Source organism: Magnolia sinica, chromosome 15 (assembly GCF_029962835.1).
Source record: "Magnolia sinica isolate HGM2019 chromosome 15, MsV1, whole genome shotgun sequence".
NCBI lineage: Eukaryota > Viridiplantae > Streptophyta > Magnoliopsida > Magnoliales > Magnoliaceae > Magnolia > Magnolia sinica.
In genome coordinates, this window is record NC_080587.1 from 44035018 (window position 1) to 44107106 (window position 72089).

The 72089-nt window shown below is 39.5% G+C and overlaps 1 protein-coding gene, 1 long non-coding RNA gene and 2 other non-coding genes across 4 annotated transcripts in view; 1 reads left to right on the forward strand and 3 right to left on the reverse strand.

The window, feature by feature from the left end:
- Positions 1-3840, reverse strand: part of LOC131227150 (heavy metal-associated isoprenylated plant protein 26) — a 4186-nt gene extending 346 nt beyond the window's left edge. The window contains exons 1-3 of the mRNA XM_058222874.1: positions 3653-3840; positions 3464-3545; positions 1-269 (exon numbers count right to left, since the gene is read on the reverse strand). The exon at positions 1-269 is cut by the window's left edge and continues 346 nt beyond it. Coding sequence (XP_058078857.1) covers positions 88-269; positions 3464-3545; positions 3653-3664 — 276 coding nt within the window. The 5' untranslated portion in view covers positions 3665-3840 and the 3' untranslated portion in view covers positions 1-87. The remainder of the gene's footprint in view (positions 270-3463; positions 3546-3652) is intronic.
- A 3546-nt stretch (positions 3841-7386) lies between these two features.
- Positions 7387-7653, forward strand: LOC131226622 (uncharacterized). Its single transcript, XR_009161950.1, has 3 exons — positions 7387-7421; positions 7467-7550; positions 7623-7653. It is a non-coding gene; the product is annotated as an uncharacterized LOC131226622 (long non-coding RNA).
- A 25457-nt stretch (positions 7654-33110) lies between these two features.
- On the reverse strand, positions 33111-33217 carry LOC131228261 (small nucleolar RNA R71). The gene has a single exon (XR_009162772.1). It is a non-coding gene; the product is annotated as a small nucleolar RNA R71 (small nucleolar RNA).
- A 17593-nt stretch (positions 33218-50810) lies between these two features.
- Positions 50811-50917, reverse strand: LOC131228262 (small nucleolar RNA R71). Its single transcript, XR_009162773.1, has one exon. It is a non-coding gene; the product is annotated as a small nucleolar RNA R71 (small nucleolar RNA).
- Between the last annotated feature and the right edge of the window lie 21172 nt (positions 50918-72089).

Below are 72089 nucleotides of genomic sequence, written 5' to 3' on the forward strand. Positions count from 1 at the left end.
GTGGGACAGAAAAGGCAAGTCTTATTAGCACTTGTCTTCTCATGGTATATATGATGTTGTATACAACACAAGCCCCCTTAGGAAGCGTTAAGAAGCATGCATCTGTTTGTGACCACCATTGCTAAAGTCTTTATTGAGCTCATGGATTTCCAATATCTCGACTCGACGGTTGATCTTCTTCCTTATCTTTATGGCTAAGGCGGCCGGATCGAAAGCTCCACAGACAGTGACCCTACACAGCTTCTTCTCTATCAAATGGCTCTCTATCTCTTCACCGACCATGCAAAACCAAAGAAAATGAAACCTTATGAGAAATCGTGTGTACTTTTGTTGTAAAGCGGGTCGCAGACACTTTAATAGCAAAGATAGACTAGAGAAGGCCTGATCAGAGGCAGAAACAATTCAGATTGTCAGAACCTTAAAACAGTTGTATCTCACAAACTAGGATGAGTTTTTTGACATATTATATATGATTTTGGGGCAGGAGAAACTACTTAAGCCAACCGACCCCCTTATGCCAGGTTCTCCATACTATATTTGAGAGATTTCATCAGATCGACAATCAAAAGTCCCTTTTATTTTCATGTTTACTATAAAAAGTTTTAGTTTGAGTTAGAGTAAACCAAGCAGATAAGTTCATATATATTAAAGGTCAAATCATTATTTGCCTATATGTACATAATATGTTAATATTTGGAGTAGATGAGGATTGTATGAAAGAAACTAAAAAGTTTCTAAGTACCAACTTTGACATGAAGGATATGGGTAAAGCTGATGTAATATTAAGTATTAAGATTTATAATCTTAATGATGGAATATCCTTAACACAATCTCATTGCCTAGAGAAAGTGTTAAATAAGTTTAATCACTATGATGGTAAACCGGTTTCAACCCCATTTGATCTAAGTATTAAATTGGTTAAAAATACTGGTAGATGTAAAGCGCAACAAGAATATGTGAGTGTTATTAGGAGTTTAATGTATGTAATGAATTGCACTAGACCCAATATAGCATTCATAGTAGGAATGTTAAGTAGGTATACCAATAATCCATGACAAGTACACTGGAATGCGATTTCGAAAGTTTTGAAGTATTTAAGAGGAACCATAGACTATGGACTGCATCATAAATCAAATCCCACTATACTTGAAGGGTAAAACGATGCAAGCTAAAATGTAAAAAGCATAAAATCTAAATCTACAAGTGGCTGGATATTCACTCTTAGAGGATGAATAATATTATAAAAAATAAACATGGAAAGTGAGTTTATTGCACTTGGTGCTGCTTGTAAAGAAGGTAAATGGCTAACATACTTACTGATGAAAATTTCATAGGCCAAAACCTACTCCTGCTATATCTATCTTTTGTGATAGTTAGGCTACTCTTTGTTGTGTTATGAGTAAGACTTATAATGATAAGTCTAAAAATGTAGGTCTAAGGTATAACTTTCTTAAAGGATTGCTCAGAGATGGAGTAATCACAATGGAATATATTAAATCCATCCTGAACTTAGTAGATCCCTTGACAAAAGGTTTATCAAGAGATTAAATAAGGAGAACCACTAAAGGAATGGGACTATGATCCATAAATATATAACTTTCACTCTTAATTGCAACCCTACCTATGTTTTGAAATATAAGCTAGGTTCAAATGGACAAACAAGTCAAGTACGTGATTGAAACATGCACTAGAAAAAAAAATGATTCTCATTCCTAAAAGTCTAGTATTTGGTTTCTGCATTTCATAGGAGGCTAAGTACTAAATCTTAATAGGTTTATAAGCAGACTTTGTTGGGATGAAGCATAACCATCTTTGATAGATCTACCTATATGAGTAGAGAAGTGAGGCCACTTTTGAAAAGATTGAGATCGTCTCTAGAATACTCATGAAATCAGGATACGCACAAGGCTAGAAATGTACAAACTTTTAAATCTCCAGTTATATATGAATATATGTGTGTTATGTGTTCGGTGAGTCATATAAGGTCTTTAGTTAAAAACTAATGGGTTATTAAGTAACTGGCATAACTTTAATGCGAATTCAAAAGATACATTTATTTATACACCTATTTATATATATATGTCATTCATTTTATAATCTAATTTTATTTTTAAAATTATGGGGGATTGTTGTGTTTTAAAAAAAAAAAATTTCAAAAATAAAAGTTTATTTTAATAAGTAAATAAATATATTAATAATTAAAACTTTCCATAAATAGAGTGTGTAGTTAGATGGTAAGAGAAGGGGTTTTTGCTTCTGCAACCAGGGTTCAAATCTCTCGCGCAAGCGGTGTGGGCTGTAGGGCTACTTGGGCACTTTATTAGGCGCACTTAGCACTTCGCACGTGCACATCGTCGCATGAAGCTAAAAGAGCCTTATTCTTTTTTGCACTGGTTTAAATCATTTTGAGCCATGGTGCAACTTGAATTGAACTAGTAGAGTCTACCATGAAGTATTTTAACCTAGTGTTGATTGAGAGTAACTGTGACATGTTTGTACATATGCCGTCTATGCCACGTGTCGCTTATGTGGCAACAATTAAGATGATTAGAACATGTGGTTACAATTTTATACTAATGGATAACGGTTTCTGTCTGAAAGGGTACATAAATAATTGCTATAGGACAAAGAGTCATGTTCTTTCATGAAAGACAATTGTTTGTTGTGAATGGGTATGGAGTTCTTGAAGAGGCACATTAGCATCTCTTCAGGAACCTTGACCCTTCAATTTGTATAAATCCTGGATACTATAATCCAGAAGATATACTCTTCATTCTTAAGATAATATCATCTTTTGTGCAAGTATTGTTGATCTAACCTCTTACTAAGTTTTTTCTGAACATCTTAAAGGCATATCGTGTCAAATCTAGAGATCTGTTCAACACTTATGTGTGCAAATTTTTATGTTTAAATTCGGATTGAGAGTTTATTGTATCCTAAAGACAATTTACAGATTTTCTACGTTTACACTTGTTGGAACTACCATGAAAAGGGCAACAAACCTATCTTGAGATATATTGACTATTCAAGTCAAGCTTTGAACTCGATAAATATGATCATCTCATTATATTTTTCCTCTATCCTCCGTTGTGTACAAGATTCTTTCATTTCTAACACAATCTTCACAGTGTAACGTGCCAAATGAATGGACCATATTTCTAACTGCACCGTGTAGCCCCACATTGATTTCAAAGGTTTGGCCGACCTAGTAATACAAGTGGCCCAATTTTTGTGCCATATGATTTTTGTGGATGGGCAGGACGATGATGTGTTGTAGGGGTTAATGTTGTACTTTGCCTCTCCATCATGAGATCTCCTTCAATGAGACATCTCATCATGGATTAAAGCTCATGATAGTTGGTTATTAAGATTGTTTTTAATACTAGCTGGAAGGAAATATAATCTCTAATACATAATGAAATAACAGAGATTGTAATCAGTTGTCTAAAACTAATATACTAACCTTGTATTTTGAGTAGGACTCTTCTTATTTTCCTGAAGCAACCGTTGCAGTCGATGTTGATCCTCATAAGCATGCAGCAAAACTGCGAAGAAAGAGAGACCAAACATCCCTTAACATCCTTAATAATGATACAAACACTTTTGGTAGAAATATTTGCATGAGGAAAAAAAAAGAAAAGGAAATGCTTGCCTTTTCCGTCATCAAGGGGAGATTTCTGAGCCGATGATTGTCAGCTGCCTCCAAAAGCGATGGAAGGAGATTTATAGATGGTATTAGGAATCTTGGGTTGTTTGGAGTGTATTCTAATCTGGGTTTGCATTTGGCATTTGTTTTTGCTGTGGCATCTGATTCTATTGAAGCCCAAGCTGAGGGAGAAAGAAAGCGTCTTGTTTTTGAATAAGGTGAGGGAGAAAGAAAGCGTGTTGGATTATAATGTGGGCCAGGTTGTTTGCACGCTTGTGTGATATCTTAACCATTCAATGGGTGGGATTGATCCGATGTGATCGTGGACTGACCCAAAAAAACAGGTTGGTCTACTCATAAGGTCGGCCACACGCATATCTGAAATGTAGAATCTCCGTCTTCTCTTTTTTATAACCGTTCGTTTTACTCACACGTTTGGCATGCCTGATTACTGCACTTAGGGCATGATCATAGAGGTTCTCGCCTGATGAATGGCCTGGAGCTTGCACACTAGGACCGGGAATATGTCCAAAGGCTACGAGTGAAGAGTAGGCCATAGGCTCATTGGTCCTAGTCATGGACCCCACCCCCTGTAATCTGTTGACCAATAAAATGCCTCTCCCTTGGTCGTTGTGTCCGGATCAAGTAGATGCCGTTGGGTAGCTAACCAACTCTCATGCTTTACACCAATGCATGGGAGAAGGCTGCTCTGATCTCCATGTGTGGACCCATGTGCCATCCTGGGACATGTCTAGGCATCCAGTCCATGTATCAGGTGGGACCCACCATGTTGATAATCTGGTCAGAAAATCAGTCTGATTGACTGTCAGGTAGGCCACACAAGCAGGAAAACAAAGGAAGACTTCAAAATACTGCAAGTTTTCGTGGACCATCCAATTTTTTTTATTTATTTTTGGTACGTGTGGGTTACCTGACCGGTGCACCGCCTCTCCTTAATCACCGGTTGATAAAACCCGATGTAGGGCCCGACTGCGCTAAATTTTTGGTGACATGATCTGAGCTGTGGACCGCACCTGATATACATCACTCAGAACTCTTACACGTGACAGCTTGGCTTCTGCTTCCACGTGCAAGCAAACTTCTCGACAAATTTTTTCCTGAAGACTCACTACCGTCAGCATCATTGAGAATGAATCAAATGGAATGACGTTTGGAAAATCCTAACCAAAGCTTTGTACGTTGATGTGAAATTATACCCGCTTTTAACTGTTTGTTCCTTAAAGTGGACAGTTCGATGGCAACGATTGTTTCAGCGGTGCGACTTCCTTAAGGCGCACCTTTATCGGAGGAAGGAGAAACGGGGAAGACAGCCTCTAGCACAGACACACGGAGAGAGGGAAGGAAATCGAGTGGGGCTGAGAGAGAGAGAGAGAGAGAGAGAGAGAGAGAGAGAGAGAGAGAGAGAGAGATGATCGAGGGTGGATTTTTTATTTTTTTTACTCACGGGAATTGAGGACGGAGGGGGCGAGGGATGCATTTTTTAGGGCATTCGTTTACTTCCATTGCCAGATCCATTGTTATGTACGAGATGCTTCTTTTTTCGTCCGAAATGGTTCAAAACCGCTTCAAATTTGGAACTACCAATAACAGTACCTGAACCAAAAATGTAGCCATTTCAAATTTATGATTTTGGTGTAGTGTCAATGACTATGGGCATGCCCCCAAGGATCTTTCCAACTGGAAGGAGAAGTCCTGAGTAAACTCTGCGGAACCCACCACCGTGATGTATCTTATCCACACCGTCCATCTATTTTTCCAGCTCATTTTAGGCATGAATTCATAATTGAAACATATACAAAGCTCAAGTGTACCACCATAAGAAATATAAGAGAAGACGTAACCTATGATAGATCTTTCTTTATCATGATATCCTACATATCAACATCCATGACTGCTCTAACAAGTAATAGCACATCAATTAACCTTCTAGTAATGAGGGATTCATTTCAAGTAACCTTAAATTAATAAAAGAATCACTTCACCACACAGTCTAAATATATCCCTTTTCCATATTCTCCATGTGTTTATTGGCTACTTCTACGACTTGTGCATACAATAGCAAACATAAAGCGGGCTATTATTGCCGATGAATATGGTACTTGAGATATATTTGCCTTTTTCTTATTTGTACTATAACATTAATTTAAAAATAACTTGTAATTAATAAGGAATGAAGTAATGACCGGATTACAATTTTTCATATTAAAAAAATACAGAACTCTTTCAAAATAATTCTTTTAAGTTATCCATACATTTTTATCCTTCTTTTCATTAAGTACGATCATCCAATCTAAATAACAATACTCAAATACTTTATATCAAATTTCCTAGTATTCACAACCCCAAGTGCAAAGCTGCGCTATAGTAATAACTCGGTAAGATCGAGTGTGAGACCCGACCAGAGTTTGCATGTGTACTTGTGTGTGTGAGTATGTATTTCGTTTATTTTGGTCTCGTGGTCATACCGGTCAAATTCCGGCGACCCATGACCTTTGGATTGTGTTTGCGTTCATCCTTAAGTCCAGTCACGTAGACCCGACTCGGATCGAGCCAAAACCTATGCCATCTCGTCACTACCAAAAAAAGGGGCAAAGGCTACAGACCACGTTAGTTTTTTGCTACGGATCTAAACCGTAGCTAAATTTACTACGGATTTAATCCGTAGCTAAAAAGGTACCACACCATTACTAATTAACAACGGTGTAAGGGGCTTTATAGGGACTAAAAAAATATATGTGTTCTATTTAAGCCATCCATATATTTTGAAATATTATTTTAGGGCATGAAATCAAAAATCAACTAGATCGAAGGCTAAAGTGGACCACATAGTAAGAAATATGGAGATTAAATCACATATACTTTATATGGTGTGGTCCACTTGCACCTTCAATATACTTTATTTTTTGGAATATGAACTAAATATTTTTAGTAAAATTAATAGACGGAATGGATTAAGCAAATACATCATGGTGGGCCCCACAGAGCCCCTGACAGGACTATCTATGAGTCCCTACGCCCAAAAATGGGCGCGCGCTCGAAATAGAGCCGCGCCCAAATTTCGCCCTATATCTCTCTCCCTCCCTCTCTCACTCGTTCTCTATTCCATCATCTCACCACTCATCTCTCTCTCTCTCTCTCTCTCTCTCTCTCCAGCCCTGATCCTCTCTCTGCCACTCTCCCTCTCCACCCCCAATCCTCTCTCACTACTCCCCATCCTCTCTCTTGGAATATAGGAAAAATCTGAGCAAAAACAATGCAGGGCTTCGGATCGAGAGTTTTTGAAATCGAAACCTTAGGGTTTGAAAACAAAACCCTAAGGGCCCGTTCGGCCGGGTGGATTGGGAGGGATTGAATGGCATTAGGGTGGATGGCATGGATTTCTAGGTAATGATGGTGTTGTCAGTGGATTGCCTAGAGATCCATGGGATTGCTATATCCAGTCTGTTTGGCGCGCCTGGCCAATCCCGGGATTAAACCTTCTCATCCCTTCCAATCCCTCAAGCCAAACACGTCCCAAGCGAATTTGAAAGGATTAGGGTGGATTGGATGGGATTTAAAGGTAATGATGGTGTTGTCAGTGGATTGTCTTAAGATCCATGGGATTGGGATCAGATCACGACTCTGTTTGGCATGCCAGGCCAATCCCGGGATTTGACTTTCAATCCCTTCCAATACCATCCAATCCCTTCCAATCTGACCGGCCAAATGGGCCCTAAGGTTTCTCCTGGGAACTGCAGCTGGAGCAGCGATACGGGTATTCATCAAATGCATTTCTTTATTTCTTCTTCCTGGGAACCAGTTCTTTGATCATGCTATTGGTGCGAATGTTCCTCAATCTCGGTTTCTTCCAGTGAGGGCAACATCTGATTTGCTTCTCGTCCAGGTTAATGCTTTTCTTGAAGTTAATCTTGGTTACTTGGATGGATCTTGAGCATTCTTAACACTTTTTTTTTAGTCGGATCTTTATACCTTGGCTGATTGGTTTGAACATTGGACAGTTGACATGCTTTGGTATTTGGAAAAAAAAATGCAGATGAGTTGTTTGTTAAAATGCCAAAGAGATGTGATTTGTGGAAAATGGTATGCTTTCAGTTTGGTCTTTCTTTTTCCCATTGTTTATATGGATACTCATATGTATGCATGATCAACAGTGTATGCATGCCTATAAAATGATGGACAAATGTGTTAATGGCGTTTCTTTAAGCACATGCAAGTGAAAAAAAAAAAAAAAACAGCATTAGAAGACTGTCTCTGAAAATCCTATTGTTCCTCTCCCTCCAAATCCTCCATAGGATCCCAAAGAAAACCAATCCCCAAATGAGGCATTGAAGATCTAGCTAATTTCAAACCTTCCTTAGAAGCAATTCCAATCAGACTTGGCCATAGCACAGTGAATAAAAATATGATAGACTGATTCCAGTTCTGAATTGCACATGATGCATCTACCCATAGTACAAGGAATGTTTTGTGTGGATTGCATTTGAGTCCCTTTTTTTTTCTCTACCCATGAGTCGACCCACATGGTTGTATGGTTGGATGACCTACATTGAAACTTGATGTTGCAGGACATGCCTCAACAATTGAAAGTGAGGCTTCTAGAAGAGGTGGGAGAGCACGATAGAGAACAGATTGTCTGTAAGCACGATATTTTCATGCCTTAGATTGTGTCATGAGTTTCTTGGGTTTGAAACTATTGATATATGATTTTTTATTTGATTTCTTTGTTGATATATGTGTGAATGTGATATTTTATATTTTATTTTTAAGTTTACGACTTCTTGGCTATTTATATGATGTTTTTGTTTATATGAATGAATATTCCTTTGACACTGTTTATTGATTTTATAATGTGTTAGAAACTAGGAAGTATTCCTTGTGGTTATTTCATTTGATTATGCTAACTTAAATTTGATATGAATGCCAATGAGTTAATTTCAGTTCATTAATAAGTGCTCCAAATGTACTTTTAGAGTTTCCTACATACCTTCACATCTTTGCAATTCAATTTAATAAGTTCTCCACTATCCCTTCATGTTTTCTTTGGATTGCAAAAGAAAATTATTAGAAATGCTAGTGTTTTTATTTTTGAATTCTATTTTTCATTTGATTTATTTGGATGAAATTTCAAGGCTTTATAGTAATCAACTGCAATTTTATTTTCTCTTATTTGAGGCCTGTTTGGATGCACCCTGAAATGAGAATGATGTTGGAACTTGGGTGTTTGTTTTGGATGTTGGGTTTGATTTAGTTCAGAGGGGAGTAGTGCATTACTAGTTAGAAAATTATGCTCCATAACCATGGATGTCAAGGAACTCTTATTGAAGCTCAATTCTGTCAAAGAGTCGCTGAATCAGGCTAATTCTAATACAAGTTCGTCCATTGAAATGGCCACATTGAGCTTGTAAAAATGAAAGACATTGAGGTGAGTTTGTCTGAAAGAGAACCGTTTGTAGAGAAACATTTTTCAAGGAAGTCTTTTCATAAAAATTTCCCAAACCTCCCCTTGTCTATTTTTTTCCTCTCTAAATACTTTATTGGAAAATAGAAAATGTCACTCTCTCCTTTATTTTCCGTGATCCCAAACTGGCCTTTAGTTTCTTTCTTCTATCCGTAGCCTTTACCCATTTTTCTGGTAGTGTTCTCTAGTGAGTAGAGCTCATGATTTGATTGGCTCAAGGTGTTTCTATTTGATCATCATTCTCCTTTTTTTAGGTAAATTATTTTGATGGATGTATTTTATATAGGTGCTGATGTTGGTGGATTTTTTGGCAACCCTGAGCCTAAATTGCTAGTTCAATGGTATCAGCTAGGTGCTTACTATCCTTTCTTTAGAGGTCATGCCCATCATGACACTAGAAGGAGAGAACCTTGGCTGTTTGGGTAATATATTTATTTAGTTTAAAAGAATGTTCAAAATGGAAATTTATACTTTGCACTTATATTGCATTGTGCATATTAAATTGATAGCCTCTGTACTGGTTCCTCATGGCCTCTTTCTTGATTTTATTTTTTTGATGTCTCTCTTAATAAAAGTTGCTGTCATATATTAAAATAAATAAACATAAATAAATCCATGGCAATATTTTCTATCTAAGACACTAATTCTATCTCTATGGTTCCTTTTCTATTTATATGCATCTTGTGTTATGCTAGCTTTAATGTGTAGATGTGCATTCGAATTTTAATACTTGATTCCTATTCAGACAAAGTAGAGATCTAATTCCTTCAAAATTGTATATGCACCATATAGGCTAGATGGGATGTACAAATAGACCAAGGTTTGGTTGGTTCACCAAATGTAGCTAATCATTATGCAGAAGTACAACTATACCAGGAGCGAACCTAGTAAGCAATTCATTCTAGATTAATAAACCCTCTATCTATGGTGTAAACTGTTTACATCCTCCAATGAAGAAATGTCAGGGTTATTTGTATTTTCATACATATGTACATAGGCATGCACATCTATTCCCAAGTCTGCATGCTTGTAGTGTGTAGTGAGTGGCATAGGCTACATAGTGTATAGGGTAACTTTTAGATTTTTAATTACAATAATAGGAAAAATAGGGTAAATACTAAAAATAAAGATACTTCAGATTGTTTCTTGTGCAAGTCCTATTCATCAATACTTCAGATTGTAATTAGTCTTCACTCTGCTTTCTGCTTTTTTCCTTTCATTTTCTTGCTTTTTCTTTTTTCTTTTTCTTTTCTTTTCTAGCTTACTATACTGATACAACCAAATATGGTTATTCATCTGGGATTTCTTTCTGATGGATCTACTTACACTTGTTTACATCAAGAAAATCTTAGCTCCATAAAACATCTATTAACATCCTTTTGGAACTCAAGACTACAAAAGATATTCATAAGACACTGATGTACGATGCTCTTCACACTGTGATTGATTGACCTCATTGGTGGAGCCTGTACTTCCCTTCTTATAATTCTTCTAAAAATTTCAATAGTGGCCAGATTTGGTGTTATTTATTAATACCTTTAAAGTATATGGATCTCTAATAACTTCAACTTCTAAGAAGCATTTAATTTGGCAAGGTCCATTTACTTTAAAGTACAGGTGGATGTTGTACATTCCTGTATTGATTACTCAAGCATGACGGTTATGCGCATTCTTTCAGGTGGATGTTGCATGTGGGAGGGTTTGAGCTGCATATTTCAGATTCAAGCATCTGGTACGTCTCTTGTCAAGAATGCACATGTGTAGTGCATCAAACAATACATTATGTGATATCGTGTGCATAATATCTATGTTGTAATTTCCCTCATGTATTTTTCTTAAAATCCATGTTTATGCATGATTCTCATGCATTGACATGGATTTGGGCCAAAAAAGATCGAAATGGAAAATTTGAGAAAACAGGAAAAATTTTCTTTTATAAAGTAAGTATTTGGGGCCAAGTAGTTATGTATTTGCTCCATTAAATTTGCTCAATATTAATGGAGCAAACCCGGATGTGCGTCAGAGCTATCCGGATAAGCGGGGGTCCCTGGAAGGTGGGAACCGCTATTATGACCATGATGAAGTTGTCCATTTCCTATGGTCAAGATTGGAGGGGCCTGGCCATTTAGACAGGCTGTGTTTATGTATTTGCTCAAAATTAATGGAGCAGACCCGGATGTGCGTCGGAGCTATTCAGATGAGCGGGGGTCCTTGAAAGGAGGGAACCGCTATTATGACCATGATGAAGCTGTCCATTTTTTATGGACAGCTTGGAAGGGCCTAGCCATTTGTGCCGGATGGCCGTGTTTATATCTGTATTTGCAGGGACCATACCCTTAACCTAAACCAAAACCTATATCCTAAATCCTAAACCCGAACACATTCTCAAATCCTATAACCTATAACCTAAACCTATAACCTATAACCTAAACTAAAAACCTATAACCTAAACCAAAACCAAAACCTATAGCCTAAACCCGAACCCATTCTCAAATCTAAAAAACCTATAACCTTCACTTAAACCTTAACCCAAAACCAAAACCTATAACTTATAACCTAAACCCGAACCCATTATCAAATCCCAAAACCTATAACCTAAACCGAAACCAAAACCTATAACCTAAACCCGAACCCATTCTCAAATCCCAAAACCCAAACCTAAACCTAAACCTAAAACCTAAACCTAAACCTATAACCTAAACTCAAATCCCTAAACCTAGACCTAAACCTAAACCTATAGCCTAAACTCAAATCCCTAAACCTTAACCTATAACCTAACCTAAACCTATACTTATAACCTAAAACTATTCCTAAATCCCAAAACCTATAACCTAAACCTAACCTTTCCTTAAACCTATAACCTAAACTCAATTCCCTAAACCTAAACCTACACCTAATCCTAATCTCAACTCCCTAACCTAAACCTAAACCTAAACTTGAAAACCCAAACTTAAACCCAATCCCGAACTTGAACCAGATTTCCTAAACCTAAACCATAACCCATTCTTAAATCCAAAAACCTATAACCTAAACCTAAACTAAAACTAAAACTTATAACCTAAACCCGAACCCATTCTCAAATCTCAAAACCTATAACCTAAACCTAAACCTTAACCTAAACCTATAACCTATCACCTAAACCAAAACCTATAACCTAAACCAAAACCAAAACCTATAACCTAAGCCCGAACCTATTCTCAAATCCCAAAACCTATAACCTAAACCTAAACCTATAACCTAAACCAAAACCAAAACCTATAACCTAAACTTGAACTCATTCTCAAATCCCAAAACCTATAACCTAAACCTAAACCTTAACATAAACCTATAACCTATAACCTAAATCAAAACCTATAACCTAAACCAAAACCAAAACCTATAACCTAAACCCGAACCCATTCTCAAATTCAAAAACCTATAACCTAAACCCGAACCCATTCTCAAATCCCAAAACCTATAACCTAAACCTAAATCGTAACCTAATCCTATAACCTAAACTCAAATCACTAAACCTTAACCTATAACCTAACCCAAACTTATACTTATAACCTAAAACTATTCCCAAATCCCAAAACCTATAACCTAAACCTAACCTTTCCCTAAACCTATAACCTAAACTTAATTCCCTAAAGCTAAACCTACACCTAATCCTAATCTCAACTCCCTAACCTAAACCTAAACCTAAACTTGAAAACCCAAACTTAAACCTAATCTCGAACCTGAACCCGATTTCCTAAACCTAAACCATAACCCATTCTCAAATCCAAAAACCTATAACCTAAACCAAAACCAAAACCAAAACTTATAACTTAAACCCGAACCCATTCTCAAATCCCAAAACCTATAACCTAAACTTAAACCTTAACCTAAACCTATAACCTATCACTAAAACCTATAACCTATAACTTATAACCAAAACCTATAACCTAAACCCGAACCCATTCTCAAATCCCAAAACCTATAACCTAAACCTAAACTTAAACTTAAACCTTAACCTAAACCTATAACCAAGCCTGTCATGGAGTGTGTATACTGGCATGGGTGTGTACTTAAAAAAAAAAAGAGAGAAAGAAGTGGTGGGCCTCACATGCAAGCCCCACATTGATGTATAAGTCAAATCCAAGCCGTCCATCCTCTTCCTCAGATCATTTTAGGCGTTGAGCCGGAAGTTGAGATCAATCTGATAATCATATGGGCCATACCATGGGAAACAGTAATGTTTACCGTTAAAACCTGCTTTGATGTTTTTATTCACCAAAAATATGCTACATATCGGGCTTGTTTGGATGGTCTTGGGATATGGAAGCCAATGAGCGGGGTGGATTTTTCTGATGAGGGCCCCACCTGTGAAAAACCATGAGAAAACAGTATTTAAAAAAAAATTTTTAACAATGCAGCAGCGGCACTGCCGCTGTCAGAAGACGCAGGCAGTGCGCCTGCGGTTGCTTGGGCGGGCGGATGGCCTGGCAGGGCCCTCGCGGCCCAACTGTGGGCCCCACCTTGACGTGTTTCGGCCATCAACACCATGAATTTGATGGGTCCCCTCAGACCACGTGTCCACCCCAAAAAATCAGCCTTATACGAAACTCAGGTGGGCCACACCATTTAAAATCATGTGAAGACATGCCAAAACATATAAAATCACTTGGTGGGGCCTACCTGAGTTTTGAATGTTGCTGAAACTTGGTCTGAACCGTCAGTCAGGTGGGACTCACATAATGGGTGGGCTGGATTTGTGAACCACGTTTTGGTGGGCCCCACGGCCACCCCCAGGTCCAAATGACCTTATAAACAGGTTGGGTGGCAAATAACTATCACGGTGGGCTCCCTGCCCACGTGACCTTATCAACAGTTAGATGGCATTAAACATTCTAGTGGGCCTCATGGCCACGTGACCCTATCAACGGGATGGTTGGAAAATAAACATTCTAGTGGGCCCCAGTCCAGTGGGCCCTACCTTGGTCCACATGGCCTTATGAACAGTTGGGTGGAAAATAAACATTATGTTGGGCCCTAAGTTGGGTGGAAAATAAACATTATGTTGGGCCCTAAGTTGGGTGAAAAATACACATTTTGTTGGGCCCTAGGCTGGGTGGAGAATGAACATTATAGTGAGTTCTACTTAGAACTCACCTATGTATGTATTGTAATTCACACCCTCCATTAGTGTGGGCTCCATCATAATGCATGTGTTTCATCCAACCGTCCAACCATTTTGGAGATTATTTAAGGCCCATTGTTGAGGCCTACCTTGCTGTATTGGTGGTCCTTGTTGAGGCCAACTTTGATTTGTATAGGGCCCATATTATGAGGCCCATTGTGATGTATGCAAGGCCCATGTTGAGGCATTTGTGGCCCATCATTGAGGCCCACCTTGATATGTATATGCGAGACCCATGTATGAGGCCCATTTGATGTACTGGAGGCCCATGGGTCAAGGCCCAATAGGACATACATAAGGCCCATTGTAGTGTAATTCCACCATGGTATATGTGTTGGTCTTGTAGTGGGCTATACCTTGGGAGCAATGATGGTTTGACGTCCACATTGAATGGATAATGTTGGTTAAATGTCCGCATTATAACTCTCCCTAAGGCCCATGGATAGGCCCATATTTGTGGTAAGTAGGCCGTCTAAGCCCATCTCCGTTATACACAGAGCCCATCTCTTTATACATGTTTAGTATAGATCTATGATTCATAATCATTCGCATCATATGTATGCCTGATGTAAGGAGTGACCAATCTAGCATATGCCTTCGGGCGGACTGTTTATGGGCTCCCTGATAGGCAGAGTTGCCCCATATAAGTGCATGGTACATGCAGGACTATTGCATGACTGATAGTGTGACTCATGCACTTGCATTTGTGTGATTGTAGTTACTATATGCCCTAGCGACATCAGGGCCATAGCCTCCACAGACACATCATGGATGACAAGATTGGATACCGAAAATATTTGGTTCTAGCATACGGGTGCCATAGATGTCCCTAGGTGAAAATTCCTAAACCCGATGATACCAGAGGATGACTCCAACGTCGAGACCGAGTGGAAATACGAGCGCGCGAGGGCCGTATACCAGTAGGCCGCGTCTCCCACTATGTCGTGGTCGGTTGGAAAGGGGTGTGACCTTACTCGCCTGAGTGAGGGGGCAATTTCTAGGTTGAGTTTAACAGCTTAAGGAATCGGTCCGCTATCGACGAGCTGGGCCCGATATTGGCAGGCAGATAGTGAGGTCTCTTTCACCCTCCCAGTTGTGCGTTCGGATAAGGGCGGCAAGCTGGCGTAGAGTGTACTTGACCCCGGTGATTATCTATATTGAAAACCGCATTGATTTGATGCTCTAGTGAGGAGCTGCATTGATATGTGGATGAGGATTGATATACTTGACTTGCATTCTGCATCGCATGGCCTTGGTATGGCTGATTGCATATATGTGTTCATCAGCATGATTCTACATTACTCTAACCTTGCATTCTGACCACGTTTATATTACGCACACACTTACACCACCCTCAAAGCTTTCTATAAGCTTATGCACGATTGATGCGTGCAGGTGACGTCTGGACGCAGCCGTATCCTCGTCAGAGTTGGAGCGTGCAGTCGAGCTTTTGGAGTTCCTGTTATTATCATCACATTGTATTTTCCCTTTCAGACGCATTGTACTCAAAAGTTTTTGATCATAGTGGATTTTGTGGTGGTGTTCTTGTGGTTATTATTCGTGGGTTATGCTTTTGGTTATGCTCATTATGAATCAGACTGATGATTATAAATCCTCCTTGTAGTATCCCAGGATCGGAACCTGGTGAATGGGTGCCGGGAGCCGAGAATGAGGTTCTACGGAGGCTGTCGGTGCCGGATTCGGCGATCGGGAATTTTGTGAGCCCGGTTTCCGAGTTCGGGGCGTGACACTTATCATGTTCCAATTAGGCTCCTAAGGCTAAGGGATGATCAATAAAAGTTTACTTATTTAGGTTAGGATCATCTAGACGTTAAGGTTACTTTGAGTCTGAGGGTTAGGGTCATTAAGGCATCTCATTTACCTATTCTTCACTCCTTGATGCTTCAAGTCTGCAGGTGTCTTCGGTCTTCACTTTTAAGGGCTCAACTGACTCCCTGAGACACAAACACACATGATTGACAAACAAGGTTCACAATAAGTGCACTAATAAAATCTACTTTGACTCACCTACTTGTCGAAGAGGTAAAATAACCGGTTAACCTGAGCTTTTGATGGGTAGGATCCGATAGCTTGGCAAGCTATAGAGGATACATGTAACACCCCGTACTTCCTATACTCGGGTGTTACCTGGGATACCTAATTAATGTATGCATATGCATGGGAACACATAAAAACTATTCACCATCGCCTGACTACCCATTAACCCACCCATCCCAATTGTCTGATCATGGTTAATAGCCACCTACCATACATCTTCACTCAGTTAGCTGTAAAGATCTACGGGCTACTTAAATGAAACTTTAGTGTTATGGAATCATTAACCCTGAATCAAACAAATCTAGTCTGCCTAATTCATATTAGACAAATGAAGATGTTCGTGACAATCTAAATCATACACATAGTTGGTCAATAGACCTAGATCTTGGTGCAACTCGTGATCATCCATTCAACCAAGTTAATAAATAGGACTATGAACCCTCATGACCATTGAAGATTTAGAGCAAAGGTAATATAACCATCTAATATAACCTCCTTCTATAAATCGAGTCATCCAACCGTTAGTCCTCAAAGACAAGCAAACATCTCTTCACAAAATCAACATTTGGCCTTTAGAAACTCATTGCATGGCTGGGATTCCAATGGTGATAAAAGCCTAAACCCTGCCTTATTAGACAGATTGAACCATACTTTATCAATCTTGGTTCTTAAATCATCAAATCCACCCTTCATCGGAACCACAACGTCCAACGTAAAGGTTCGTCACTTAAGCATCACACCTAGGCCATTAGACCACTAATTTAATTATTGGATCTCATCTAGGCAAACCCTAGGACCATTCCAACCGTGAATGATCAGAATAAACACAACCTAGCCATCGGATCGACGATAACCTACAATTAATGGTCTTAAACCCTTAAAAGATAAACACCTAACCACTTGAACCTACCAACTTTTAATCTATAGCCATTAGGGGACCTTCCAAGACCAATGGATGGTGTTGATCAGACTAGAGCATGACGTGGACCCCACATCTGATCTGTGCATGTGCACAAATAGTGTGCACACGCCGTGCACGAAGTCTAAGCATTGGGTCAAATGAGTGTTGACCCGATTAAAACAAAAAATCCTTCGAATTTCAAACCAACCTCTCGCACAACGCACATTTAAACAGAACTGTCCGTCTGTAGCTGGTGATGCCACCATCATACCCCATCTTTGAAATTCGAACTGTCCATCTTGACAAGCCCTCGAAACTAGCCAAAACCCAACTCCTCACATCCATTTATATGCACCCATGTGTGCTCGAGATCTAGCGCAAGACAAGCTATGCGCACGACTCTTTTTCAAAAATGGAAATCCGTTTTCCTTCTTAGCTGGTAGCCCATGTGTGGGATTCTCCTTTAATCCAAACCCTTCGCATAGGAAAATCTCAACTGTCCATTCCACTTCACACGAGTTAGGGCTTCTTTACAACAAAAGAACCGCCGCAACTTAAAAACTAAAGAACCCACTAAGTTTTCATCACTGTCTGTCCAAAACATGGGTCCCACAATGATCATGGAACAAATCCACACTTTCCATAGGCATCTGATCACTAGATCAACCTCCCATTGAGAATCCACCATTTCAGAGGAGATCATCTTCTTTGTTTAGCTGTGAATACCCATCACCGATGGGTGGGCTCCATCCTCTAATTAGAAGCATTCATTTGGTGGCCCATGACACCAAATGCTTGTCCGTAACAACAGATGGTGACCATGAAAACCATGTCTACCAGGATCAACCAATTACATGGTAAATAAACCAAATGCATGACTTGGATTAGAACCAAACTCGTAACTAATCTTGTGATTAGTTGGCACATCCGAACGCTCTAGAAGAGGATTAATGAAGCTATAAAAGGCTTCCTTTTAGGGCAGCCATTCCAAGGATAGAAAGAAAATTCGAAAAGAGTGGGGAACGAGTTTCACGCCGCTGAACCAAGATTAGTCAATTCGGGTCGAGTTGCTGCAAGCCCTAACTGAGTCCAGCACTGCTTCTGTCTTCCTAATAGAGCAAGAGAAAGAGGGAAGTAGAAGGAAGAAAGAGAAGAAAGAGGGAAAGAAGATCAAAAGATAGAGGAAGGAGAAGAGAGAAGGGAAGAGAAACGAGAGAAAGGGAGAGCCGACTTGGGAAGTTGTCGTCGAGTCAGGTCTTGCTGAGTCCAACCAACTAGTTGGATGGTTCATTCCAACAGGAAACAAAGAAGAAGAAAGGAAAATGAAGAGGAAAGAGGAAAAAGAAGAATATAGAGGAGGTCGGGAAGTGTTGTCCGCCGCACTATCTCAACCTAAGCGAGTTGCAGAGTTGAGTCTGGACCGAGTCACCCTGATATCGGCCCTGTTTTGCTCAAGTTCAAGGCTTCACCTAGTCATCCCAAAAAAGAAGGAAGAAGACAGAGAATAAAAGAACCAGGAAGATAAGAAAGAGAGATTGAGAGAAAAGAGGGAGATCATCTCGAAGCGACATGCCAAGTAGGCTGAGTGGGCAACTCGATGAGTTAACTCCATGCTTCCTCTAAGCTAAATTACGAGTTGAATTAGGGATATTTTTAATCATTAATGTTTTGATTGTAGGTAAAATCATTCTTCTTCTCATTAGAATTTACCTCTTTCATTCAACGGAATGATCGTCTTGTTTGAGGTGAGTTAGTCGTATATCCCCAAATTAGAGTATCAATTGTAGTTTAATTGACACTATTGAGCCATCTTTGGATTGAATGTAGGATTTCTGAATTCCTTATACAAGTCTAATTAATTGGATCCTCTTGGAACCTAGTTTGAGTGCACTCTTGGGTCATCTCGAAGTGGTAAGGTAAATGATCTCTTAAACCATCTAATTAAGCTTTCCACCAACAAATATATGCTAAATTTCTTAATTAAATGTGGAAAGCAAGTTTCCTAATTTCCATATTTAGATACATAACCATTGGAGTACATTTACATTCATTAGACCCTAACCAGTCAATTATGGTATTTTAGGCTAAAGTGGACACTTAGTGCCCCTTAGTGATCCCTAATCAAGCAAGGAATGAATCCACATCTTAAGGTGAGGATCACCCTTTAAGCTTTCCTACAGCTTGATAGTCAGCTTGGTTTATTTATCTTCGTACATTTATATCATTGATTGCTTAAATGGTGAAATCCTCTTATTGAATTTGATTCCTTATGATGATTGATAAATTAGATTTAAATTTAATATTCAAATATGCCATAAGGTCTAATTTCCTCTATTCTGATTTGCAATGAATGCTTTAGATATGTATGTGTATTATCGATATTATATATGATTTGTCATTCATGATCACTTGATGGAATGATTGGAGGTCCTAAAATTAGTGGCCACTTTGTCTAATAAATTAAATGGAACATTTGATGTGGACTTATCATCTTATAAAATGTTTGTTGCCTAAACGACTTTTGGAAAAGTCCATTCTTATCACATCCTTTGGATGGATTGTTTGCCTATGCGGCTTGACGTAATAATTGCCCTATATGGCTTTAAGGAACCATCTTCATATAACCTTGCGATGATAAGTCCCACTTGTAGAACTATAATTGGCCACTAGTTGAGTAGGTTACCTTTAAACATCCTAATTGTTAGTCTCATGAGCCAGGGATGGTGAAATGAGACAATGTGACCGAGCTGTCGGCCTATGCTAGGTGATAAACCCCCCATAGTGACCTCTGAGCTTTTCTAAAATGATTGTTTGAAATTAAAATAATAATGGTTGGGCTAATCATGCATTTTCATGGCAAGCGATCTTTTCCGAGTGACTAGTTCTCTTTGGGCATACCTAGCGTACTTTTTCGGGTGGCTAGATCTCCTTGTGTGATCTATATATATTATTATGGTCTTTTTCGAGTGGTTAGTTCTCCTTGAGCGTACCTTTGAGTACTTTTTTAGGTGACTAGTCCTCCTTGGGTGATCTATATATTATTATGGTCTTTTCCGGGGGGTTAGTTCTCCTCGGGCGTACCTTTATATACTTTTCTGGGTGACTAATTCTCCTTAGGCGATGTCACCCCCAAACCTGAAAATTGGATTCACAGGAATCCCGATCGTCGAATCCGGTGCTGACAGCCTCCGCAATACCCTATTCTCGTCTCCCAACATCCATATGCCAGGTTCCGATCCTGGGATCCTACAAGGAGGATTTTCCAACGTACATTTATCTCGTAAGAAGCATAACCACAAGTTTACCCAAATCACAAAGGCAACATCATCATCACATATCCACTAATATAAATATTTGAAGACAATGATAAAAGGGAAATACATATGTCAAAATCAAAGCTCTAGAAGTCAGCTACATGCTCCAAGCTGCTATAACCTAACATCACCTGCACGCATCTATCGTGCATAAGCTTATAGAAAGCTTAGAGGGTGGTGTAAGTGTGTGCGCAAGATAAGTGGTAAGAACACAAATACAATGTCATAATCATATAATGTCAGAAATACTAGTAAGATCATGAATCGTACAATATCAAAGTAAGCGAAAAATACTGACAAGTCTATGAGTCAAATAATATCAGAGTACGCAATACAGATCAACTATGCAAATGAGAAGTCATAAAGAGCCAATATCAGATGTCGAGGATGCAGTGTAATATACAATTCAGAATTGGCCTCAATAATCGGAATCGGAATCAGCCTTGACAATCGAAATCGACCTCGACAATTGGAATTGGCCTCAACAATCAGCCTCAATAATCATGAAAAGGCCAAGTAATATCATGATGCTATGCTGTCACTTGCTCATAATCGGTACCAATAACTGACCTCGATAATCGGCTCGACAGTCGGCCTCGATAATGTGGACATTTAACTAACATTTCCCCCAAGGAATGGCCCACATAGAGCCTAACATATAGTGGACACATGGCCTCACACAAGGGCCAAATATACAACACCATAGGCCTCACTCAAGAGCTTAATACACATCATGATGGGCTTTTCACATAAGCCTAACATACATCACAATGGGCTCCATCTCCTAGCCCTCATATGTATCACAATGGACCTCATCACATAGGCCTCATATACATTACATTGGGCCTTAAACACGGGTTGAATATACATCACAACTGGCCTCAAATACAGGCCGCATATACATCACATTGGGCCATGACAATTAGCCTCGATATCTGCCTCGACAATCGGAATCAGCCTTGATAATTGACCTAGACAATTGAAATCAGAATCGGCCTCAATCATCAAAATCCTAATCAGTCTCAACAATCGGCCTCGACAATCAGAATTGGCCTCGACAATTGGCCTCAATAATCGGAATCGGCCTCGACAATCAGCCTTAATAATCAGAATTGGAATCGGCGTCGACAATCAGAACCGACCTCGATAATTAGCCTCGACAATTGGAATTGGAATCGGCCTCAATAATCAGAATCAAAATCGGAATCGGCCTCTATAATCAGAATTGGAATCGGCCTCAACAATCAGAATCAGAATCAGCCTCAACAATCAGAATCGGCCTTCACAATCGAAATTGGTATCGACAATCGGAATCGGCCTAGACAATCAGAATTAGAATCGGCCTCAACAATAGGCCTGGATAATCAGAATCAGAATCGGCCTCAACAATCATAATCGGAATCAGCCTCAACAATCGGCCTCGACAATGGGAATCAGCCTCAACAATCCGCCTTGACATTCAGATTCGGCCTCGATAATCGAAATTAAAATTGGAATCGGCCTCAACAATCAGAATCGGAATCGGAATCAGCCTCAACAATTGGCCTTGATAATCGGAATCGGCCTCGATAATCGGAATCAACCTCGACAATTGGAATCGGCCTCAACAATTGGCCTTAACAATCGTGAAAAGGCCAAGCATATGTCTTAGAGGGGGGTGGATAGGACAATGCCAAATTAAAAATGATAAGTGGAATAAAGACAACAAGATAGCCAAATAAATGCAATTAACCAAAGAGAATAACAACCTTAAAAATCAAGTATTGAGAGGTAGATACAAACTTGGTTCTGAGGACAACCTAACACTAAAAACCAATGGTTTATGGTAGGACAACCTTAGTAGAATGTGGGTGAGTATTAAAAACTTAAACTCAAGAGGATAGTAAAGAAATAGAAACTAATCTATTACAACATTCACCACACAATGCTGAAATGTAAAGATTACAACATTCACATCCACAAATACATCCCACAATCTTAAACTATAAAAGATAAAGAAATAAACCACACATCCACCAAACAAAAAAATTTATAGTGGTTCACTTTTGTGTACACCATCTATTAAACAATAGCCACACAACTACTCCACTCCTAATATCCACTCCCTCGGAATATTAGCGTTCACTAATCAAAATAGGTTTTTCAAGGTTCACCTAAAACCTTCACAATTGTGTCTTTCAAGTAGGCTTACACAATTCAAAAACCCCACGCTCTAAGTTTTCTAGATCACCTTAGACAAACTATAAATGGAGATTTTCTGGAACAATCTCACAAACTAAAAAGGAATTGAATTACAGAAAAAGTAAAATACTTTTCTGTATGACGATTCTGAAGCAGCCCGGTAGAACCAACTTGATGACGACGTAGATGTTCAACATTCAATCTCATAAGTATATAGGTTTCTAAGTCTAGATGACTTTTAATTAAATCAGCAAGGGCTTTGCTTTGATTTTGATCTCATAAAAGGGTAAATCAAATATCCCTTTTCAACATAAAAATGGAATGGAGAATCAAAATCAAAATACCAGAGTTACTTTAAAGAATCTAAAATATACACAAAATAGCTTAGAATGTACTCAAAATTAACTCAGAGTGATTGCTTAAGAATGATAAGAATTAAATAGAAAACTTTGAAATTTGAGTACTATTTATAGGTGAAAAATAGGTTCGCATGACTAGCCTTGAAATAGCTATGACTGGCCTTATCCAAACAGATATTCAAAAATTCTGGCTTGATAAGTTTTTTCAATTGCACGACTGGCCTCGTCGGTCTCACGACTGGTCGAGTGGCCTGCTCGACTGGTCATGGACACCACACGACTGGTCATGTGAGTCTAGATTACTCGCTGGAAAATGAGTCGAGCACTGCATGACTGGTCGAACACTATTCACACGACTGATCGAGCAGTTTCCAGGACTAGTCGTAGACCAACAAAAAATTTTTAAAAATTCATAACAAATCCTGGACTGGTCGAGGGAATACTAGGACTGGTCGAGCCAGTGCAAGGGCTAGTTGAAAGAATAATATTTTACACTTATAAAATGATCAAAATAACCGAATGAAAGTATGAAATGATCTAATCATGATCTAAGGTCAATCTAGGTCAATCATACCTTGTGAGATAGAACATATGAACCATCAAACTATCGATCACATTAGTAATTTTAATTCTTCGCTCTTCGAAGCTTGAACTCAATATATCGAACATAGTCTTCAACTAGGTCTTGAGTTCTTAAACTTTCTGGTTCCAGATCTTGAACCACAATGTTCTTGAAAACTAAGTCTTCACTTTCTTCCGCTTCGAAAATCTCGGTAAGTTCATCATAGATATCGGCAAGATAAATTCAGCACGAACAGAACGAATGTTGAAGATTCAATGTGAACAGATGCACAAGCTTGATACACATCAAGATGCACACTTGAATTGGTTTGGCACACCAAAATTTGACAATACTTAAGGTTTATTAATATAGCACTTTCAATCTCCGCCTTTGTCAAATTTGTGACAAAACTAAAATTATAATATGCACAATAAATATTCAAATAACACATTCCACTTGCATATTATGATATGATCGATAATCAACAATATAATCAATAATCAACTCTCCCCCTTAATCAACACTACTCTCTGTAAAAAAAAATATTAGCCCATTCATCATATCTTCATATCATTATCATTCAATATTGTTCTCCCCCTTTTTATCACAACATGACAAAGGAAGAGAATAATGATAAAGGAAGATAATAAGAGAACAAGTAGAATTAATAACTACTCAACCAAATCAAATAAAACAAAGTATCTGAATTGATACCATATATAAGAGTTTAAACAACATTATCCAAGTAGTCATAGGGAAAAGAGTTAGAATTAAGTTATTACAGATACCATCCAAATCAAAAGATAACTAATCAGATCCAAAAGAGGGAGCAGGAATAGATGGATGAATTTGATGTAAACCTTATTAATGCGCCGTATATATTTGTGCACATAAGAAAATTGAGAATCCTGGGTTACTCGAATCCGAGCCACCTGTTTCTTAAGAGTATGCAACCTCTCAGCGAAATCAGAAGGTTAATAATCAGGGTCAGCCTCAGAATCTGATTCAAGTTCATCAAATAAATCATCCATATTAACGTCTTCTTAAGGTAAAGCATCAACTTCTTCAGCTTCTTCATCTCCACCAGCATTTTCATTAACTTGACTAGGTGCCAAGTCCAGGTTCATCTTATTGATATTAGAATTGTTAAATGGACGGAGATTAATAAAACCTTCCCCAACAAGTATAGCTATCAAAGCATGATCAGCTAAGGCAGTCATAAGGTAAGCGAAAGGAATATCGCTATGACCAGGGTGTAGATGAAACTGAATAATATGATGACACATAAGAGAAGGAAGATGGATATGGATACCAGTTACAACAGAATGCATAATGCGGGCCATAAAAGAGGTTAGCTCAGTCTTGTTACCTAAGCGAGGATATACATTAGAAATAAAAATACAATGCAAGACCCTATATCTGGGTAACATATATTTGGAACTGAGAGTAATACCACCATTCCAATCTACATTCATGTTATAGAGAACTCTTGTAATCAATTATTTAACATTTTTAGAAGGTCTAGCTTGCAGAGTAGATATGGGTACACCGTCATCAACAATAGGTATATTCATGATTGCTGAAATCAAATGTCGGTCTACCTTAATTGGACCTTCTCTAGTTGACATAGTAAATGTCAAATCATCTTGAGAGAACTTAATAATACAAGCGTACATGTCCTGTACAATGGATCAGTATGCAGGACCGCCTCAAGATAGTATGTTTTCCCAACCTATAGCTTGAAGGAGAGGGACTATGTTGAAGCACTCAATATGATCAACAAGAACAACACGCTCAACAATAACATTTCTAAGATGGAAATCCCGCATATTCTCGGGATCCTCTTCGGGAGGCTGAAGGTGACGCATGGTAGGAGGTGTGAAATGGGAAGAAGAGGGACCGCAAGTGGTTCTCTTCCTATTTCTTCCTTCCATTGCAACAAGATAACAAAGAAACAAAGGTTTGCAAAAAGGAATGAAAGGATTCCAAGCAAATCAGATTTTAAGGAAGAAACACTATCAAACCACCATAAATCTTAAAACAAGAAGCAAAATCAAGATTAAGGATGATCAATGAACTTAAATACACAAGAAAATAAAAAATGAAGCACTAACCAGAGAGTAATCAGAGATGGGTTTGATTGGTCGTGGTTGAGCTTGATGGAGAAGAAGATGAAAATGAAGAAAAATCACTTTTTCCTAATTAAAAACCCAATTCACGCGTTTCAAGACTGGTCGTGTACATACTCGACCGGTCGTGCCATGATTGGTCAAGTGTGTACTCGACTGGTCGTGTAACACAAAAAATGTGCAATTTTACATATATTTAAATAATAAAAATATAAAATAATATATACATACATTATGATACAAATGAGCATAAATCATCAATTCATATTACACATTCCAAGATCAAATTTCAATTTTGAAAATCAATTTTTGTCAAGCAATTTTGTGAATACATCAGCTAGTTGTTTCTCGGTCTGAATATATTCTAATGAAATTATCTTTTCTTTCACCAATTCATGAATATAATGATACCTAATGTCAATGTGCTTGGTTCGTGAATGCTGAATAGGATTTTTAGAAATATTAATTGCGCTTGTATTATCACAATATAATATCATAGATTCTTGCGCAATTCCGTAATCGCTTAGCATTCTCTTCATCCATACTAGCTGAGTGCATGCATTACTTGCAGCAATATATTTAGCCTGAGTAGTAAAGAGCGATATGGAGCTTTGTTTCTTACTTAACCAGGAAACTAGACAGTTCCCAACATAGAAACAACCACCACTAGTTGATTTACGATCATTAATGTTACTAGCCCAATCAGCATCCGTGTAAGCAGCTAATTGCACACTAGTATCATGTGGATACCAGAGACCAAGATTAATTGAACTAGTAACATATCACATAATTCGCTTAACAGTAATCAAGTGGGACTCTTTAGGGTCCAATTGATATCTGACACAAATGTCAACACTAAAAGAAATATTAGGTCGACTCGCAGTTAAATAAAGTAAACTTCCTATCATACTACGATACAACTTAGGATCCACACTCTTACCTGTTAAATCCTTACAGAGTTTCAGAGTGGTACTGATTGAAGTATCAAAATTCTTTCCACTCTTAAATCCGAACCTTTTAACTAAGTTCAGAGCATATTTGGTTTGAGAGATGAAGAATCCATCAAAAAGTGTTTGACTTGCAACCCTAGGAAATAATTTAATTCTCCAACCATGCTCATTTCGAATTTAGACTTTATAAGTTCTGCAAACTCAACAGTCATGTTAGCACATGTCGATCCATAGATGATATCATAAACATAGATTTGCACAATTAAAATATGATCTTTATGTTTCTTAACAAATAATATTTTTTTCTACACTCCCCATTACGAACTCATGATATAACAAGAATTTTGTTAATTTCTCATACCATGCTGTAATATCTCAGAAAATTTCGTGTAAAGACCCGTGTACCACCTCAATTAGGATTCTCTTAGGACTCAATCCTTTAGAAGTTAAATGTGGAGTAACTAGCACTAAACTCGATTACTTGTGAAATTAGTACCAATCACTTTAAATTCGATCTGTAAGACCAAAACCTGTAGAATCGTTAGCGCTACGTTACCCTGAAATCTAGGATTCAATGCTAAATCCAGTTACTCTCGGGAGTACTTAGAAACTTTGTATCGGACCTGGACCGTGCGTCGAAAGTCTGATAGCGATGATCTTAGACAATTATGATCACCTTGTTGGGCTTGACAATCACCTCAAAAATCAAGTCCAGATGATGTCCTGAGACGATTTACTTGAGTTCGGAGTAAAGAGTGTGAGAAAGGTGAAATTGTTTAGAAATTAAATATGAATTTAAGAAATCTGAGTCGTGTCGCTGACATGCCAATTTTAAGCATTCTGACCATTGGATTCTGACCCAAATTTACCCTCGGATCAGGGAAGATGGCCCACACATGTTAAAGTGCTTGTGGCCCTGATCAAGTTTCGATGATCGTTGAATTGAAATTGGTCCGCCATGAGCGATCTGAAAACCCAATCGGACTAAAAATTTAACTTGCTTAAGATCCAATATTAGTGAGCTTAAGTCCGACCACACTCAGAAAAAGGACCTCCAGAAACACTCCATTGGATCGAAATAGACCCGATTTGGTTATAACCTAAGTATACCTTGGTCCTGGGGCTATTTCCATCAATTTTAGGCCTATATAAAGACCTTAAACCCTCACTCTCAAACTCCATACGAATTTTCTAAACCCTAGCTAAGAAAGAGAGAAAAAGAGAGAGAAGTTGGTGAATCATCTTGGCATTCTTTCTAGTTACTCGACGTACTTAATCCATCGCATCTGAATCATTATTCCGATGATTCTAATCTCATTCTTGGGTAATTCAATCAAATCCTAACCTATTTTGGAGCTTAGAATAGTCTAAGTGTTGATGTAGCTAATTTAATTCATACCTTAGGTTGTTTAGTTGCCGTTGACGAAGACTTATCGTCTAAATCAGATCTGTTGCGCACTTTCTAGTTTAAGGTGCAGACTATATTTGTGTAGGTTATGGTTTTCAAAGCTTTCAATGTCACTTAATGATTTATTATTGATGGGGGTGTCATTTCACATGCCAAATGTGATATCTGTTTGTTTTATGCATATAGATAATCTATGTTGTAAGTAGTGTGATTCATGTGTTTGTTGAAATGTTTGTATTGCATTTGGAATTTGGCGTTGTGATTGCCATGACTAATTGTCGTAGGAATAGGATTGTTATTTATGTGACAACTCCTTGTCAAAGGGATTTGCCTTAATATGTACTATGGCTGACACATGTAATGTATGTTGCCAAGTGTAGTCTAAGTGTTTGTGGAAATGTTTGAATGAGTTAGTACTTAGTAAGGTGTGAACCATGAGGCAGTTAAGATATGAAATCCCAATTACCTTACTTATGTGTACTATTTCCTCCATGAACTGCTTAGTCTAACTATCCATGTTGATTATGTGTATGATTTTCTCCATGCAAGTTGTTAATTTTACCGCTTTACTTATGAAATGCATATGCATGGATTCTCGTTATCTTGCATCTTATAACATATTTGCTATTATGGTTGAATGTGTATGGGGCCATGTTATGGTCCAGGCAATCGGTAACAGGCATTAAGATCGTGGTTGAGATTCATTCGTCACGTAGGATGTGTTTGACGAACCCGAGTCGTATTAGGGTTGTCGGCAGTGGTTTGGCCACACGAAGTGTTTGCGCACTTCATGTCGTTCAACTCAATGTGCGCTCATGCTAGTCGAGCTCGTCAAATAACTCGATTGGCCCGGTGGATGTTCACCATGTATGGACGCTACTGTTTGAATCTAGGGTACCGAACTTACCAGTGCAATCCCGTTAACCATTGTACCTTGATTCGCTAAGACTCATGAGCCAGGCATGGTGGTATGAGACACCGTGGTCGAGCTGTCGGCCTACGCTGGGGCGACGAGCCTCCCCATAGTGACCGATGAGCAATTCAGACTCGTGAGCCAATTATGGTGGTATGGGACACTATATTCGTGGTGTTGGCCTACATTGATTGGTGACTAGCCCTTTGTAGTGACTTTGAGCATACCTTGATACTGCATTGAGGCGACGAACCTTATTGTAGCAACTAAGGTATGATTAGGCATGCATTGATTGGTGACGAGCCCTTTGTAGCGACCTAGAACCATAATATCGTATGAGATTGTCTAGGACTGACGACCTTAGAATGGATCACTGTTTGGGAACCGATATAAGGAAGGTACCTTAGCTTCCCAATCCTGCTGTATGAAAAGGACTAATAACAACTTAGTAATCATATTCATGCACCGCATTGTATGTGCCTTGACGTTGTGGAGCACTGCGGGAGGTTGTCATGCGTACCGTAAGATGAAGATGCTGAGGGAGTGCAGGCGAGGGCATGCATCATTCCTACATACATCCTTACATTAATAAGAGTAATTAGGACATGTTTGATTGTATTGCCTTATCATTACTGCTTGATTGAATTGATAATATGTTAACTTTTACTGTATAGTTCCACTGAGTTGATCACTCACTCCCACGTTTTGGGACTGTGTTTTAACACCAACCAGACTATGTCTTAGATGTAGATGATGATGCGACCCCTGAGGCAGAGCAGGAGTATGAGGATAATGAGGAGGCGTTCTCCTCTATGTAGTCCTCAGGCGGGTTCATGTGAGCCATGTCTTGATCTATGGGGATTCAGGGTTTATTTTGTAATGGTTTATTTCATTTTGATACTTATATTTTGAAACAAACACTTGTAATTATGACCTGGCAGAGCATACATATCTTAGGGACTTATACATATACACATATATTTCTTCAGCCTTCCGCTTGCGTCTTTTGATGAGTGTCGAATGTTGCATCTCAGACCCCAGTAATTGCCTGATTTTACGTACACGATAAGGTTTAATGCCATATTTTAATCGTGTTTTTATTACAGGATGAAATCAGGAGTGTGTACTGAAAGATGATGTTAAGAACATGGATTTGGCACTCCAAAATTACCAGAGCATGGGATGGACTCCAGAAAACCAATAGTGAAGATTTTACACGCCTGGGATTGAGGAAAGCAAGGCAAAGGGGCTCGAAAAGGGTCCAGAATGCAAGATCACATGTTTCCCGCCATCCGATCAACTCGAAACTTCATACACGTGATGGGGACCATAAATTAACCGTACATATTAAATTTCAGCCATTGACGATCTCGGGAAGTGGTCTAACGGCCAGATCAGCCCCTTAATTCATTAAGTGGGGCCTGCTGGATATCTGGATATACATCAATTTTGGTCCTGACAGTGGAAATAATATGAGAAAAAGGATGGACGGTGCAGATTTCTCAAAAACATTACAGTGGGCCCTGTGTATGCAGAGTGTGCATCGTGCACACTTGCACCAGCTGTGCACCGTACCCGTATCTCGGTCAGCGCCAGTGCTGACTCGCAGTTTCTTCATCGAAAACGGTAGAGCCGTCCAGCGTCTCCACAAGCCGACCGCGGTCGTCGGTTGTGGGGCCCACCTAGTGTCCAAATGGACAATCCAAACCGTCCATCCGCTTCCTGGGGCAGTTATAACCATCGCCTAGATGTCCGTTTGGTTCCATGCATGTGTACGGACGTTGATCGCTGAAAAACGCAAAACGGACGGTGAGTTCAAAACTCTGTGGGCCACCGCAACTCTAACTCGAAATTGGGCATTCCTAGCCATTTTTTTCATTCTCCATGCAATGGACGGAGTGGATTATTGAAATAATTATCAAAATGGGTCCCACCATTGCCACGGAAGTTGTTTTCGCGTCCGCATAGCGTCTTCCGCTGGCCATTTTTGCGAAGGATTGTGGGCCCCGTACGTCACCTGTACGGAAGATCTGAGCCGTTCATCGTGTAGAGTGCCATGAATACTACAAAACCATGCTGATATTCCACTCCCATGCGTATACACGTGCGCGGTACAGTGGCCACAAACAGACTGCTCTGCAATGTTTAAAACTGATCTTTTCGTGATTTCTTCTGTGGGCCGTGTCAATGGACGTTCAAAACCACCCATTTTTGACTGAAATTTCATCCTGAATCCAATGGACGGGGTAGATTTTTCAGAAAATGCCTCTGTGGGGCCCACCGATCACAGCTGTGAAAATTTGTACTCCGAGTCCTTCTACGACTCGGCCACCGATCCCAGCCATCCAGCAGCTATAAAAGGGGAGTTTTGGACGTGAGAAAGGCATTCAGAACCAGGGGATTCCAGATCTGGAGCAAGGGAGAGAAGAAAGAGAAGAAAGAGAAGAAAGAAGAGATAGAGAGATTGTTTGGTTTGACGTTTTTTTATGAATTTTATTTAATATTTTTTATGGATTTTATGGGTCACTAATCTCTCAGCTAGGGCTGAGATGAAGCCCCTAATTTGATTAGCTCTTGTATTGGTTGATTTACTTTGAATTTCAATTAATTTGTTTCTTTCTTTAAGTGGGCTTTATGGGTTTAAATTCTATACTTCTCCATCTATGAACTTGACCAAAGTATATATATGGATGTTGTTTGGATGCTTATTATAGGTGCTTGTGTCTGATCAAGAACAGGTTTCCTACAGAGGAAGAAACAGGATGCTTTAATGAATTGTACATCCCTTATGCTCGACTAAGGATATGGGATATGTCATTCATGGCATTGCTTAAAGGAATTAGACAGTCTGTATGCCCGATTAAGGACACAGATTGTGCTTTCTCTATTTAAGTGGTATCAATCTAGATCAAGGTGAATCAACAGACAAAACAAGGGTTAGGATAATTAGGGGTCGAAAGTCCTAGTGCTCTCTTTCTGATTGAATTTTCTTCCCTGTTCTTAATTATTTTTTTCCCTAAAATTGTGCTTAGTAGTTCATTCCATTATCTGTTGGATTAGTTAAGGAGAGTCATAGATTTGAATTGTGACGACCAGTCCTCGTGGGAACGATCTCGTAATACGTACCGTATCTGCATCTGATTCGTATACTTGTGAGTTTAAATATCATTTAAATCGTGTTGGTTTAAATAAAACATCAAGTTTTTGGCGCCGTTGCCGGGGACTGTTTCGTTCCAAATTGAATTTGGGATTCTCTCTTATCATAATTCATAGCTTAGGATTTTTTCTAACTTAGAGTTCTTTTCTTGATTTTAGAAACTAACCTATTTCCTGTTTTGTAGGATCCTGACATAAATTTCTAAGTTAGATTCTAACATAGATCTCCAAATTGGAAGTGAAGGAGGAGCTCCCTATTCTTCAGACATCAATCATCTCCTTTTCCGGGTTCTTTCTTCCCATTCTTATTTACATAGTTTTAACTTGTTTTAGAATCTCATAGTTTCTAGGTCTAGTTTTATTTCTCTTAGGTTGCTTCTTAGTTTAGTTTTCTTTCTTACATTGCAATAATATAGTTTATGCTAGGACGTAGATCTCTGAATATAGAACTAGCACCGTTTGATCCCGAGATTGAAAGAACAATTCGTGAAAGATTGAGAAATAATCCTGTTGAAATGGCGAATGAGACTGAAGTTAAAGCTCTCAAAGATTATTCAACTCCTGTCCAATTTAATGCGCCTTCATGCATAGTGTTGCCAACCACTACAGCAACACACTTTGAACTTAAACCTGGAGTCATACAATTGTTGCCATCCTTTTATGGATTGGACAAGGAGGACCCATATCATCATGTGAAAGAATTCTTAAACATTTGCTCCACCTTTAAGTTCCAAAACTTCTCAGACGATTTGATCCGCCTACGCCTGTTTCCTTTTTCTTTGAAGGATAAGGCGAAAGCATGGTTGAATTCTCTAGAAGTTGGATCTATCACTACATGGGACCAACTGTCTAAGAAGTTCTTAAACAAGTTCTTCCCCGTTCACAAAACTAATGCCCTCCGTAGAGAAATTACTAACTTCACACAAAAAGAGGGCGAGCACTTTCATGAATGTTGGGAAAGATGGAAGGACTTGCTTCTTAAATGTCCTCACCATGGTTTTGAGAAGTGGCAACAAGTTCAATACTTCTATGACGGTCTGACACCACAGAACCGTCGCATGGTTGATGCCACCAGTGGAGGGTCATTCATGACCAAAAGTGATGTCGAAGCGTGGAACTTCTTTGAAACCTTGTGCGAAAATTCCCAGCAATGGGATTATTCAAATAGAGGTGACAGAAGCCCCTAACCACAAAAGAGAGGTGGTATATATGAGATAGGAGTCATGCCAGAGCTGAGCGCCAAGCTTGATAACCTGACAAGGAAAGTTGATGCTCTAGTATTAAATAATGGACCACCACAAACAGCTCAAGTCGAGGCATATGCCACATGTTCTAGTCATGCCCATCCTATGCAGTCTTGTCCATCTGGTGCAGCATTCCCAGAACTTCTCTCTGAACAAGTTCATGCTATGAACACTTTTCAAAAATCTGAGAATGATCCTTACTCGAACACATACAACCCAGGGTGGGCTAGACATCCAAATTTCTCTTGGGAAAAAGGACCACAACAAGGAGGACCATCTGGAAATCCTCCCATGCAACCGCACCTCCAAGTTGGCAGTCAAAAACCTCAATAGTTTCCACAATATCAACAACTGCCTACACAATCAAGGAAACCTTCTCTTGAGGATACACTCCATCTTTTCATGGAGAGTTCTCTCCAATTCCAAAAAGACACCCAACAAACCTTACTGGCCAACCAGCAAAGCTTACATGCAAATGCACAATCCATTGCCAAGCTGGAAGTACAAATGGGTCAACTAGCTGCCACATTGAGAGTGAGAGAGAAGGGCAAGTTCCCTAGCCAACCTGAGGCTAATCCAAAGGGACAGTATGAGATTGGCTCTAATTCCAACCAAGGGCAATATCATGAACAGGCCAAATCGATCACTACCCTTAGGTCAGGCAAGCAGATTGATAACAGAATAGAGATGCCTGGGGATGAATCAAATTCTAAAACAGAAGATCAAGATGAAGCAGAGAGCCATACCAATGTATCCAAAGTCCAAAAGCTCTCTGACTCTCCAAGAGCCACTAATGTGCCACCTTATGTGCCCAAAGCACCCTTTCCTCAACGTCTGGCACCAATAAAGAAAAGAAATAACTTTGATGAAATCTTGGATGTGTTTCAAAAAGTGCAAGTCAACATCCCGTTGCTTGACGCTATCAAGCAAGTCCCTGCTTACGCTAAGTTTCTTAAAGATTTATGCACTCAAAAGCGTAAGCAGAATGTTCATAAGAAAGTCTTCCTTGCAGAGCAGCTCAGCTCCATGATTCAACATAACACCCCTCCTAAATTTAGGGATCCAGGAGCTCCCACCATTTCTTGCGGCATAGGAGATCATAAGATCGGGAAGGCATTACTTGATTTAGGGGTGAGTGTCAATTTGTTACCATATTCGGTTTATGAGCAGCTAGGACTTGGTGAGTTGAAACCGACTAAGGTAACATTACGATTAGCCGATAGATCTGTCAAGGTGCCTCGGGGTGTTATTGAAGATGTGTTAATCCAGGTTGATAAATTTTATTTTCCAGTGGATTTCATAGTTATAGATACTCAGCCTGTCCAGAATCTTCATAGTCAGATCCCAGTCATTTTTGGCCACATCTAATGTTATTATCAATTGCAGGAATGGAGTTATGAAATTGTCCTTTGGTAACATGAATATTAAACTCAATATTTTTAATGCAGGACAACAATCCTCAGATTTGGATGACATATTTAAAGTGGACATGATCGAGAGCCTTGTGCAGGACTACTTCCGTACATCTTTTGAAGATCCTCTTGAGACCTGCTTAGCACAATCGGGCATGGATTTTGACATTGATAGTCCCATCCATGAAGTCAATGCATTGCTCGACTCTACTCCTATATTGGAGACTGAAAAATGGAGAGCGAAAGTGGAACCTCTTCATCCCTCTGAGACTCTTCCTGACAGCACAGTTTGTAACTCTGAGAAGACAAAGGCGAGCAGGCTGCTTAATGTTCTTAGAGCATATAAGGCAGCAATTGAACGGAAGATAGAAAAAATCCAGGGAGTATGCCCCACTGTATGGATGGATCATGCTGTGGTAATATCGCATGACATGCAAAGGAAGCGTGATCCTAACATAGAAGAAGTCGTTCGAGCAGAAGTCCTTAAATTATTTGACGACAGTGTCAGTTGCCTTATTTCAGATAGCACAGTTCATGGGAACTCACATCACTTGTCTGGGATTGGTTAATGAAAGTGTTGAGGTAATTTCTTTGGCGGACCCTGGTTATAAAGATTATTTCATTCATGGTCCGTTCTTGTCTGGCTGAAGACGTTAAACTTAGCGCTCATGGGAGGCAACCCAGCCTTTTGCTTTATTGTATTGCTTTTTTATTTCATTCATTTTCATTTTTCTTAGTTAGTTACTTCAATGTTTGTGGGTAACATTACTGCAAACCCTCACGAGACTACAACTCGTCCACTAGGGGTAACCTAGGGGTTTAAAGGCTTGTTGCATGCGCTAAATGCAATCGAGAGCACCTGCGAAATTGGTATAGGTAGGATCTTCTTTTGTTTTTCCTTTTGTTATTTTTGCTTATGTTGATTTCTCTCTTGTGCTAACTCGCTTTTACGTTGAAATTTTTCACAAATTTTGAGAAAGCTTCTTGATTCTCCATCCAGGTATTATCTTTTTCATCACTCCTCTTTTATTCTCGTTGTCCCATGTGCATTGCTTGTTTATTTCTTTTACATTGAGGACAATGTAGATTTTAGGTTGGGGGTGGGTGATTAGGGTACCTAATCAGTATTTTCTTGGTCTTGAGCAAAAATTTGTGGAAATTTGAAAATTTTTTTTGCAATTTCTATTGAATTCAAAGTGATTTTGAAGGACAGTTGTGATTTTAACATTATAAGATTTGTGATGTTGTTAACTTATGACTCTTGGATTCGGCCATCTGCATGATTTCACAGTCAATTTTGAATTGTTAACCCATGATTAGAAGTTGTAAAACATTGATTGAGCCATGATTTCACATATCACATCTCGCTTACACATTAAGTTTTGGTTCGATAACTGATTGATTAACTTGGTAAAGGCTAAGTCACATAATCTTCACCATAGGTTTGCTCCCTATAGGTGCAGATTTGATTCTCCATAGTTGACATATGAAAAAAAAAAAAAAAGTTAGGCGACAAGTTTTCGCCATAGGTTTGCTCCCTATAGGTGAGGATTTGAGTCCCTTCCTTGGTGTACTGTTCATAAAGAAAATCAAAGGCTAGTTGAATGGAAAGTTAATCTAAAATGCCAGTGTTGGTTTCAAGCTTGGTTGTCACGAATTACCAACGATATCATGAAATTGACAATTGGATCTCTTAATGATTGTAAGTCGAGATTACACTTTACACTCATGGAACTCAATGTTCAAAATTTGTTCAAATTAATGGATTAATATTTTAAACTTGATTATGAAGTCTGCTGAGAGCTTGATTCCAAGAGAAAAATTCCACACACCAATCATGAATCTTAGAATTTTCACATCTCAGCTATCTGTTCACAAGTCACTTGAGTTTACAGGAATTGTCTTCATTTCTGAAATTATTTTTCGCATGTTTTGCTCGGGACTAGCAAAATGCTGGTTGGGGGTTGTGATGAGTGTCGAATGTTGCATCTCAGACCCCAGTAATTGCCTGATTTTATGTACATGATAAGGTTTAATGCCATATTTTAATCGTGTTTTTATTACAGGATGAAATCAGGAGTGTGTACTGAAAGATGATGTTAAGAACATGGATTTGGCACTCCAAAATTACCAGAGCACGGGATGGACTCCAGAAAACCAATAGTGAAGATTTTACACGCCTGGGATTGAGGAAAGCAAGGCAAAGGGGCTCGAAAAGGGTCCAGAATGCAAGATCACATGTTTCCCGCCATCCGATCAACTCGAAACTTCATACACGTGATGGGGACCATAAATTAACCGTACATATTAAATTTAAGCCATTGACGATCTCGGGAAGTGGTCTAACGGCCAGATCAGCCCCTTAATTCATTAAGTGGGGCCCGCTGGATATTTGGATATACATCAATTTTGGTCCTGACGGTGGAAATAATATGAGAAAAAGGATGGACAGTGCAGATTTCTCAAAAACATTACAGTGGGCCCTGTGTATGCAGAGTGTGCATCGTGCACACTTGCACCAGCTGTGCACCGCACCGCTGGGACGGTCAGCGAGAGCGCTGACCCGTCTCTCTCTCTCGCCGCTGCAGCGTCCGTGGAACCGAACCGCGGTCGTCGGTTGTGGGGCCCACCTAGTGTCCAAATGGACAATCCAAACCGTCCATCCGCTTCCTGGGGCAGTTATAACCATCGCCTAGATGTCCGTTTGGTTCCATGCATGTGTACGGATGTTGATCGCTGAAAAACGTAAAACGGACGGTGAGTTCAAAACTCTGTGGGCCACCGCAACTCTAACTCGAAATTGGGCATTCCTAGCCATTTTTTTCATTCTCCATGCAATGGACGGAGTGGATTATTGAAATAATTATCAAAATGGGTCCCACCATTGCCACGGAAGTTGTTTTCGCGTCCGCGTAAAGGACGACCGCTGGCTGTTTTTGCGAAGGATTGTGGGCCCCGTACGTCACCTGTACGGAAGATCTGAGCCATTCATCGTGTAGAGGGCCATGAATACTATAAAACCATGCTGATATTCCACTCCCATGTGTACACACGTGCGCGGTACAGTGGCCACAAACGGACTGCTCTGCAATGTTTAAAACTGATCTTTTCGTGATTTCTTCTGTGGGCCGCGTCAATGGACGTTCAAAACCACCCATTTTTGACTGAAATTTCGTCCTGAATCCAATGGACGGGGTAGATTTTTCAGAAAATGCCTCTGTGGGGCCCACCGATCACAGCTGTGAAAATTTGTACTCCGAGTCCTTCTACGACTCGGCCACCGATCCCAGCCATCCAGCAGCTATAAAAGGGGAGTTTTGGACGTGAGAATGGCATTCAGAACCAGGGGATTCCAGATCTGGAGCAAGGGAGAGAAGAAAGAGAAGAAAGAGAAGAAAGAAGAGATAGAGAGATTGTTTGGTTTGACGTTTTTTTATGAATTTTATTTAATATTTTTTATGGATTTTATGGGTCACTAATCTCTCAGCTAGGGCTGAGATGAAGCCCCTAATTTGATTAGCTCTTGTATTGGTTGATTTACTTTGAATTTCAATTAATTTGTTTCTTTCTTTAAGTGGGCTTTATGGGTTTAAATTCTATACTTCTCCATCTATGAACTTGACCAACGTATATATATGGATGTTGTTTGGATGCTTATTATAGGTGCTTGTGTCTGATCAATAACAGGTTTCCTATAGAGGAAGAAACAGGATGCTTTAATGAATTGTACATCCCTTATGCTCGACCAAGGATATGGGATATGTCATTCATGGCATTGCTTAAAGGAATTAGACAGTCTGTATGCCCGATTAAGGACACAGATTGTGCTTTCTCTATTTAAGTGGTATCAATCTAGATCAAGGTGAATTAACAGACAAAACAAGGGTTAGGATAATTAGGGGTGGATTCGAAAGTCCTAGTGCTCTCTTTCTGATTGAATTTTCTTCCCTGTTCTTAATTATTTTTTTCCCTAAAATTGTGCTTAGTAGTTCATTCCATTATCTGTTGGATTAGTTAAGGAGAGTCATAGATTTGAATTGTGACGACCAGTCCTCGTGGGAACGATCTCGTAATACGTACCGTATCTGCATCTGATTCGTATACTTGCGAGTTTAAATATCATTTAAATCATGTTGGTTTAAATAAAACATCATCTTTCACCTATCCCTGGATTATATTTACTGTTTGGCTTAATCTACTCCATGTTTTATGCACTATTATAAACAATATACATCCATCATTGCATATGTTGCATAAGTGATGTTTTGAAACTCGGGAGCTGAATTATGCTCGACCCTCGAATTTTAGGGCGTTACACATGCCCTGGGAGCTTGTTTCAAATCATAGAGTGCCTTTTTAGGTGATAAACATGATTAGCATGCTTAGGGTCTTCAAAACCCTTTGGTTGTTCAACGTATACTTCTTCATGCAAATCACCGTTTAAAAATGTACTCTTAACATCCATTTAATATATTTTGAATTTTTTAAAACACGCAATGGATATAAACAGTCTGATTGATTTAAGACGAGATACTGGGGCAAAGGTTTCATCATAATCAATACCTTCAATTTGAGTGTACCCTTGTACAACCAGCTTAGCCTTGTTTCTAATTATATTACCAAGTTCATCAGACTTATTCTTAAAAATCCATTTTGTTTCGATAATATGTTTATCAGTTGGTCTTGGACCTAAATACCAAACATCATTTCTTACAAACTGTTGAGTTCTTCCTGCATAGCTACAATCTAGTTTTCATCAGTAAGGACTTCTTTTACATTAGCCGGTTCCATCTGAGATGTAAAACACATGTAGTTACACATATCTTCTAATTATTTACGAGTGCGTACACCAGTGAGGGGATTTTTAAGGATTTGATTAGTAGGATGATCTTTATTTAATCGTAGTTTAGTGTTATTTTGATTAGATGAAGAGTCTGGTTTATCAATTTGAAAAACTTCATCATCTTCTGAACTTGAGATAGGTGTATTCATATGATCATCAATGACCACATTAATAGATTCTTGTATTACATCGGTCCTCTTGTTGAGTAGCCGATATGCTCGACTATTCAAAGCATACTCTAAAAATATCCCTTCATCACTTTTGGTGTCAAATTTACCCAGATGTTCTTGATCACGTAAGATATAACATTTACTGCCGAAAGCTCGAAAGTATTTGACAGAAGGCTTCTTATTAAACCGCAACTCATAAGCCGTTTTATTATTAGATTTTTTAATATAAACACGGTTAATTATATAACAAGAAATATTTACGGCTTTAGCCCAGAGATTTTTAAGAAGCTTCATACTGTTTAACATTACATTAGCCATTTCCTGAAGCACCCTATTTTTCTTTTCCACTATCCCATTTTGTTGTGGTGTTTTGGGTGCAGAATATTCATGTGATATTCCTTAGTTATTACAAAATTTCTCAAAACTGCTACTTTCAAATTCAGACCCATGGTCACTCCGGATCTTAGAGACTCGTAACTCTTTTTCATTTTGGATACGTTTAAGTACCCTTTTTACTTCTTCGAGAGTTTTATATTTCTATCCTAAGAAAACTACCCAAGTATACCTGGTAAAGTCATCTACAATGACCAGAATATACTTCTTGCCACGTCAACTCTCCGTTCTAGTTAGTCCAATGAGATCTATGTGGAGGAGTTTGAGTGGTTTAGATGTGGCATTGGAGTTTATCTTTTTGAAAAACACTCCTAGTTTGTTTACCAATCTAGCACTCGCCACATATCCTATCCACTTTCTTTATTTTGGGTAGACCTCTTACCAAATCACTTTTCCTCAATCTATACAAGTTGCAGTAGTGTACATGTACCAGGCGCTTATGCCATACTTCGGTCTCATCGGTATGGACCATGTAACATGATAGCTTAGATGAGCTTGAGTCACTAACTATATAGCAGTTCTCATAAGTTCTATGACCAGTTAATATTACAGAACCATTCTTATTTAAGATTTCACATTTTTGGTTTGAAAATTTTACACTATGATTATTATCACAAATTTGAGAAATGCTTAGTAAATTATGTTTTAAACCTTTTACATAGAAAACATTCTAAAAAAGAGGGGGGTTAGGGAGTTGAACTGTACCTTGGCCTACAATTTTGCAGTTGCTACTGTCATCGAATGTGACTGAACCATCAGTCATGTCTTAAAGACTGGTGAACAGACTTTTGTCACTTGTCACCAGTTTGAATGGCTCGTGGCTTTGAATGCGGTGTGGGCAACCAAACAAGCAACCTTAGGGACCCATTTCATTACAGTTTTGGGTTTATGAGCATAGTTGGTCTTCTTCTGTTTATAATTGTTATACGTCCTATCCACTGAGTTAGATTTTAAGAGCTCCTTAAGCAGGTCTACAATTTTCTCAGCTAAAGGATTATGGTTTTGATTTTTATAGTTGATATGGTTCTTTTTAGAATTTAAGGATTGAAAAGTTTTAGTCGTTTTAGAAATATTTTGATTCTGATTTTTCCCTTTTAAGTTAGAAGACTCTCCTTTAACAAATTTAGGAGGAGTATTCTTATATTTGGGAGGAGTATTTTTGTCATAGCTCAATTCAGATCGATCACCACATTTTCTGGATCCAGATAGAAGTTTTTCTAATTTAGGGTCACCTTGGGCATACCTCCATGTGTCCTTCAAACTCAAAAGTGAAGAGACTTATAGTTTTAGATTTTCATTTTTAGATTTTAAAATTTCAACTTGGGATGTTTTGAAATCTAAGTCACACTTAGCTTTTTCAAAGCAATTTGAAAGGTGTGATTTTTCCAAAACCAGATTATCAAAATTCTCTTTCAATTTTAAAAACTTTTCTTTCTGTAGTTTTAATTTAACAACTATTTTACAACTTTCCCAATATAGGGCATCATAAGTATCCTGAAGATCTTCTTCATTCTCATGATCACTTCTTAGATTTTCTTCATTGGTTGTATCATTATCTAAGAAAGTGAACTTGGCTAGAGTCATTAGGGCTTTAACATCATTACCTGACTCGCTTTCAGAATCTTCTAACTCAGAAGAGGTTTCAGGGCAGGAAGATTCATCCCATGTAGCCAACATATCTTTCTTTTTAGGTTTGTCCTTTTTAGGACATTTGTTTGCTAGATGCCCATATTCACGGCAGTTGTAGCATTGGCTGTCCTTTAAAGATTTCCAATTTTTAGATCTTGATCTTTTCTTTTCAACAGGTTTTTGAACATCAACCCTCTTTTTACTTTTGAAAATCTTATAAAACTTTTTAGCTAAAGGGGCCATATCATCTTCAGAAGTGTCTAAATCAGAATTATTATTTTCATAAGAAATATATTTAGAAGACTTAAGGGCAATAGATTTACCTTTCAGAGCTTTAAAGTTTAACTTATAGGTTTGTAAAGAACCAACCAGTTCTTTAACCTGCATATGGTCTGTATCACGAAGTTCCTGAATGGCCGTGACTTTCGAATTGAACCTTTCAGGTAGTGAGTGTAGTATCTTTGCAAAGACTTTGCTTTCTGGGATGCTATCTCAAAGACCCCATGTAGAGTTGACTATGTCATTCAACTTAGTATAGAAGTTCATGAATGTTTCACTTTCTTCCATACATATTTCCTTAAACCTAATGGTGAGGATTTGTAGTTTTGATTTCTTAACAGTAGTCGTACCCTCGTCTGTCATTTCTAAGATATCTCAGGCTTGTTTTACAGTATCACAGGATATAATTCGTTTGAATTCATCTGGACTACAGTATCACAAGTGATTGCATTTAAAGCATTGACATTGGCACTACTCTCAGTTCTTTGAAGAGTGGTCCAAGTGCTATAAGGAGCAACTTTTAGAGTTTTAGTTCCATCAAGGCCTAGAACTTCAATAGTAAGTGGAGTCCATTTAGTTACTGTGGCTTGCCACACATTCTCATCAATAGACCTAAAAAATATTCTCATTCTGACTTTCCAATAAGCATAATTAGAGCCATCAAAAGGTGGAGGCCTAGTGATAGAAAGGCTATCAAAATTTGACATCTTAAATGCTTAGATCGCTTAGCTTAGGAATTAAATCCAAATCAACAAGCTATTAGGCTTTGATACCACTTGAAAAGGCCGAACAATATGTCCTAAAGGGAGGGTGAATAAGACAATGTCAAATTAAAAATAATAAGCGGAATAAAGACAACAAGATAGCTAAATAAATGCAATTAACCAAAGGAAATAACAACCTTAAAAATCAAGTATTGAGAGGTTGATACAAACTTGGTTCTACGGACAACCTAACACCAAAAATCAATGGTTTATGGCAGGACAACCTTACTAGAACGTGGGTGAGTATCAAAAACTCAAACTTAAGAGGATATGAAAGAAATAGAAAGTAATCTATTACAACATTCACATACATAAATACATCCTACAATCTTAAACTATAAAAGATAAAGAAGAAAACCACACATCCACCAAATACAAAGAATTATAGTGGTTTGCTTATGTGTACACCAACTATTAAACAACAACCACACAACTACTCCACTCCTAATATCCACTCCCTTGGGATATTAGCGTTTACTAATCAAAATAGGTTTTTTAAGGTTCATCTAAAACCTTCGCAATTGTGTCTTTCAAGTGGGCTTACACAATTCAAAAACCCCACGCTCTAAGTTTTCTAGATCACCTTAGACCAACCACAAATGGAGATTTTCTGGAACAATCTCACAAACCAAAAAGGAATTGAATTACAGAAAAAGTAAAATACTTATCTGTATGACGATTCTAAAGCAGTCCGGTAGAACCAACTTGATGACGTCGTAGATGTTTAACGTTCAGTCTCACAAGTACATAGGGTTCTAAGTCTAGATGATTTTTAATTAAATCAGTAAGGGCTTTGCTTTGATTTTGATCTCATAAAAGGATAAATCAAATATCCTTTTTTAACATAAGAATGGAATGGAGAATCAAAATCAAAATACAAGAGCTACTTTAAAGAATCTAAAATATGCACAAAATAGCTTAGAATGTACTTAAAATTAACTCAGAGTGATTGCTTAAGAATGATAAGAATTAAATAGAAAACTCTGAAATTCGAGCACTACTTATAGGTGAAAAATTGGTTTGCATGACTGGCCTTGGAATAGCTATGACTGGCCTTATCTAAATAGATTTTCAAAAATTCTAGTGCGATAAGTTTTTTCAGTTGCACGACTGGCCTTGTGGGTCGCATGACTGGTGGAGTGGCCTGCTCGACTAGTCATAGACACTACACAACTGGTCGTGTGAGTCCAGATTACTTGGTGAAAAATGAGTCGAGCACTGCACGACTGGTCGAACACTATTTGCATGACTGGTCGAGGAGATACTAGGACTGGTCGAGCCAGTGCTAGGGCTAGTCGAAAGAATAGAATTTTACACTTATAAAATGACCAAAATAACCGACCGAAAGTATGAAATGATCTAATCATGATCTAAGGTCAATATAGGTCAATCATACCTTACTTGTGAGATAGAACATATGAGCCATCAAACTATCGATCACTTCAGTAACTTTAATTCTTTGCTCTTCAAAGCTTGAACTCGACATATCGAACATAGTCTTCAACTAGGTCTTGAGTTCTTGAACTTGGTTCCAGATCTTGAACCGCACTGTTCTTAAAAACTAAGTCTTCAGTTTCTTCCAGTTTAAAGATCTCGGTAAGTTCATCGTAGGTATCGGCAAGATAAATTCAGCATGAACAGAACGAATGTCGAAGATTCAATATGAACAGATGCACAAGCTTGATACACATCAAGATACAAACTTGAATTGGTTCGGCACAAAATTTGACAATACTTAGGGTTTATTAATATAGCACTTTTAATTCAGAATCGGCCTCAACAATCGGAATCGGCTTCAACAATCAGCCTCAACAATCAGAATCGGCTCGATAATTGGAATCGGCCTAAGGGAAGGTCACAATGTGGACCTTTAACCATCATCACCTATCAATGTGGACATTTCACCAACATTGCTCCCAATGAGTGACCCACATAAACATTATTACATACATCATGGCAAAATCACACATCACATCGGGCCTTGAATACACAACAGGTGGGCCCTCACCTCGGCCTCAAATACATCACGTTGGGCCTCACCAAAGGTCACGAATACATCACAGTGGGCTGCATGATATGAGCCCAATACACATCACAATAGGCTACATCAACAGGCCGCACTAATGGGCCTCATACACATTAGATGGGCTGCATCAATGGGCCGCACTAATGGGCCTCATAGACAACAAGTGGACTGCATCAATGGGCCACATCAATGGGCTTAACACCATGAGTTTCAAATACTTAATAGATGGGCCCTACACATGGGCTTTAATACATCATAAGTGGGCCTTAAATATACATCATAGGTGGCCACATACCTGGGCCTAACACACATCACAGTGAGCCGCATGTCATGGGCCTAATACACATCATTGGATGCATGACATGGGCTTTAAATGCACAACAAGTGGGCCTCATGGGTGGATCATAAATACATCAAGGTGGGCCTCATGGATGGGCTACAAATACATCAAGGTGCGCCTCACAGATGCGTCGTAAGTATATCAAAGTGCACCTAATGGATGGGCCACAAAATACATCAAAGTGGGCCTGACAGATGGGAGCTTGGATTACATTTAAAATTATTTAAATAGTTACAGGTGCAACATTTGTATCATTGTACACATCATTCCATGGGACACATGGCCCACTAATGATGATCAACACTGTTTAAACATTATCTAGGTAAATCAACACCATCCAAACACTTCCCATGTAAATCTGCACCATCCAAACATGTCCAGCACCGTCCAACATTGTCTGGATGGTGTGGATGAAACAAATACATCATGGTGTGGTCCACGCGGTGGATAGATGGGCGATATGGATATACGTCACATGCATTAAGGCGGCCTACGTCTATGTAATGGACAATGTGAATAAAACCCATACATCAGTGGGTATAAAAAACACATACATTGAGTGGGTCCCATATAAGGATAGTAAAAAAAATACATACATCCTGGTGGTGTCCCATGTCTAGGGACTGGATGTGAGGTGTCCCACATCCACCGTCCAGATGATGGACAGTCTGGATGGCATGGATATAAAACATACCTCATGTTAGCGGGCCACAGAACCATCCAGGCATGGATGACCTGGTCATGAAACCCATCTATCATGGTGGTCCCCGTCAACTGTTGACGTTAGCCGCAGTTGTTGCTGCTGCTGCCAAAAGTAAATGCATGGCATGGATAAAACCCACATCATGGTGGGTCACGTCCAGACGTACGGACTGTTTAGATAAAACACCTATCCAAGTGGGTCCCACATCACCATCCACATGCTGCCAGAACAGATGAACGGTGTGGGGTACGCACGTGCAGCAAGGTGGGGTCCACGTGAGTGGCCCACCAACTACAGCGTCAAGCTGCTACCTGTGTTTACCCTGTATACAGTCCAGCAACATTTGCTGCTGGACATCCAATAATTGGACGGTCTAGATGAAACGGTGGGTCCCATGAAATTTACTCCGTTAGTGCAGCTGGGACCCATGGATCTTATTATCGCCAGGTCCAGCTGAGAGTGTTGACCCACTAAAGATGGATGATGTGGATTGGGCATTACATTGAGGTGGGTCCACACAGTGGACGGTGTAGATAAAACCCATACATCATGGTGTGGCCCACAGTCCAACTATCTGGATGGTGTGGATGCCGCACATACATGACAGTGGGGTCCATCGTCCCAGCTGGGCGGCTGGATGAAATGCATAAATCAGGTGAGCCACATGACATTACAAGACGGAGAGAAAAAGAGAGAGAGAGAGAGAGAGAGAGAGAGAGAGAGAGAGAGAGAGAGGGCGAGGAATGTCGGATAGTGGAAGGACCCCGCCACTATGATGCCTTAATACAATGAATACATTAAGATGGGTCCCAAATCACGTGGACCCTACATCAAAATCAAATATTACGAACACCCACTGTTAGATCTTGGACTCTTCCTTCCACCGATGCAATCTAGAGCTCCAAGGGGTGCATTTTCAATGGTCGAGATTGGACTTAGATCGTGGAGATGGAAGGTAAGAAGGTGGGCCACACTAGCTTCTCCATGGAAGTTTGGACGGTTTCTCTCATGGTGCTTAGGAGAAATGAGAGAGAGAGAGAGGTTGTAAGAGAGAGGGATGGGTGAGTAGGTGATGGGTGTACTTGGTTGTAAGAGACTGTTGACTTTAAGTGAGAGAGGGATGGGTGTTGGTACTTGACATGATGTGATATGGTACTTGATTGATTGATGTGATTGATGGGACATTTCTCTTGGGTTTTGCAATGTGCGACGTTTTCCTTAAAATGAACGTGGGCCCACATCTCCTGGCCCGGGTATCGGATCTGCACGTAAGACGCACCATCGGAACCGCGGCGACAGGGAGGTCGTAAGGGTACAAGTTTCGAGTCAAGCCGACTCTGATATACAAGACACGACTCACGATCATGCACAAATGCCAATAATAGATCACGGGTCGCCAGAATTTGATTGGGAGGACCTTAAAAGCCTATGGAATTGTGAGACCTGTGATCAGGGTCGAATATTGCATATTAGACCCTAATCATTACCAGATTTTACATATATGATAATGCTTAATGGAGTATTTTAATTGTATTTTTGTTACAGGATGAAGTCAGGAGCGTTAATTGAAAATTGATGTTAAAGGCATGGATTTTGATGATCCAAAGTCTCCTGAGCACGGGATGGACTCCAGAGAACCAATAATGAAGATTTTACACGCCTGGGATCTGAGGAAAGCAAGCCAAAGGGGCCCGAAAAGGGTCCAGAATGCAAGATCACATGGTTCCCGCTATCCGATCAGTTCGAAACTTCATGCATGAGATGAGGGCGTAAATTAACCGTACATATTAAATTTCAGCCATTGAGGATCTCGGGAAGTGGTCCAATGGACAGATCAGCCCATTAATCTTCACTTTGGGGGCCCACCTGATATTTGGAACTGCCTCAAACTTGGTTTTGGCGGTTGGAATTATATGAAGGAAAGGATGGACGGTGCAGATTTCCCACAAACATTACATTGGGCCCCACATGCGTGAGTGTGTGCGTAAAGAGCACGTGCGCTGGCACTACACCGCACCGCTGGGACGGTCAGCGAGAACGCTGACCCGTCTCTCTCTCTCGCCGCTGCAGCGTCCGCGCAAGCCGACCGTCGTCGTCGGAATGGACAATCCAAACCGTCCATCCGTTTCCTGGGGCAGTTATAACCATCGCCTAGATGTCCGTTTGGTTCCATGCATGTGTACGGACGTTGACCGCTGAAAAACGTAAAACGGACGGTGAGTTCAAAAACTCCGTGGGCTACAGCAACTCTAACTCGAAATTGGGCATTCCTAGCCATTTTTTCATCCTCCATGCAATGGACGGAGTGGATTATTGAAATAATTATCAACATGGGTCCCACCATTGCCACGGAAGTTGGTTTCGCGTCCGCGTAACGGAAGACCGCTGGCCGTTTTTGCGAAGGATTGTGGGCCCCGTACGTCACCGTACGGCCGATCCGAGCCGTCCATCTTGTAGAGTGGTTCGAGAGCTTCAAAACCATGCTGATATTCTTCTCTCATGCGTGCACACGTGCGTGATACAGAGGCCACAAAAGGGTTCTTGTGACGTTCAAAACTGATCTTTTTGTATTTTCTTCTCTGGGCCGTGTCAATGGACATTCAAAACCACCCATTCTTGACTGAAATTTCGTCCTGAATCCAATGGACGGGGTGGATTTTCCAGAAAATACCTCTGTGGGGCCCACCGATCACGGCTGCAAAAATTGCACTTCGAGTCCTTCTACGACTCTGCCACCGACCACAGCCATCCAGCAGCTATAAAAGGGGAGTTTTGGATGTGGGAAAGACATTCAGAACCAGGGGATTCCAGATCTGGAGCAAGGGAGAGAAGAAAGAGAAGAAAGAGAAGAAAGAAGAGAGAAAGAGATTGTTTGGTTTGACATTTTTTTTATGATTTTTATTTAATGTTTTTTTTATGGATTTTATGGGTCACTAATCTCTCAGCTAGGGCTGAGATGAGGCCCCTAATTTGATTAGCTCTTGTATTGGTTGATTTACTTTGAATTTCAATTAATTTATTTCTTTCTTTAAGTGGGCTTTATGGGTTTAAATTCTATACTTCTCCATCTATGAACTTGATTAAAGTATATATATGGATGTTGTTTGGATGCTTATTATAGGTACTTGTGTCTGATCAAGAACAAGTTTCCTTATAGAGGAAGAAACAGGGTGCTTTAATGAATGTACATTCCATGTACCCGACCAAGGATATGGGATATGTCATTCATGGCATTGCTTAAAGGAATTAGACAGTTTGTATGCCCGATTAAGGACACAGATTGTGCTTTCTCTGTATAAGTGGTATCAATCTAGATCAAGGTGAATCAACAGACAAAACAAGGTTAGGATAATTAGGGGTGGATTCGAAAGTCCTAGTGCTCTCTCTCTGATTGAATTTTCTTCCCTGTTCTTAATTAATTGTTTTTCATAAAATTGTGCTTAGAAATTCATTCCATTATTTGTTGGATTAGTTAAGGAGAATCATAGATTTGAATTGTGACGACTAGTCCTCGTGGGAACGATCTCGTAATACGTACCGTATCTGCATCTGATTCGTATACTTGCGAGTTTAAAAATCATTTAAATCGTGTTGGTTTAAATAAAACATCAAGTTTTTGGCGCCGTTGCCGGGGACTGTTTCGGTCCAATTGGATTTAAGATTCTCTCTTATCATAATTCATAGTCTTAGTTTTTTTTACTACCTTTAGGTTAAATTTTTTTAGAAACTAACCTATTTCCTGTTTTGTAGGGACCTGACATAAACTACTAATTTGGTAATCTCTTTCCAAATTTTCTATTTTTTTCTAATTTCTATTTTTAGAATCAAGGTTTTAGTTTTTTTAGAAAGTTTCTATTTCTAGGCTATTTTATTTTATTTTTAGAAATTTCCTATTTTCTAATTCTAGATTCTGATTCTTCTTTCAAGTAACTTTCTATTTTCTAGTTTTAGAAATTTTTTCCCTTTTTAGAAACTAACTTAGTTTTTATTTCTAAGATTACAAACTTTCTTTTTTAGAAATTAACCGTTGCTTAGGATTTTTTTTTTCTAGCATTATTTTAGTAAATTTAATTTATTTTTGTTTTCTTTTTGTTTACAGGAATTAAGGAAGGAAGCTGCTAAATAACATTGTCTTCAAAAGGAGGAGCTCTCAAATCTACAGACATTCATCATCTCCTTTTCCGGGTTCTTCTTTCCAATTTTCATTTACATAGCTTTTTCTTGTTTTAGAATCTCATAGTTGCTAGGTCTAGTTTTATTTCTCTTAGGTTGCTTCTTAGTTTAGTTTTCTTTCTTACATTGCAATAACATAGTTTATGCTAGGACGTAGATCTCTGAATATAGAACTAGTACCGTTTGATCCTGAGATTGAAAGAACAATTCGTGAAAGATTGAGAAATAATCCTGTTGAAATGGCGAATGAGACTGAAGTTAAAGCTCTCAAAGATTATTCAGCTCCTGTCCAATTTAATGCGCCTTCATGCATAGTGTTGCCAACCACTACGGCAGCACACTTTGAACTTAAACCTGGAGTCATACAATTGTTGCCATCCTTTTATGGATTGGACAAGGAGGACCCATATCATCATGTGAAAGAATTCTTAAACATTTGCTCCACCTTTAAGTTCCAAAACTTCTCAGACGATTCGATCCGCCTACGCCTGTTTCCTTTTTCTTTGAAGGATAAGGCGAAAGCATGGTTGAATTCTCTAGAAGTTGGATCTATCATTACATGGGACCAACTGTCTAAGAAGTTCTTAAACAAGTTCTTCCCCGTTCACAAAACTAATGCCCTCCGTAGAGAAATTACTAACTTCACACAAAAAGAGGGCGAGCACTTTCATGAATGTTGGGAAAGATGGAAGGACTTGCTTCTTAAATGTCCTCACCATGGTTTTGAGAAGTGGCAACAAGTTCAATACTTCTATGACGGTCTGACACCACAAAACCGTCGCATGGTTGATGCCACCAGTGGAGGGTCATTCATGACCAAAAGTGATGTCGAAGCGTGGAACTTCTTTGAAACCTTGTGCGAAAATTTCCAGCAATGGGATTATTCAAATAGAGGTGACAGAAGTCCCCAACCACAAAAGAGAGGTGGTATATATGAGATAGGAGTCATGCCAGAGCTGAGCGCCAAGCTTGATAACCTGACAAAGAAAGTTGATGCTCTGGTATTAAATAGTGGACCACAACAAACAGCTCAAGTCGAGGCATATGCCACATGTTCTAGTCCTGCCCATCCTATGCAGTCTTGTCCATCTGGTGCAGCATTCCCAGAACTTCTCTCTGAACAAGTTCATGCTATGAACACTTTTCAAAAATCTGGGAATGATCCTTACTCGAACACATATAACCCAGGGTGGGCTAGACATCCAAATTTCTCTTGGGCAAAAGGACCACAACAAGGAGGACCATCTGAAAATCCTCCCATGCAACCGCACCTCCAAGTTGGCAGTCAACAACCTCAACAGTTTCCACAATATCAACAACTGCCTACACAATCAAGGAAACCATCTCTTGAGGATACACTCCATCTTTTCATGCAGAGTTCTCTCCAATTCCAAAAAGACACCCAACAAACCTTACTGGCCAACCAGCAAAGCTTACATGCAAATGCACAATCCATTGCCAAGCTGGAAGTACAAATGGGTCAACTAGCTGCCACATTGAGTGAGAGAGAGAAGGGCAAGTTCCCTAGCCAACCTGAGGCTAATCCAAAGGGACAGTATGAGATTGGCTCTAATTCCAACCAAGGGCAATATCATGAACAGGCCAAATCGATCACTACCCTTAGGTCAGGCAAGCAGATTGATAACAGAATAGAGATGCCTGGGGATGAATCAAATTCTAAAATAGAAGATCAAGATGAAGCAGAGAGCCATACCAATGCATCCAAACTCCAAAAGCTCTCTGACTCTCCAAGAGCCACTAATGTGCCACCTTATGTGCCCAAAGCATCATTTCCTCAACGTCTGGCACCAATAAAGAAAAGAAATAACTTTGATGAAATCTTGGATGTGTTTCAAAAAGTGCAAGTCAACATCCCGTTGCTTGACGCTATCAAGCAAGTCCCTGCTTACGCTAAGTTTCTTAAGGATTTATGCACTCAAAAGCGTAAGCAGAATGTTCATAAGAAAGTCTTCCTTGCAGAGCAGCTCAGCTCCATGATTCAACATAACACCCCTCCTAAATTTAGGGATCCAGGAGGTCCCACCATTTCTTGCGGCATAGGAGATCATAAGATCGGAAAGGCATTACTTGATTTAGGGGCGAGTGTCAATTTGTTACCATATTCGGTTTATGAGCAGCTAGGGCTTGGTGAGTTGAAACCGACTAAGGTAGCATTACAACTAGCTGATAAATCTGTCAAGGTGCCCCGGGGTGTTATTGAAGATGTGTTAATCCAGGTTGATAAATTTTATTTTCCAGTGGATTTCATAGTTATAGATACTCAGCCTGTCCAGAATCTTCAGATTCCAGTCATTTTGGGTCGTCCATTTTTTGCCACATCTAATGCTATTATCAATTGCAGGAATGGAGTTATGAAATTGTCCTTTGGTAACATGAATATTAAACTCAATGTTTTTAATGCAGGACAACAACCCTCAGATTTGGATGACATATTTGAAGTGGACATGATCGAGAGCCTTGTGCAGGACTCCTTCCGTACATCTTTTGAAGATCCTCTTAAGACCTGCTTAGCACAATCGGGCATGGATTTTGACATTGATAGTCCCATCCATGAAGTCAATGCATTGCTCGACTCTACTCCTATATTGGAGACTGAAAAATGGAGAGCGAAAGTGGAACCTCTTCATCCCTCTGAGACTCTTCCTGACAGCACAGTTTGTAACTCTGAGAAGACAAAGGCGAGCAGGCTGCTTAATGTTCTTAGAGCATATAAGGCAGCAATTGAACGGAAGATAGAAAAAATCCAGGGAGTATGCCCCACTGTATGGATGGATCATGCTGTGGTAATATCGCATAACATGCAAAGGACGCGTGATCCTAACATAGAAGAAGTCGTTCGAGCAGAAGTCCTTAAATTATTTGACGACAATGTCAGTTGCCTTATTTCAGATAGCACAGTTCATGGGAACTCACATCACTTGTCTGGGATCGGTTAATGAAAGTGTTGAGGTAATTTCTTTGGCGGACCCTGGTTATAAAGATTATTTCATTCATGGTCCGTTCTTGTCTGGCTGAAGACGTTAAACTTAGCGCTCATGGGAGGCAACCCAGCCTTTTGCGTTATTGTATTGTTTTTATTTCATTCATTTTCATTTTTCTTAGTTAGTTACTTCAATGTTTGTGGGTAACATTACTGCAAACTCTCACGAGACTACAACTCATCCACTAGGGGTAACCTAGGGGTTTAAAGGCTTGTTGCATGCGCTAAATGCAATCGAGAGCACCTGCGAAAGTGGTATAGGTAGGATCTTCTTTTGTTTTTCTTTTTGTTATTTTTGCTTATGTTGATTTCTCTCTTGTGCTAACTCACTTTTACGTTGAAATTTTTCACAAATTTTGAGAAAGCTTCTTGATTCTCCATCCAGGTATTATCTTTTCATCACTCCTCTTTTATTCGCGTTGTCCCATGTGCATTGCTTGTTTATTTCTTTTACATTGAGGACAATGTAGATTTTAGGTTGGGGGTGGGAGATTAGGGTAACTAATCAGTATTTTCTTAATCTTGAGGAAAATTTGTGAAAATTTTAAAATTTTTTCTGAATTTCTATTGAATTCAAAGTGATTTTGAAGGATAGTTGTGATTTTAACATTATAAGATACATGATGTTGGTAACTAATGACTCTTGGATTCGGCCATCTGCTTGATTTCACAGTCAATTTTGAATTGTTAATCCATGATTAGACGTTGTGAACATTGATTGAGTCATGATTTCACATATCACATCTCGCTTGCACATTAAGTTTTGGTTCGATAACTAAATGATTAACTTGGTAAAAAGAAGAATTAAAAGGCTAAGTCACATAATCTTCACCATAGGTTTGCTCCCTATAGGTGCAGATTTGATTCTCCATAGTTGACTTATAAAAAAAAAGTTAGGCGACAAGTTTTCGCCATAGGTTTGCTCCCTATAGGTAAGAATTTGATTCCCCTCATTTGCGTTACTACTCATAAAGAAAATCAAAGGCTGGTAAAATGAAAAGTTAATCTGTGAGATAAGTGTTGGTTTCAAGCTTGGTTGTCACGAATTACCAATGATATCATGAGGTTGACAATTGGATCTCTTAATGTTTGTAAGTCGAGATTACACTTTACATTCATGGAGCTCGATGTTCAAATATTGCATATCAGACCCCAGTAATTACCAGATTTTACGTATATGATAATGCTTAATGAAGTATTTTAATTGTATTTTTGTTACAGGATGAAGTCAGGAGCGTTAATTGAAAATTGATGTTAAAGGCATGGATTTCTGAAATTATTTTTCACATGTTTTGCTCGGGACTAGCAATATGCTGGTTGGGGGTTGTGATCAGGGTCGAATATTGCATATTAGACCCTAATCATTACCAGATTTTACGTATATGATAATGCTTAATGGAGTATTTTAATTGTATTTTTGTTACAGGATGAAGTCAGGAGCGTTAATTGAAAATTGATGTTAAAGGCATGGATTTTGATGATCCAAAGTCTCCAGAGCACGGGATGGACTCCATAGAACCAATATTGGTGCCTGGGATCTGAGGAAAGCAAGCCAAAGGGGCCCGAAAAGGGTCCAGAATGCAAGATCACATGGTTCCCGCTATCCGATCAGTTCGAAACTTCATGCATGAGATGAGGGCCGTAAATTAACCGTACATATTAAATTTCAGCCATTGAGGATCTCGGGAAGTGGTCCAATGGACAGATCAGCCCATTAATCTTCACTTTGGGGGCCCACCTGATATTTGGAACTGCCTCAAACTTGGTTTTGGCGGTTGGAATTATATGAAGGAAAGGATGGACGGTGCAGATTTCCCACAAACATTACATTGGGCCCCACATGCGTGAGTGTGTGCGTAAAGCGCACGTGCGCTGGCACTACACCGCACCGCTGGGACGGTCAGCGAGAACGCTGACCCGTCTCTCTCTCTCGCCGCTGCAACGTCCGCGCAAGCCGACCGCCGTCGTCGGTTCTGGGGCCCACCTAGTGTCCAAATGGACAATCCAAACCGTCCATCCGCTTCCTGGGGCAGTTATAACCATCGCCTAGATGTCCGTTTGGTTCCATGCATGTGTACGGACGTTGACCGCTGAAAAACGTAAAATGGACGGTGAGTTCAAAAACTCCGTGGGCCACAGCAACTCTAACTCGAAATTGGGCATTCCTAGCCGTTTTTTCATCCTCCATGCAATGGACGGAGTGGATTATTGAAATAATTATCAACATGGGTCCCACCATTGCCACGGAAGTTGGTTTCGCGTCCGCGTAACGGACGACCGCTGGCCGTTTTTGCGAAGGATTGTGGGCCCCATACGTCACCCGTACGGCCGATCCGAGCCGTCCATCTTGTAGAGTGGTTCGAGAGCTTCAAAACCATGCTGATATTCTTCTCTCATGTGTGCACACGTGCGTGATACAGAGGCCACAAAAGGGTTACCCGGCGACGTTCAAAACTGATCTTTTTGTATTTTCTTCTCTGGGCCGTGTCAATGGACATTCAAAACCACCCATTCTTGACTGAAATTTCGTCCTGAATCCAATGGACGGGGTGGATTTTCAAGAAAATACCTTTGTGGGGCCCACCGATCACGGCTGCGAAAAATTGCACTTCGAGTCCTTCTACGACTCTGCCACCGACCCCAGCCATCCAGCAGCTATAAAAGGGGAGTTTTGGACGTGGGAAAGGCATTCAGAACCAGGGGATTCCAGATCTGGAGCAAGGGAGAGGAGAAAGAGAAGAAAGAGAAGAAAGAAGAGAGAAAGAGATTGTTTGGTTTGACGTTTCTTTTATGAATTTTATTTAATATTTTTTATGGATTTTATGGGTCACTAATCTCTCAGCTAGGGCTGAGATGAAGCCCCTAATTTGATTAGCTCTTGTATTGGTTGATTTACTTTGAATTTCAATTAATTTGTTTCTTTCTTTAAGTGGGCTTTATGGGTTTAAATTCTATACTTCTCCATCTATGAACTTGATTAAAGTATATATATGGATGTTGTTTGGATGCTTATTATAGGTACTTGTGTCTGATCAAGAACAAGTTTCCTATAGAGGAAGAAACAGGGTGCTTTAATGAATGTACATTCCATGTACCCAACCAAGGATATGGGATATGTCATTCATGGCATTGCTTAAAGGAATTAGACAGTTTGTATGCCCGATTAAGGACACAGATTGTGCTTTCTCTGTATAAGTGGTATCAATCTAGATCAAGGTGAATCAACAGACAAAACAAGGTTAGGATAATTAGGGGTGGATTCGAAAGTCCTAGTGCTCTCTCTCTGATTGAATTTTCTTCCCTGTTCTTAATTAATTGTTTTTCATAAAAGTGTGCTTAGAAATTCATTCCATTATTTGTTGGATTAGTTAAGGAGAATCATAGATTTGAATTGTGATGACTAGTCCTCGTGGGAATGATCTCGTAATACGTATCGTATCTGCATCTGATTCGTATACTTGCGAGTTTAAAAATCATTTAAATCGTGTTGGTTTAAATAAAACATCAACTGTTGTTTGGAAAAAGTATGCATCATGTCATACCTTCATGCTTCGCATTTAATAAGAGTAATTAGAAAATATTGTTTTCTCTGAATATCCTTACATGTACTGATTGGGTTGATAACATAAGACTTGTATCCCTGCGACTACGCCGTCGCTGCGGTTCCGATGCCGTGTCTCACGCATTGAGGCAATACCTGGGCCATGAGATGTGGCCCCGCGTTCAGTTCGAGGAAAACTCCGCGCATTGCTAATCTGAAGAGAATCTATCATATCAATCCCATCAATCATTCAATCAAGTACACATCACTCCCATCACTCACACCCATCCCTACGTACAACTACCCATCCCTAAAGTCAACTCTCTCTCTCCACCCATCACTCCCCATCACTCACCTATCACTCACCCATCACTTTCTCTCTTACAAACCTCTCTCTCTCTCATCTCTCTCTCCCTCATTCTCTAAGCAACCCATGTCCAACATTTTCATGGGAGAGAGGAGAAGCTAGTGTGGCCCACCTCCCTACCACTCAATCTCACCATGCAAAGACCATCTCCACTATTGAAATGCATCCCTTGGAGTTCTAGGATATGTTGATAGAAGAAGTCCATGATCAAATGTAAAGACCTTGGAATTTTTGTGCTAATCTTTCCTTAAGTAGTTGTTTTTGGGGTAATTAGCGCTTTACTCGATTGCTTGTGAAATTCGCATCAATCACTTTAAATTGTATCTGCATGGCTCTAAACGTGTAGATTAGTGAGCGCTACGTTACTCTGAAATCTGGGATCCATCGCTAAATCCAGTTGTTCTGGAGAATTTTTGGAAGATCTGGATCGGACCTAGACCGCGCGTCGAAAGTCCGATAGCGATGATCTTAGGCTGTTGCGGTCACTGAGTTGGGCTTGGTCTTCACCTCAAAAATCAAGTCGATCTGATGTTCTGGGTCGATTTGGTTGAGCTCGGAGTGAAGAGTGTGAGAACGGTTGGAATTTAATAAGCTTTTTATGAAATTGAGTCGTGGCTTGCGCGACGATTTTAAGCTATCTCACCGTTGGATTCTGACCCAATTTCACCCTCCGATCAGGATGGTTGGCCCAGGCATATCCTAGTGCTTGTGGACCTGATCGAGTTTCCGTGACCGTTGAATTGAGTGTGGTCCGCCACGGCTGATCTGAAGAGCCGGTCGGTACGAAAGCTCAGCCTGACCTAGATCCATGGTCAATGAGCTTAAGTCCGACCTTTCGTGGTTATAGGCCCACCAGAAGTGCTTCGTTGGATCGAGAAAGGCGTACTTTGGTTATAACCTAAGTATACCTTGACCCTGGGGTTATTTCCATCATTTTAAGGTCTATATATAGTCCTTAAACCCTAGCTCTCATTTCCATACGAATTTTCTCTAACCCTAGCTTGGAAAGAGAGTGGAAAAGAGAGAGTTAGTGAGAGAGATTGGTTGGTGAATCACCTTGATTCTTCCTTGTTCTTCTTCACCTTTGAATCTTCACTTTGAATCGTTCCTTTGGTGATTCTGAGTTCTTTTGGGGTAAGTTAACCTAACCCTAACCTGTGTTAGAGCTTAGACTAGACTTGGTGTTGTTGTATCTCATTTCTATCCTTATTTTAGGGTATTCTTGCGCCGTTGACGAAGACAACTCGTCTAAATCAGTTCGGCGGTTCTTTCTTTGCTTAAGGTGCGGACTTTAAGTGTATAGGTTATGGTTTTCAAGGCTTTCAATCCCAGTTAGTGATTTATTCTTGTTATGGATGAGATTTCACATGTCAAATGTTATGTTTACATTGCTTTCCTGATATGCATGTGCTATATTGAGATTTGTGTATTTTAAGTGTATTTATAAAGTACCGTATACGTATAAAATACGCACTTGTGTTTGCCATGATTATTGGTCATGTATGTATGCTAGATGCATGTATGACAACTCCTTGGGAAAAGGAATTGTCTAAGTGCACGTATTTCAACATGCGTCATGTATGTTGTTCCATGTATGCTAAGTGTTTGTAGAAATGCATGAATGATCTACGTGTAACTGATTACACTAAATGCAGGCGTTGAGAAGTGGTTCTCAATACTTCTATGGATGCGCATGATTTCCTTTATGCATTTACATTCCAAGTTATTTAAATTCAAGCATTCCTATGCTTACATTTATGTTAAGTTGATATTCTTTAGATGTGTATGCACCATGATTTGAGTGGTTGTTCCATTACCTGTTTTACATTCCATATGAATATCTGTAGTAGTGTAATGTATTTGGGACTATGCCTTAGTCCAGAAATCGGTAATTGACCCTATGGTCGTGGTTGAGATTGCTTTCGCCACGTGAGACGCATTAGACGAACCCGAGTCGTATTAGAGTTGTCGGCGGTGGTTCGACCACGCGAGTGTTTGCGCACTCCATGTCGCTCAATTCAACGTGCGCTTGTGCTAGTCGAGTTCGTCAACTAACCCGATTGTCCAGTGTATGTTAACCATGTATGGACGCTCGCTTGAATCTAGGGTACCGAACTTACCAGTGAAATCCTAATAACCATGGTACCGATCCGCTAAGACTCATGAGCCGGACATGGTGGTATGGGACACCGTGGTCGAGCCGTCGGCCTACGCTGGGTGACGAGCCTCCCGTAGTGACCGTGAGCAACTTAATCTCGTGAGCCGATTATGGTGGTATGGGACACCATATTCGTCTTTGTCGGCCTACATTGATTGGTGACGAGCCCTTTGTAGTGACCTCGAGCATACCTGGATACCGCAAGGAGGTGACGAGCCGATCTGTGGTAGTAAGGGCATGAAAGGCGTACATTGATTGGTGACGAGCCCTTTGTTACGACCTCAACTATATGATCGTATGAGATGTCTAGGATTGACGACCCTAGAATGGATCACTGTTTGGATGGTGATATGAGGAAGGTATCTTAGCTTCCCAATCCTGTTGTGTGAAACGGACTAATAACAACTTGGTAATCATATCCATGCACCGCATTGCATGTGCTTTGTAGATGTGGCGCACTTTGAGGCGATGTCATGCGTAACGTAAGATGAAGACGCTGAGGGTGTACGTGTGAGGGCACGCATCATATTGCATTCATACCTGCATTAATAAGAGTACTTAGGATTTATTTAATTGTCCTGCTTTATCATTACTGTTTGATTGAACTGATAGCATGTTAACCAGTGCCTTATTGTTCCACTGAGTTGATCACTCACTCCCACGTTTCTGGGGCGGTGTTTCACACCCACCAGACTCTGTCTTAGGCCCTGATGTTGCAGATGTGGATGCGACGTCTGAGGCAGAGCGGGAGCTGGATGACGACGAGGCTGCCTTCTCCTATATGCAGTTTTCAGACGGGTTCTAGCGAGCCTCGGTCTGTTGCGCGGGATCTATGGGATTACTATTTTGGGAACTAAATGATGTAACTTGTACTTATAATTTTGATAAATAACACTTTTACACGATCTGGTTGTATATGTAATTCAGGGACTTACACTTATACACATATTTTACTATAAGTCTTCCGCTTGCTTTATTCACTTATCCCTGAATCATATCTGCGTTTTGGCTTAATCTATCCCATGTTTATGTGCTAATACAGTCAACATACGTCATTCATTAATTATGTTGCATAAGTGATGTTTTGGAACTCGGGAGCTGAGTTATGCTCGACCCCCGAATTTCAGGGCGTTACATCAAAGGTGGGTGATCTTATGTCTTGATTTGTGATTTAAGGGCCCACTTATGGTGGGACTCATCTTGATGTATGCATTGTATAGGGAGGGCCCATAGTGGTGGGCTCCCTCCCCTTCTCACCTATCTCTCTCTCTCTCTCTCTCTCTCTCTCTCTCTCTCCCTCTCCTTCATTTTATGGTGATGATGAGGCCTTGTGGGCCACCTAGATGGACCCCACCATGAAGTATGTATTTTATCTAGACCATCCACCAGGTGGGCCCACATATTTAGTGAAATCCCACTACAGCGTGAGTGTGATGGGCTATGGTGGACGCTGCTGCCAGCGTCCAGAGAACGCTGCAGCAAGTAGCATCTAGTTTGCTTTTAGTAGAGAGGAGAATGGGACCCACAACAGGTCCCATACATGATGTATGTATTTAATCCACACCGTCCACCCTATTTCCCTGCTCATTCAAGTGTTGATCCAAAAAATAGAGCCAATCCAAATCTCTGGCGGGCCATGTTGTAGAGGATAGTGATATTTATGGATAAAATAAGTTAGGGCCCACTGCGATGTTTCTATATGTCAAAATATGTTGAATATCGGGCTTATTAGACTCGTCACGAGCAGGAGAACCCAGTGGACGGACTGGATTGTCTCGATGTGGGCCCCATATATGAAAATCCTTAGGAAAAAATAATAATATCATAGTAGACATTGTTGCTGTCAACATCCAGAGGACGCTGCAGCAAGCAGCGTTCGTAGCTTAGTTGGATGCTAAGAGAGTGTGCCCCACCTTAGGCCCCCACTGTGATACATGTGGAGCATCCACACCATGCATTTGATGGGTCCCCTTTAGGTATGGGATTACCCCAAAAATCTGCCGTTCATGGCACTCAGGTGGTCCACACCACTAGCAGTAGGAGGTTGAACATTTACCATTGAAACCTTTCTAGGTCAGAGGAGTTTTGGATCTATATGAAATTTATTTTTTTCATCTTAATCCAGGTCCTTGTGACCTTATTAACAGATTGGATGGAAAATAAATGTTATGGTGGGCCCCACCTTGCTGGAAATGGATTGGCTGGTGTATTGACACCACCAAGCTCCGTGGGTCCCACTGCTGCGACGTCAGCAAGCTTTGTGGACCTCATTGATGTTTTTGCTCACCCATCACATGGACCCAATGTGATCTATGTGTGCATCCACACTGTCCACACAGCAAGACGGTGGGACCCACCTAATGATTGGATCTTATCTAAGCTGTCCATCCATCTTACTGGACTAGTGGGCCATGTGTGTGGTCCCACCTTGATGTATTTGTGGATGTGGTGTCCACCGTCCATTACAGGATGGTGGAACCCACGTGAGATATGTGTCTTGCATCCAGGCCGTCCGTCCAGGGCCTGGACGCTAGTGTATATATATATATATATATTAATATAAAATAATGGTAGGCCCCACGTGGGATCCACATGACATATGTGTGATATCCACACAGTTCATCCATGGGACCCACCTTTTATCTATGTGTTCATCCATGCTTCCCATCTGTTGCAGGAGTGGGCTCACCCCACACATGTGACACGTGTGGGTAGGTGGGACCCACCTTGATATATGTATTTTGTATCCACATTGTCTATCTGGACGGTGTGGTGGGTGGGGCCTGCTGTGATGTATGTGTGGCACCCACCTGCCACGTGGGACCTCCATGATGTATGTGTATTATCCTGACCATCCATATCATAGGGCCTACCTTGATGTATTTGGCCCACCACGATACAGCCCATTGTGATGTATATAGGTCTATGTGATACAGCCCTTTCTAATGCATATGTGGCCCATGTATGGGGCCCGATGTGATATATAAGAGGCCTACGTGGTGAGACCCAATATGATATTTATATGGCCCATATGTGCAGTCCAATGTGATGTTTATGGCCCATATGATGAGGCCCATTGAGATGTATTTGCGGCCCATAGTGATGTATTCGAGGCCCGTTGGTGCGGCCCATTGATACAACCCACTTGATGTATTTGAGGCCCGTTAGTGTGGCCCATTGAAATAGCCCGTGGTGATTGTATGAGGCCCTTATATGAGGCCATGGGCCCACGATACGTTTTGCTCTATGTGAACCACTCCTTGGGAGCAATGTTAGTTAAATGTCCACATTGATGAGAAATGATGGTTTAATATTTACATTGTGACCTTCCCTTAAGCCTTGTTCGACCAATTCTGATTATCGAGGTTGATTCTAATCGTTGAAGCCGATTACGAGGCTGATTCTGATTATCGAGGCTGATTCCGTTATTAAGGCCGATTCCGATTCCGATTATGATTTCGATTGTTGAGGCCGAGTATCAAGGCCGATTCCAATTTGTCGAGGTTGATTTCAATTGTCCCGGACGATTGTATGGGCCAATTTCAATTGTTGAGGTCAAGTATTAAGGCCGATTCTGATTGTCGAGGTTGATTACGATTGTCGAGGCCAAGTATCGAGGTCGATTCTGATTGTCCAGGTCGAGTATTGAGGTCGATTCTGATTGTCGAGGCCAATTGTATAGGCCGATTCTAATTGTCAAGGCCGAATATCAATATCAATTCTGAGTGTCGATTTTGATTGTTGAGGTCGATTTCAATTGTCTAGGACGATTTTAATTACCGAGGCTGATTGTCGAGACCTATATGATGTATATGCGACCCGTAGTGAAGGCCCATTGTGATGTGTATTCGACCTGTGTGATGTATATGCAGCCTGTGTTTGAGGCCCAATGTAATATATATGCGGCTAGTATTTGAGGCCCATTGTGCTGTGTATTCAGCTCGTGTTTAAGGCCTAATGTGATGAATATGAGGTCTATGTGATGAGGCCCATTATGATGTATTTGAGGGCCAAGTAATGGAGTCCATTGTGATGTATATTAGGCCCATGTGAGAGGCTCATTGTGATTTATATTAAGCTCTTGAGTGAGGCCCATGGTGTTGTATATTAGGTCCTTGTGTGAGGCCATGGGTCCACTATATGTTAGGCTCTATGTGGGCCATTCCTTGGGGGCAATGTTGGTTAAATGCCCACATTATCGAGGATGATTGTTGATGCCAGTTATTAATACCGATTATGAGTATGCGACAGCATAGCATCATGATATATGCTCATATGCATCATCTGCATCTTTATTGTGAGATGTGATTGACCATTGCATATGCCATAGTACAGATGGTGTCACGCCCTAAACTCGGAAACCAGGCTCACAAAATTTTTGATCACTGAATCTGATGCCAACAGCCTCCGTAGTATCCCATTCTCAGCTCCCAATGTCATACAACAGATTCCGATCCTTGGATCCTACAAGGAGGATTTTTAATATGAATTTATCTCATAAAAAGCATAACCACAAGTTTACCCAAATTACAAAGGCAACATCATCATCACATATCCACAAATATAATCATTTGAGAACAGTACTAAAAGGAAATACATATATCAAAAATCAAAGCTCCAGAAGACCGATACACACTTCAAGCTCAATGCTGCTGCAACCTAACGCCACCGGTACGCATCTATCATGCATAAGCGTATAGAAAGATTGGAGGGTGGTGTAAGTGTGTGCAATGCACGTGCCACGTATCCAATACAATGGCATAAATCATACATCATCGGAATAAGTGGAAATACTGACAAGATCATGAATCATATAATATCAGAGTAAGTAGAAATATATTGGTAAGTCCATGAGTCAAAAAATATCAAGGTACGCAATGCAGATCATAATGAGCCAAGTATCATATACTACGGATGCAATGCAATATGAAAATCCTGACAAGTCCGTCTAAGCCATATAAGTGCAGAAACATAGCAATCCAAAATGTCATATGCCATGGATGACAAGCAATATGTGATGCGAATGAAATGACCAAGCTGGAGTAAAGTCGGGATGATAGTACGTAGTATCGCAGGCTATGGGGTCCATCACAAGGGAATTCTATCCAAACCAGTCCCATACCTAAATTTAGAGAGTCAAACACAAAGTGATAGACTCTTAATCTCAGGTTAGTCACGTGCCCCAACCCAAATCCTAGCCATTGCGAAGGTACATGTAACAAATAGTTGTGCACCACCAGCTCGAGTGGATAGTGAATAGATGAACGAATGAGTATGCAACTTTTGCTCAGTAACCTACCAGCACAGTAGCCTTTCAACCACTAGTAGCTCACCTAGTGTGGTAGCTTGCTCAGGCCTCAGCCCCACCCACATCACATCGGCCCACATCAGCATCCGCCCACGTGCACCTGCCCACATGTGCAATAGTGACGGGGTGTCATAACATCATGTCGGTCCTCATATCAAGTCCACATATCAGTACTGTTCCTCTCTGGGGAATCACCGGGGTCTATTACACTCCACACTGACTGCCGCCTCCCTAGCTGCACAGCCCAGTGAGTGGAAGAGACTACACTATCCGCCTGACCAATAGTCTGCCAATACCTACCCGGCTCATCGATAGCAGACTCTTTTGCAAGATGGTTAAACTCAGCCTAGCTTATAGCCCCCTCACTTAGGCGGATAAGTTTACACTCCCTCCCAACTGACCATGACATAGTGGGAGACGTGGCCTACTGATATTCGACACTCGGGGACTCATATTCCACTCGGTCTAGACGTTGGGGCATCCCTTGGATTCGGAGATTCTGGGACCTTCACCCAAGGACATCCTAAGTACCCACAGTGCTAGAACCAAGTATTTTTGGTGTCCTATTTGGCCATTCATGATGTGCATGTGGAGGCTATAGCCCTGATGTTACTAGGGCGTACAATGATAATGTCACATATATGCGAGATGCATGAGTCACACCGTCCAATCATGCAGCAATCCTGTGGGTATCGCGCGCTAATGTGGGTAACTCCGATCAGTGAGTCCCATGAATAGTCTATCTAATGACATATGCTATGATCAGTCACTACTCATATCAAGCATACATATGATGCGTATGGGCATGAATCATGGAGTTACACTAAACATATTATAAGGTGATGAACTATCCTCACAACGAAGATGGGCCTAGATGGCCTACATACAACAAGTATGGGCCTATCAATGGGCCCTAGGGAGAGTTATAATGCAGACATTTAACTAACATTATTCTTACAATGTGGACATCAAACCATCATTGCTCCCAAGGCACGACTTGCCATAAACATCATTACACAAACCTTGGTGGAATTACACATCGCAATGGACCTTATATACATCCTATTGGGCCTTGACCCATGGGCCTAAAATACATTAAATGGGCCGCATCACTTGAGCCTTATATATATCAAGGTGGGCCTCAACAACGGGCCTTATATACATCAAGGTGGGCCTCAACAACGAGCCTCATATATATTAAGGTGGGCCTCAACAATGGGCCACAAATACATCAAGATGGGTCTCCTCAAATTGGCCTTTTATATATCAAGGTGGGCCTCATACATACCCAAAGAGAGTCATATTGAAGGATCATTTGGACAATATCACGAATAGTGGTAGAGATAATAATTCTCAGTGTTAAACAAATTACAAGGCCCATTGCCAAGTTTATTTTCCACCCAATCTAATCATAAGGTCTTAAAGACTTGGATTACGAGGGAAAACAATTTCCCTATTAATCTAGAACTTTTGTGACCCAAATGGGTTTTTGTAAGTGCTATGGTTTCCTGCTTCTTTAGTTATCAAATTTTATGGTGCCAAAAACACAATCTGTGTGTTGTGTAGCATGTTGATTTATATGTTCAAGACACTGCATCACAATGCTTCAAGTTAGGAATGGTGATCTACTTCAAGAAATGCAAGGTCATGTACTGTAAGCTTCAAAGTTCAGAGTCTTCCAAGAGCTACATCAAAAGGCAAGTTCTTATTCAAGACTCAAGTACAACTCAATATAAAGTACAAGATGAAGTACTTTAGAAGATCTCAAGTTCAAGCTACATCTTATAGAGATCTCAAAGTTTCATAATCTTCAAAGGTCAACCATCATCTGAAGAAATGAAGTTTCAATGTCCATACTTCACATTTAAGGTATGAATGACCTTAGATTGACCTTAGGGTAGGTTATTTTGTATACATAATTCAAATTGAATCATTTTATAGATGTTTGGTCTATTCTAAGACTAGTCCTGGATCTTGTTCGACTAGTCTTAAAGCTGCCTCGACTAGTCCAAGAAATTCCAAGACCAGTCCTAAGTTGTTGTAAATTTTTAGAATTTTTTGGTTGAACTACGACCAGTCCTGGACTCTATTCGATTGGTCGTATGAACAGTGCAGGACCGGTCCTATGACCAGTCCAGAATCTATAACTCAAACTATTCGACTCAAACTCCAGCAACTATTCCTGGCTCCTCATGACCAATCGTGGAGACCATACGACCGGTAGTGAAGTGCTTACGACCAGTCGTGGAACGGTTTTATCCGATCACGCTCAAAATTTTAAAAATTGGTTCGTCCTACGACCAGTTGTAGTGTCCATAGGACCAGTCGTAGCCTTGATTTTCGTAACTATAAATAGAGCACGAATTTCAGAGTTTGAAATTCCAATTCAAGTAAAATCAAGGTATCACTCTGAGAGATAAGTTTGTGTTCTTCTTTAAGCTACATTGGACATATTTAAAATTCTCTTTTGTTAGCTTTTCTTATTTGATTTTGTTTCTGCATTCCAATCTAATTTGAAAGAGGAATTGGGATATTCCACTTCTTGGAATCAAAATCAAATAGAGCTAGCCCAACTTGATTTAATTTAAAATCAATTAGAACTTAGAACCATTTCAAAGTGAGTATTGAACAATTGAACTTCTATATTCGAACTTCTACTCTGATTGGTTCTTCCGGGCTGCTACAAAAGGAGAAATCCAGGTATTTTACATTATTGTAAATTTTCTTCTTTTGGTTTTATTTGAGATTAAGCCAGAAAAATCTCAATTTGTTGGTTATCTGAGGAGAGCCAGAAAACTCAGAAGTGGGGTTTTTGGATTGTGTAAGCCCATTTGAAAGACACAATTGTGAAGGTTTTGGGTGAACCTGAGAAAAACTTATTTTTGATAGTGAACGATAATATCCCCTGTGTAAGGATATTAGGAGTGGAGTAGCAAGCTGTGTGGCTGTTGTTTAATAGTTGGTGTACATATAGGCGAACCACTATAGTTCTGTCTTGTGATTTGAATGTTTGTGTAATTTTTATATCTTTTATCATTCAAGTTTGTTGGATGTATGTGTGGATGTGAATGTTGTAATATTTACATTTCAAGTATTGTGGGGAATGTTGTAATAGTTTAGAATTTATTTCTTGATATTTCCTTTATTTCCTTTCAGTTTGAGTTATTGATATTCAAATTGTTTTAGTAAGGTTGTCCTACCATAAACCCATAGTTTTTATGGTGCAAGGTTGTCCTTAGAACAACATTGGTATTAACCTCTCTGTTTTAGTATTTGAAGGTTGCTTTACATTTTCATACAGTGATTGGTTTTTAGTGCTATCTTTACTTTATTCATTTATATTCCGTTGTTAAAGTTTTAATTTAGCATAGTCCTATTCACCCCCCTCTGGGACATATAGCTAGGCCCTTTCAAGTGGTAGCAAAGCCTAATAGCACGTTTTAATTGTTATATTTTTGGATTATTTCCTGAGCTAACCGATCTAAGCTATTTATAAGATGTCAAATTTTGATAACCTTTCAGTCACTAGGCCTCTACCATTTGATGGCTCCAATTATTCCTATTAAAAAGCCAAGATGAGAATTTTCCTTAAATCCATGGATGAGAGCATGTGGCAAGCCATAGTGACTGAATGGACCCATCCTACCATCGTAGTAACTGGTATCAATGGATCAAAATCTATGAAAATCTCACCTTATTTTTCTTGGACCACACTTCAGAAAAGTGAGAGTAGTGCCAATGCAAAAGCACTAAATGCAATCACTTGCGCACTATCACCAGATGAATTTAAAAGAATTATATCTTGTGATACTGCAAAATAAGCTTGGAATATTTTAGAAATGACACACGAAGGAACATCAATTGTCAAGAAATCTAAAGTCCAACTCCTCACAACCAAATTTGAGGAAATACATATGGAGTAAAATGAAATGTTCATGGACTTTTATACGAGATTGAATGACATTGTAAACTATATGTGGGGTCTTGGCAATAAAATTTTAGAAAGTAAAGTGTGTGCAAAGATACAACGCTTACTACCTGAACGGTTCAACTTAAAGGAGACTGCGATCCAGGAGCTTCGTGATACGGACAATATGAGGGTTGAAGAATTAGTTGGTTCTTTATAAACCTATGAGTTAAATTTTAAAGCTCCTAAAGGTAAATTTATTGCCCTTAAATCTTCTAAATGTATTTCTTAAGAAAATTCTGATTTTGAAAATTCTGAAAATGATATGGCCCTTTTAGCGAAAACGTTTTACAAGATTTTCAAAAGTAAAAAGAGGGTTGACTTTCAAAAATCAATTGATAAGAAAATATCTAAATCTAAATCTAAAATTTGAAAATCTTTAAAAGATAGTCAATGTTATAACTGCCAAGAATATTAGCATTTAACAAACAAGTGTCTTAAAAAGGACAAACCTAAAAAGAAAGGAATGTTGGCTACTTGGGATGAATCTTCTAGCACTGAAGCCTCTTCTGAATCAGAAGATTCTGAAACCGATTCGGGCAATGATGTTAAAGCTCTTATGACTCTAGCCAAGTTCACTTTTTCAGATCACAATGATTCTACTAGTGAAGAAAATCTGAATAGTGATCATGAAAATAAAGAAGATCTTCAAGATACTTATAATGCCCTATATAAGGAATGTTGTAAAATTGTTGTCAAACTTAAACTTCAAAAAGAAAAATTTTCAAATTTTAAAGAAAATTTTGATTCACTTGTTTTAGAAAAATCCCACATTTTAGATTGTTTTGAAAAATCAAAATGTGATTTAGATTTCAAAACTTCCCTGATTGAAAATCTAAAATCTGAAAATGAAAAACTTAAACTTGAAATCTCTTCACTTTTGAGTTTAAAGGATACATGTAGGTTTGCCCAAGGTGATCCAAAATTAGAAAAACTTTTGTCTGGATCAAGAAAATGTGGCAACCGATCCGGTTTGAGCTACGATAAAAGTGTTCCTCCTAAACAGAAGAATACTTATCCAAAGTTTGTAAAAGGAGTTTCCTCAAACTCAAAAGAGAAAAGTTCTAATCAAAAGTTTTCTAAAAATGCTAAAACTTTTCAGTCGTTCAAACCTAAAAGTAACCATATCAACTATAAAAATCAGAATCGAAACCCTTTGGCTGAAAAAATAGTTGATTTACTTATGGAGCTCTTAAAATCTAACTCAGTGGGTCATTCTTACAACAATTACTAACATAAGAAGACCAACTATATTCCTAAACCCAAAATAGTTATGAAATGGGTTCCTAAGGTTACTTGCTTGATTGCTCACACGGCTTTCAAAGCTTCAAGCTATTCAAAGCGGTACTTAGATGGTGGATGCTCAAGGCACATGACTGGTGACAAAGGTCTGTTCACCGCTCTTAAAGACATGACTGATGGTTCAGTCACATTTGGTGTTGGTAGCAACTGCAAGATTATTGGCCAAGGTACGGTTCAACTCTCTAACCTCCCTTTATTTGAGAATGTTTTATATGTTAAAGGGTTAAACACAATCTGTTAAGCATATCTCAAATATGCGATACAAATCATAATGTTAAATTTTCTAACCTAGGGTGTGAAATTTTAAACAAAAATGATTCAGTAATATTAACTGGTCGTAGAACTTCTGAAAACTACTACATCATAAGTGATTCTAGCTCATCTATTCAATCGTGTTACATGGTCCATACCGATGAGAATGAATTATGGCATAAATGCCTTGGACATGTACACTACCACAATCTATATAAATTGAGCAAAAGAAAACTAATAAGAGGTCTACCTCAACTACAAAAAGCAGACAAAATATGTGGCGAATGCTAGATTGGCAAGCAAACTAGGAGCACTCATAAAAAGATGAACTCCAATATTACATCAAAACCACTCGAGCTTCTCCATATGGATCTTATAAGACCAATCAGGACGGAGAGTTGAGGTGGTAAAAAATACATACTGGTAATCGTGGATGATTTTACCATATTCACTTGGGTAGCCTTATTAAGGGATAATCAGAAACCCTTAACGAAGTAAAAAGGATTCTCAAACGGATCCAAACTGAAAAAGGTTCTCAAGTTAGTAAAATCCATAGTGATCATGGATCAGAATTTGAAAATAGGAGTTTTGAGAAATTTTGTTGCGATCAGGGAATATCACATGAATTCTCTGCACCTAAAACACCACAACAAAATGGAATTGTTAAAAGAAAAAATTGAGTTCTTCAAGAAATGGCAAATGTAATGTTGAATAGTATGAAGCTCCCTAAAAATCTTTGGGCTGAAGCTGTAAATACTGCATGCTATACAATCAACCGGGTTTATACAAATAAAAATTATAACAAAACTGCTTATGAACTATGGTTCGATAAGAAGCCTATTGTCAAATACTTTCGAGTTTTTGGCAGCAAGTGCTATATTTTACATGATCGTGAAAATCTAGGTAAGTTTAACATTAAAAGTGATGAAGGTATCTTTTTAGGATATTCTTTGAACAGTCGTGCATATCGAGTACTGAATAAGAGGACTGATGTTATTCAAGAGTCCATTAATATGGTCATTGATAATCACTTAATTACACTTGCCTCAAGTTCAGATAGTGATGAAGTTCTTTTAATTGACAACCAGGTACTTCATCAAATCAATCTAACTCTGATATGAGGACTGTTAAAGATCATCCAACCAATCAAATTCTTGGAAACCCTCTCACTAGTGTGCGTACTTGTAGACAACTAGAAGACATATGTAATTACGTGTACTTTACATCCTAGATAGAACCGGCAAACGTAAAAAAAGCTCTTACTGACGAAAACTAGATAGTTATGATGCAAGAAGAGCTTAACCAATTTGTGAGAAATGATGTTTAGTATCTTGTTCCTAAACCTAAAAATAAACGCACTATAGGAACTAAGTGGATTTTCAAAAATAAGTTTGATGAACTTGGTAATATAATTCAAAACAAGGCTAGACTGGTTGTACAAGGGTACAATCAAATTGAAGGCATCGACTATGATGAAACCTTTGCTCCAGTAGCTCGTTTTGAATCAATTAGACTATTCATATCCATTGCTTACTTTAGAAAAATTAAAATTTATCAAATGGATGTAAAGAGTGCATTCTTAAATGGCGATCTGCATGAAGAAGTTTATGTTGAACAACCAACGGGTTTTGGAGACCCTTAGAATGTTGATCATGTCTATCGCCTAAAAAAGGCTCTTTACGGTTTGAAACAAACTCTCAGGGCATGGTACAAAAAATTAACTAAGTTTCTACTAAGTCATAATTTTCAAATGGGAAGTGATGATAAAACTCTTTTTGTTAAAAAACATAACGATGATATCTTAATGGTTCAGATCTATGTTGATGATATTATTTATGGATCTACCTGTACTAACATGACTGTTGAGTTTGTAGATTTAATGAAATCTATGATTGAAATGAGCATGGTTGGGGAATTAAATTATTTCCTAGGGTTGCAAGTAAAAAAACAACCTGATGGTATTTTTATTTCGCAAACCAAATATGCTTTGAACTTGATTA